This window comes from Artibeus jamaicensis, unplaced genomic scaffold, assembly GCF_021234435.1.
Source record: "Artibeus jamaicensis isolate MK-2021 breed Jamaican fruit bat unplaced genomic scaffold, CSHL_Jam_final scaffold_1031, whole genome shotgun sequence".
NCBI lineage: Eukaryota > Metazoa > Chordata > Mammalia > Chiroptera > Phyllostomidae > Artibeus > Artibeus jamaicensis.
In genome coordinates, this window is record NW_026522026.1 from 6,053,908 (window position 1) to 6,125,996 (window position 72,089).

Genomic DNA, 72,089 nt, shown 5'->3' on the forward strand with positions numbered 1-72,089 from the left:
TTCAGCTCAACTGGAAAATGGCTGAGGAAGACAGAAAACACAGATCAAGAAAAGCACAGGTCTAGGCAAACATTTAAAAGCTTTTCCTAGCTAAGCAGGCAGGCAGCTGGCATGTTGCCAAGACTCCTGGAAAGTGTGCCTCCCTAGAAACCAACTGGTAAAAGTTGTTTTAAAGTGAACTTTCAGGAAGTACATAAGCACAGCCCTAAGATTTTCTGCAAATAGTTTTAATATAAAGAAAGTGACATCATGACACATTTGTGGACAAAAATAGCATGTATCACATTAAGAAATAAAGAAATACTGGAAGAAGGGATACTAGGCTAGAACAGCTTATTCATTTTGCCTTTCTACTTTAGAACTCTCACTGGTTCCTTACTAATAACAACATCTAATATTAAATGAGTGTTTATTCTGTGCTGGATACTGTAATAAGTACCTTAATAAATGATCTCATTATTAGTCCCCTATCACAGATGAGGAATCTGAAGCTCAGAGAGGTATAGTAACTTGCCCCAGGTGACATGACTAGTAAGTGATGATACTGGGTTTCAGTTCCAGGAAGTTTAGCTTCAGAATGCCACTGCTTAACCAGAATGTTCTGCTGCCTCTCTTCAATGAGAACCACATTATGTATTACATATTTAGCAGCTCAGAGTTCCCATTTCAGAGGGTGGATTTTTGTAGTTTTTGTAAGTCTCAAGCTAAATAATCTCTTTAAATATTGTTATATATAGATAACTGGACTCTGGACACCACCTGACTAAAGTCATGAAATTCTACTGTTCAAAATGGGCAATTAGATAACCTGTACTTCTCCAGGACATTGCTTTAATAAGGCTACTACTACTACAAGCATACTACAAGAGTTCCAATGTTAAATATTTAAATTCTCTCGTTTTATCAGGAAAAATAAAGAAGTACACAGATAGGGGCCAACTGACTCCAGCTACAGAAAGGGAGGGATGTAGAGTCTAAGGAGCAGTGCCTCTGGGTGTTTGTTTTTGTCTGAATGGATTTGGTGAACTTGCTCCAATTCTGGTATATCCTCAAATGAAATTCATCTTTAAGTATCGTGTGAGCAATGGTTGTTTTGGTTTGTGAAAAGAAGAAAGGGAAAGAATGAGGGAGAAAGGGAAACAATAAGGGTAGATTTAAGTTGTTAGAATTTGTTTTTTGGTATAACATCCATAAATGGGTTTGGAACATTTGTAGTAACTGCTTGCATGTTAACAAGACAGGAAAACAAGTTAGAAATATTATTCTTCATGTAGATAAGAATAATACATAAATATGAAATAAAGCATTTGTAAAATTCCTAACTTTGGCCCAGTCTGAGTTCCTGTAGGCAGCTTCATGGAAGCAAGTTAGTTTTTGCAGGCTTGCTATTCTAAGTGAGTTACTAATTCATGGATGTGTATGTTCACTTATTCAAAACACATTTATTGAGAACCTCCTATGTTCCAGGTACTGTAGAATGTGCTAAGGTTAAAAAAATGAATAAGGCATAATTCCTGCCCACAGTGAGCTCAGATTTGTGGGAAAAACAGATATATTGTGGTGATGGTTGCACAATTTTGAATGTTTGAATTGTACAATTTAGATTGGTGAATATTATGGTATGTAAATTAAATCTCAATAAAACTGTTTAAAAATAAACAAAACCAGATATAAGCTCTGGGTACTGTACAAAATTATGAAGGGATGGCTATAACTCAGCTTGGGGAGGAAAGGAGGGAGGCTTCTTCAGTGAGAAAAGTCTGAGCTGAAACCTTTTTTTTTTTTTTAAAAAAAAAAAAAGGTTACCTAGGTGACGTGGTACAAGATATTCCAAACAGAAGGGACAGAATGGACAGTGTGGTGATGAGAAACCCTGGGGGAGTGGGGGAGGGGAGGATGTTGGCTAGAGGTTTGAAGCTGGGGCGGTGGGCGGAGGCTAGAAGCTGCTCCAAAGGTGGTCACCGGAGGGTTTCATTTAAACTGGGAAGTGATACAATCTGTCACCAGATTTGTTTTAGACAAACCATACCAATAGCTGTGACGTAATGGAAAGGATGCTGATTCTTGTCTACTTTCTCAGTCAGAACCACCTGTGCGTAGGTCTCAGCTCTGTCATATTAAAACTAGATATGTTATATACATTTAAGTATTATTATTCAGTTGATCCTAATGACAGTTTTTGCCAGCAGGGGCAAAATGTAGTACTGATTAATGTTAAGATTAATTTACACCCCCGCTGATTTTGCGCTGAGTTAAGAAAAAGTTTGTTAGTGATTGGGATGTAGAAAGAGCCGATTTCCGTAAGGATGTTTAGGCTGCCCTCTCGGAACCATGAAACTCAGTTTCCTAGGCACACGGAGGACTGAAGGTAACACAGCCACGGGGCGCCGGCTTCCAGTGCCCTCCCACGTCGGCCAGAAAGACTGTTTTCTGTTCCCGCCCCTTTCTTGCTCCTTTTAATCCCTTCCCCCTCTGCCAATTCCGGAAGGGAACCCTGTTACAATTTCTTTCAAATTGAAGCGTAGGACTTATTTTACCAACACAATCCGGAATAGTCAACATGGCGGCGCCCGTAAGATACCTCAGTAGAGGTAAAGTAAGGTGTCGTGTGGGCTTACGGGGAAAGACTCCTGGCACAGAGTTTCCTGCTGCAGCAGAGTGCAAGCTAGACTCTCCTACCCACGGGTCTGCACTGGGAGCTGGAAAAGCTGCCTGCTCTTTTTGGGCTCTAAGGTCTCCAAAGGGTCACTGCTACTGAAAAGCGACCTTTCAGAGGTCTCCTTTCTGGAGCCGTCCACCCCAGGATTGGAATGGGAGGGGGATGTGCATCGTTTCTCCTTCAGCCACCCTTAGGGACAGAGGCAAGGACAGGGTTCTATCTGATACTGGGGGCGAGGGGTGGGTTTGATACGTGAAGTTAGCTCTGGTAAGAAAAGGTGGTATATATGTGTGGCTCACAACTGTAAACACTAATGTTATAAAAGTGCTTGCTAGTGCTTCAGAGTATTACACAGTTGCAGGAGATTTCAATTATTAAACTTCCAAAGACGTCGTCGATTTGGATCAACATTTTTAGTTTGGCAGCTATTTCAGACATACTTCTTGGCAGCAACTCTTCCCAGCATTTTACAGCCCCTTTTTTGTACAATGTTTTTTACTTTTTAAATTTTGTGTTTTCGAAGCACACTGAAACGTATTGTTATTAAGCTAGATTTAGGTGGAGTCAGCATCACCCCCATTTTACACATTTCAGATATCTATACGTGCGTGAATCTTTTGTTGGCCTGCTTTTTATTAATTCGCCATTCTATACCTTTGCCAATACCATAGTGTATTAATTACCATCACTTTATAGCAAGTCTTGATCCCTGGTAAGTTAGTTCCCTTCATTTTGTTCTTATCTTTCAGAAGTACCTTGAGCAACTCTGTGAATGTATTATCTATTTATGAAAAAAGAAAATTTAAATTATTTAAAACATTCAAGATACACATTCTGCAATAATATAGCTAACATATTCTGAGCCTGAACTAGATTAAGTTAAAACTAAGCGAAGAAAAAATTGTTCAATTAGTTTTGTTTACTTGGCTTTAGTTTCTGGAAGTGGAGTGTCCATTATTACACTTTTCAAAGAATGGTTAAGACTCGCAAAATGTTGAATGTTTTTGTTCTGGAAAATGATTAAAACTAAAAATTGTGAGTGTAATTATTTAATATTAATAATTTACATGTATTTTTCTTTCAAGTCTTGATACATCAAAGGCGTAGCATCTCTAAGATGGCCTATCAGACACCTCTTCATCCTTGTTCTGCAGGCATTCAGGTGCCCAGTAGACATTTTGCTGCTGCTAGGAAGTAAGTATTTTTTGTTTTTAGTTATTTTATTTGCTATCATTTAAAATTCTGATTAAAAAATATTATACTTGGTTCCATAAATAGATACAGGGACATAGAGTTGTAAAATCTGTTATCTCTGCTTCTTTGACTATAGTCCTGAGTTAAAGATATGACTTATTATAATAATACTTAACATTTATTGAACCCTGACATTCAATTATGAATTTAGTCGCTACAGCAACCTTATTTAGAAACTCTGTTAGAGACAAAAAGCAGGGCAGCAATAAGTTATGTAATACTTGCCCAAGGTCACAGAGCTAGTAAGTGTTGGGGCTAGGATTTTGTGACATAATAAATATTTGCATCGGTTTCTGCTCGGTTCCTGACATAGAGCTCCTAAAACCTTTGTAAATCTCCTGGGTGATAGGGATGTCAGAAGCATCTTTTGTTCCAATATTGGGTCTTTGACCCATTTCCTGATACAGATCTTCTAAAACCCTTGTAATTCCTTGGGTGATAGGAGCACACTATTAGTAACAAAGCAACTCTTGGTGTGCTCCTAAATTGGGTCTGGTTGAAACCATGATTAGAAACTTGGAACTTTCAGCCCCACTCTCAGTCCTCCACTGAGGGGAAAATGCCTATGGATTGAGTTCATAATTGATTGTGCTTACATGAAGAAGCCTCCATAAAAATCTCTGAACTATGGGATTCAGAGAGGTTCTAAGTTGGTGAACACAATCCATCTGTCAGAGAGTGGCACTCCAAAACCCAGTGGGGACAGAAGCTGTTGTGTTAGAGACTCTTTTCGATCTCGCCCATTTATCTAGCTATTCATCTGTATCTTTTATCATATCCCTTATTATATAATAAACTGGTAAATGTTAAATAAGTGTTTCTCTGAGTTCTGTGAGCCATTCAAGTAATTTATGAAACCTGAGGAAGGGATTGTGGTACACCCTGAATTAATAGCCTATTGATTGCCAAATAGCTGCAGCAATTTTGAGAAAGAAGAGCAAAGTAGGAGGGATCACAATATTTGATACCAAACTGTATTACAAGGCCACTGTAATCAAAACAGCCTGGTACTGTCATAAAAACAGGTACATAGACCAATGGAACAGAATAAAGAACCTAGAAATGAACCCAAGTCTGCGCGATTAATATTTGACAAAGGGGCCAGGCAAATACAATGGAGTAAAAATAGCCTCCTCAACAAATGGTGTTGGGAGAGCTGGACAGCTACATGCAAAAAAAAGAAACTCGAGCACCAGCTTACACCATACACAAAAATAAATTCAAGGTGGAAAAAAGATTTAAATGTAAGTCGTGACACCATTAAAGTCCTAGAGGAGAACATAGGCAGGAAAATCTCAGATATTTCACGCAGCAATATTCTCACTGATATGTCCCCTAGAGCAAGGGAGATAAAGGAAAGACTAAACAAATGGGATATCATCAAAATAAAAGGCTTCTGCACGACTAAAGAAAACAGTATTAAAATAAAAAGAGAACCAACCGTATGGGAAAACATATTTGCCAATGATACCTCAGACAAGGGTTTAATCTCCAAAATATATAAAGAATTTACATGACTTCACTCTAAGAAGTGAAGCCCAACCCAATTAAACCCACCCTATTAAAAAATGGGAAAAGGACTTGAACAGATACTTCTCCAAGGAGGACATACAGAAGATCTAAAGACACATGAAAAGATGTTCAGTATCAGTAGCTATCAGAGAGATGCAAATTAAAACCACAATGAGATACCACTTGACACTGGTCAGAATGGCCATCATAAACAAAGGAACAAACAACAAGTGTTGGAGAGGTTGTGAAGAAAAGGGGACCCTAGTTCACGGTTGGTGGGATTGCAGACTAGTGCAGCCACTGTGGAAAACAGTATGGAATTTTCTCAGAAAACTAAAAATGGATCTGCCTTTTGACCTGGCAATTTCACTGCTAGGATTATATCCTAAGAACCCTGAAATACCAATCCAAAAGAACCTATGTACCCCAATGTTCAGAGCAGCAAAATTTACCATAGCCAAGAGTTGGAAGCAACCTAGGTGCCTAGCAGTAAATTAACAGACCAAAAAACTATGGTACATTTATACAATGGAATTCTGTGTAGCAGAAAGAAAAGGAGCTCCTACCATTTCTGACAGCATGGATGGAACTGGAGAGTATTATGTTAAATGAAAAAAGTGAGGCAGTGAAAGACAAATACCATATGATCTCACCTTTAACAGGAATCTAATCAACAAAACAAGCAAGCAAAATATAACCAAAACACTGAAATTGAGAACAAACTGACAGTGACGGGGGGGGGGGGCGAATATCAGGGGAAAGGGGAAGGGTTTGTAGGAACAAGTATAATGGACAATAACAGAGAGGGGGGCAGAAACAGGAGGGAACAGGGGAGGGCTGGGGTGGTGGGCTGGGATGGGGGTAAAAGAGAAAACTGTACTCGAATAACAAAGTTTAAAAAAACTATAAAAATAGCCTATTGGTCAGAAGTACTGGAGGGTGGGCCTTGTGATTGGCATCTGCAGTGGGGGCAGTTTTGAGGGACTGAGTCAGTAACTTGTGGGATCTAATGCTAAACCAGGTAGAAAGTGTCAGAACTGTATTGAATTGTAGGGTACCTTGCTGATATCAGAGAATTGGATGATGTGGGAAAAAATCCATGCATTTGGTGTCATAATTCTTGTGAGTAGAGGAAAATAGCTCTATTTACCTATACACTCTGTTCTGTTCTTGCTTGCTTTTAACTTAACCGCATATCTTGGAGATTGTTTCAGATGGAACTGTATAGTCATTCCTTTTTTTAATTATAAGTGACATATAACATGCTAGTTCCAGGTGTACAGCATAATGGTGTGATATTTGTATATATTGTGAAAGATTGACCACAATAAGGCCAGTTAACGTCTATTACCATACAGAGTTACACATTTTTTCTTGAAATGAAAACTTTTAATATTTTTCTCTCTTAGCAATTTTCAAAATATACAATACAGTATTATTTACTATACTCATCATGCCATACATTATAGCTCCATTACCTACTTATTTAACAATTGGAAGTTTGTACCGTTTGATGATCTTCACCCATTTTGCCTATCCCTCACTTTATCCTTCTGCTAACTACTAGTCTGTTCTCCCCCTCTCTCTTTAACTTCCACATGTAAGTGAGATCCTATAGTGTTTGTCTTGTTCTGACTTCCATCACTTTGCATGTCCTCAGGGTCTATCCATGTTGTTGCAATTGGCAAGATTTCCTTTTTCATGGCCTAATAATATTCCATTGTATACAGGGTGAGGTGAGGGGAAGTAGGTTGACAGTTGTGAGTGTGAGAAACACAGAGTTGAATTCTTATATTATTATTAGTTATTGTATTACTCCCCATACAAACAACTGTAAACCTACATTTGCCCTACCCTGTATATACCACATTTTCTATGTCCATCTATCCATCGATTGATACCTAGGTTGCATCCATGTCTTGGCTATTGGAAATAATGCTACAGTGAACATGGTATATTTCATTATATGAATTTAACATAATTTAACCATTTTCTTATTGATGTACATTTACCCTTTCAATCTTTTGCTATTACAAATGATACTGCAGTGAATAGCCATGAACATAGATCTTGTCAAGTATTATGAATACTTTTATAGTATAAATTCTGAGAAAAAGAATTTTTGAGTCAACAGATGTGCGCATTTATAATTTTGGTAGGTAATACCAAATTACCTTAATAGAGATCTTGCCAGTTTATATCTTTACCAGCAAGTTGTATTAAGATGCCTATTTTCTGATATACAGTATAGCCAAAATTTTTTATTGTTGCTAGTTTGGTAGGTAATAAATGGTATCATTGTGGTTTAAATTGTATTTTTTTTAATTATTGAGGTTGTATATCTTTCCACGTTTAAGAACCATTTATTTTTTCCTTCCTGTGAATTTTCTGCTTTTGTTCTATTCCCATTTTTTCCTTTGTTGATTAGTAGGAACTCTCTATATATTATAAATTAACACCTTTGTGCACTATAAGGTGATTGAACTGTGGGACTAGAGGAATGGACTAAATGCTAAGGGATCACAGATGAAAAGTCAGTTCTACCTGGAAGAGAGTGGTGCAAGAAATGTTTGAGCTGGGGTTAGAAAGATAGGATTTTGCAGGGGAATTTGAGGAAGGTGTTTCAGTGGTATAGACGTGAAGTAAGTGATATGGATGTTACACAATAATATGACTTGAACATAGGATAAAGAGAGAAGTGGTGGAAATATAAGTAGAAAGGAGGCTTCCTTTGAGTGTGAATAGTACCTAGATTCCTTTTTGTTGCGGAGAAGGTTCAGAAGTATTGATTGTGCCTGCCCACAGCAGTGAGAGTGCCTCATTTCCCATGTTCCTACCAGCCCTGGATACCATCAGTCTTTATTTGTGTTTCTTCAGTGTATTTCTAATTTACATATTTTGTCCATGTTTCTGTTGGGTTGTTTGTTTGTTTTTTTTTTCCTGCTTTGTTAAAGCATTTGTTTATTAGGGATATTATTTTGAGAATATTTTATCTTTATATGTTTTCTTTTATCCTACAGAAATTTGTCATTTTATGTCTTCAAATTCTATTCTAGTACAACTTTTAAAATTTCACCAACCTAAAAAGTATGGTGTTAGAAGTATGCACACTTAAAAAATGAAAAATTATAGCAATTTTTTTCCATGCCTGACAATGAGTGATTCAATAGCTTGAAGGAATCAGTATTCATTATTAGAGTTGTGGTTTCAATTTTTTAACCTACTGACTTAATAATATACCAAAAAATAGTTTTTTCTTGGCTAATTTTTAAATTCAGGATCTGAGACAGTAGAGGGGCTTGTGCTTGCCTTTTTCCTCTCATTCTGAATCTCAGCACTCCTCCATGGGTGTGCAAACGTGTGTGTATACCATGGGTTGCCAGTGGCAGATCCTGTTTAAAAAAGGCCACTGTGTCATCTCTGACTCTGGCACTGTTCCTCTCTTGACAATAGGTTATTTTTCTTGCTTCTTGAAGTATTTCAGCATTTTTTGTGGACTGCCAGACATTTTGTGTGGAACATTTGAGACTGAAGTACATTATATTAATTCCTGGAAATGCTCATGCCTCTTCTGCCAGGCACATGAATCAATCCAGTCAGTTATCTAGGGTTTGGTTTTGTTGTTGCCATGGTTATCATTAGCCTCAAATTTCTGTGCTCTCACTTTGTGTTTTGGGTGGGGTCTGGGATGCTGGAAGGTTTTTCTCAGTATTCCTGGTGTATGATCAGTTTTCTGCCTTGTCTATGCAGCTGTGGGGAAGAGGATTCCGGGGTTGGGGGGGTGGTCTCTCTCCATATTCTTGTGCCTACCCCTAGTAGTAGACTGTCCTTGCTCGGTGCTCGTTAGGCTGGTGTTAGGTGTATGTGAGATTCTCTGTTTTTCAAATCCAGCCTTCATCTTAAGTAGGCCCAGTGTGGCTAGACTGTGGGGATGGGGTTTTCTCTGTATTTCTGTCCCTTGCCCCCACCCAAGATATTGCAGATCTTGTGTGAGAATGTCTGGTCCCTTCCACATCCTTATTGGTAGAGGATACTGCGTGCAGGACTGTTTCCTGCCCTACCCCCAGGGGTAGAAGTTTCGGTGGGGTTTTTTTCCATCTTTCCCCTACACTGAATGGGTATTTATTTACCTGTGCCCTAGAGGGTTTCAGGGTTACTGCTTTTCTGGCTGAATTGGCCAATCTCTTCCTTCCCAGCACGCTCAAGGGAGAATTTCTAGTCCACTGGCCTGCTCCGGTAATTCCCAAGAGTATCTGGCGGAGGTCTTTGGAAAGGCCCTACAAACTGAGGGTGAACTCCCCTTGTGTTTAGATCTCCCAGGGGGTTTATACTGTCACTCAAGCCCTAAAATTTTAACTGATTTTTTTCCTTACCTGCTTGCTTTTCTCTCATATTCTGCTACAGGTGAGTCGTGCCCTGATGGTGCACCTGTGGGGTTGGGGTAGGGAGTGTGGTTGACTCCTTGGATTTCAGTTACCCTGGGATCTCAGCTCTGTGACAGATTCAAGAAAAGTTGTGATTTTTATTTGACTCTTTATTATTGTTAAAGCTCTTTTCAGATTTTGTTTTCAATTTTTATTTATTTGTATTATTAATGACTGGGTTTTATCCTGTCAGCTTTTACGTTGTAAACGGCAGCACACCTTCTGCATTTAGTTTAATGAATAAACCAGCATCAGAAATGTTAGTGAATTTATTTGTGATTTACACTGTGAAATAAGAATTCCAAACATTGACATGCCATTAATAGTTACATGCCCTAGGCATTTTCTCTTTAGTTCTGTTCAATTCAGTTTAATGTGACACAAGTTGTATACCCGGCCACCTACCCTCTTCCTTCAATGTAAAAGGTTTCTGCGGTCTTCAAAGGACTTGGATCTTCGGGGTCATAGATTTTCAAAGGTCTTGAAATTAACTTTACTATAGCACTGATTTTTTTCTTACATTGTTTTATTTGGGTGTGACCGTGGAGTTATTTTTCCCTTTCATGCTTTTGCTGTTATGGGAGACATGAGGCAGGGAGAAGGTTATTACCTGAATACAATCTCTTACTCATTTAATCTCTGTGGTTTAGTTACCCAGGTAACTGCAGCTCAATTCTGTTCTCTTTGATTCAGATTTCCAGGTGTTTCTCCCTCATTTTTTGGAAAAAACCTTTCTAGTGTGATTTATTTTAGGCTCTAAGAATTACGGTATTTAAGCTCTCCTGATAGGACCTTGCATAATTACATGAAGAGCAAAGTTCTTCTGGACATGATTCTTATGAATAAAGACAGACATTTTTTGGAGGTCATGGAAAGCAGGTAGTGGGTCTATGAAATTAATTATTGTTTTGGAAGAAAGTGCTTTCCTTAGAGTCCTTTTGATCTATGTCATAATGATTTATACTTTTTTTTTTTTACTAAAGCAGCATTCCATTTGTAACTTAAAAATATTTTCACTGAATCACCTCAAATATGTATTTTGTAAAATATGGTCCAAAGTATAAGTAAGTTGTTGTATACCCAACTCAGACTCTTTATGTATCAAACTTTTGTTGAGTTTTGTAAATATTTATTAATTTAAAAATTATAGTTTAGCCCCTGGAAATTTCATGTTAATTGCAAATTAAATGGATAGGTTCAGCCATGATTAAAAATTTAGTGGTGAAATCCACATTTATGTAAAGGAAATCTGTAGGTTATGGCTGTGACTCTTAGTCATTTTATTTTAGGTAGAGAGTTTATTACTAAAGCATGCTCTCTGGAATCCTTCTTCCATTGGCCTCACTGCTCTTTTACTAAATATAGAATAAAAATGTGGTTTCTCCAGTTTAGAAGGTTTCGGGAGTTTGTGGAGTACTTCCCAGGTAGCTGAGATGTGTTGCATGCATCCCTTTGGGCTCCTGCTGAGACATGTCCTCACCTGTGTCCTATTAAAAATGAGCATTGACATTATCTGCTGTTCTGTGAAATTGTTCATGGGCTTTGAGGGTATCGTTGACAGTTGTGGTAATGAAGTTTTATTGAGTGCTAAAAGTGAGAGTGGAATTATACTTTTGAATGGTTTTTGAGGTTCTTTTTTAAAAAAAATTATTTTGCTCTCACTCATTTCTTGCACATAAATTTTATAGTACCTCGTGTTAATTTTCTGTTGCTGACATAACAAAGTACCACAAATCATGTGGCTTAAAACAACCCAAGTTTATTATCTTGCAGTTTTGTAGGTCTGAAGTCTAATGTGGATTTCATGGGCTAAAATCCAGGTGTCAGCAGGACTTCATTCCTTTCTGGGGCTTTGGGGAAGAATCTGTGTCCTTGCTGTTGCCCGCTTCCAGAGACCTCCTGCATTACTGGCTTGGGTCCCCCATTCTCCATCTTCCGAGCTGGGAACAGCAAACTGAGTCCGTTTTCATGCTTGAATTTCTCCTCTCTCCTCATCTCAGTCAGATGCAGGTGGGAAAGGGACAGCTTTCTCTGTCCTCGAGGATTCAGTGTGGTTAGACTGGGCCCACCTGGATGTTCAGGATACTATCCCCATTTGGAGGACTTTCACCTTAATGACATCTGCAAAGTCCTTTTTGCTGTATAGATGTGGACATCTTTGGGAAACTATTTATTCTGCCTACCACATAATTCAAACATCATTATCAAATATTATTTCACTAACTTAAAACGTTTATGGCTAAAAGATTATAGGTGTGATTTGAATTAATGCAGAGAAAATATATCACCCTCTAGTTTTGTCTTCTTAGCTTCAAACTCTTAACTGCAATTCCCTGTTGAACATATGTTTTAGGTATTCTGTAAGCACCTTGTTAGCTTTTGCAATATAACAAACCACCCCACAATTATTTGTCATCACCCACATGTCTGTGGATCAGCTGACCTAAGCTAGGTTTGGATGGGTGTCACTGATGACCTTGGCTGAGCAAACTACATCTGTGAGTAGGCAGGTCAGGTGCCAATTATCTAATCTCGCCTGGGGCTCCATGGGGGCAGCTCTATTTCATATGTCTCGTCTTCCCAGTTTTGGGTTAGCTCAGGCATGTTCTTATGAAAATGGCAGAAATACAAAAATACAAGGAAATACATGAAGCCTCTTATAACCTAAACTTAGAGCAGAAAGACTGCCACTTTTGCTTGATTCTGTTGGCCAAATGAGTCACATGGCCAAATCAGGGTGATGGGAAATATATATACCTCACCTCTTTAAATGGGAGGAACTTAGCAAAGGAACTCAAATGGAGAAAAGGTTGTAAAAAAGTAATATAAACAGAGCCATTTTATTTATTTTTTAATCCTCACTCAAGGATATGTTCACTTGTTTTAGAAAGGGGGGGTAGAGGGGAGAGACAGAGAGAAAGGGAGAGAGAGAGAGAGAGAGAAAGAAACATCATTCCCTTGCCTCCTGCACGTGCTCTGACCCTGGATGGAACCCGCAGCCTTTTGGTGTACTGGCCTTTTGGTGTACCGAGGAAGCTCTAACTGAGTCACCTGCCCAGGGAAAAACTGAGTCATTTTAAAATAGAGTTGGAGCTGCCATCCCAGAGGAACTTGCTTTGTAAGTCTACTCCTCAGAGCTTTGGAATGTTAAAACTGGGTAAAATAACCTTTAGACTGTGCCCAAAGCAACATAAAATTCTAAACAACTGTTTGCAAAGATAACAAGAAAGCAGATAATATGGCTATGACTATTTGGGTTTCTGCCTGCATCAGTTTTTCCAGACTACCTATTTGTTTGGATCTCAAATAAATGCTGCCTCTCTCATGTTGGTTTTGTATTTTAGGTTAACAGGGAAAAAAGAATTGGAGCCAATGATGCAACCCTACACTCAATTCTATATTGCCCCAAACTGCACTCATCTTTGTGACTGCCTTCCTGTTTTGTTTTATTTCTGGTCTTAGTTAATGATACCATTCTAGGCCTAGTCACCCAAGCCAGAAACCTAAGAAGTATTCCAGAATCATCTCTTACCCCTTTCCTGTATTCAGTATTTATCTTGTAAATGGCTTTCTAATCTCTCATTTTCTGTTGCCTATTACCCTCACTGTTTTGGTTTAGGCTGTCATATCTTCTTGAGAAGAAAGGAAGGAAATAGTCTGTTACTTGTCTCCAATTCAGCTTTCTTTAAACCCTCCCTTTAGGTTGCAGCTCCAACTGCAATACAGGTGTCACTTCTGCTCAGTGGCTTCTTTTTCATTGCCTCTAGAGGATGCCTCCTGTTACCAAAATTCACCAGCCTCATCTTCTGCTCTTTCCTGTCTTCTGCTTTACTCTTTAGTTCAAGAGTCAGCAAAATATGGCCAGTGGTTAAAAAAATTTGGTCCGCAGTCTATTTTTGTATGGTTCTTGAATTAAGAATTAGTCATTCACATTTTTGAATGACTAGAAAAATAAAAAGTGTTTTGTGACACAAGAAAATTATGAAATTTAAACCAGTATTTATAAATAAAGTTTTATTGGAACACAGCTCTACTCATTAATTTTTATATATGGCTGCTTTCACATTACAATGGCAAAGTTGACTCCTTGAGACAAGAGACTGTAAAATACTTGCTATCTGGTCCTTCATAGAAAAAGTTTGCCCCCTCTGCTCCAGTGAGGTAGAACTTGTAAGAGCTCCTTTGTGTACCATTCTCTTTCATGCCTCAGTACTTTTATGTTGTTTCTTTGTCTGGCTAACTCTATTTTTTAAATAATAGCTTTATCGAGATACAATTTACACATTTTACAGTTTATTTATTTAAAGTATAAAATTCAGTGGTTTGTAGCCTAGTCACAGAGTTGTGCTACCATTGTCAAGTCAATTTTAGAACATTTTCATTGCTTTCCAAACAACCCCATGCTCCTCATTAGCAGTCACTCCTCATTTCCTTAATCCCCTCAGCCCTAGACAGCCACTAAATCTGTTTTCATCTCTACAGATTTGCCCATTCCTGATTTTTCATATAAATGGAGTCATATAATATGTGGTGTTTTATGACTGGCATCTTTCACTTAGCACAATGTTTTTAAGGGTTATACATATTATATCAGATATCAGTATTTCATTCCTTTTCATTGCTGATTAATATACCCTTGTATGAATATAGCACATTTTATGTATCCATTGGGGAAGAGATGATGGACATCTGGTTTGTTTTTACTTTTTGACTATAATGAGTAATGCTGTCATAAACCTTTGGGTACAAGTTTTTATGTGGTATGCATTTTCATTTTTCTTGGGTATATACCTGGGCTAATTCTTTTTTATCCTTCAAGAGTTGACTTTGGGTCATGTCTTCTAGATCCATTTCCTAGCCTCCTAGCTAGATTAAATGTTCCTTCCCTACAGTTTAACACCGGTATGTTGAAATGATCTGTTTGCATGTTTATTCCTCTAAGTTTCTGGAGAGCAGCATCAATGCCTTATTTGACTTTGTATCGATTCCAAAGAGTACAACAGTTCACTTAATGTTTGTTGAACTAGAAAAACTGTAAAGCATTCTATGCTTTTGAGTGAGAATAAACTTTATCTTTTGTTATTTTTTCTGTCTTAGGTACATGGGCTTTTTTTAAAGTTTCTTGGACTACGTATAGAGATAACTGATCTTGAATTTATCTTTTTTCAAGGCCTGAAAAGAAAACAAAAAAAGGTACCAAAGGAAAAACATCAGACGAAAAAAAAGATGAGATAGAAAAAATAAAGTCATATCCCTTTATGGAAGGTGAACCTGAGGATGACGTCTACTTAAAACGCTTATATCCAAGGCAGATATACGAAGTGGAGAAAGCTATTCATTTACTTAAGAAATTTCAAATTCTGGACTTTACGAATCCAACACAAGGAGTTTATCTTGATTTGACACTGGATATGGCACTGGGGAAGAAGGTATATAAACTCAATTAAAATGAATTTATTTGTGGACAGTGGCTATATAAATTGCCGTTCCTGTTTTTAAAACTTGCCTTTTATAGTAATTTTTAGAAAAACTTTTGCTCTTTCTGTACTTTAGCATGAAAAATATGTTTGTTTTTTAACTTTACAAATATAAAATAGAATGTTAAGCATACTCTGCATAGTTGATGACATATATCTCCTATTTAGCAGAAAATCATTGGTATAGATTTCAACAGTAGTAGTATTAAAATTAATTGGGGTATTACTGTAACTTTGAAAAATTACTTAAGCTGAATGTCATGTTCCTGCTCTGCAAGCGGGGATTTTGGATTAGCACATTGGCCTTCAGAGATTTCCTTAGAGTTTGCATGGGTGGAATGCTAAACCCTCTCGTTGCTTCAGTTAGAACCTTTGGTTTGTTTATATATTGCAGTTCCATGGAAGACTTTTGTTTATAAAACTCTAAAAGTAGGAAAAACACTAGATTGGAATTGATGTCCACTATAGCTCTAAATTTTGCAAGTTTCTCATTTAAGAAATGTAATTTTCTTGGAAATGATATTTAAATTTTTATTCTCAGCATATCTTTTTTGGTCAAGCTCAAAGGTATAAGTTGTTGAATACAATTCAGGAGTCACTGAGCTTGTGGAAGGAGGCAGCATCCAAGTGCTTAAGAGCATGAGTCCTGGAGTCAGACTCCAGCAAAGGCCAGTCTCCTGAGGTCACCAAGCATTTCCTCCTCGAGCTTGGGCTTCTGGTTTAACCTCTTCAAATCTCAGTTTTTTCATCTCTAAAATAGGAGATAAAGTGCTTGGTTCAAATGGTTATAGCAAAGATTGAATGAGATAATGCATATAAAGTACTTGGTAGTTGTTTAATAATAACAATCAACATTTACTGGAACTTGTTATGTACCAACCACAGTACTAAATGCTTTGCATGCATTTTCTCATTTACCCCCATAGTAATCTCAGAAGAAGCAGCTGAGACACAGAAAGTGAAGTAATTTGCTCAAGGTGACAGAGTAGGGGGTAGGGTTAGAATTTAAACCAGTCTGTCTTGTTTCTTAGTTTGTATCAGAACAGTTTGTACTAGCTTTGTTATAATTTTATCTTATACCACAGTATTACTGTTAGTTTACTTATTTCAGAAATATTGTGGTGTTCAAAATGATCACTTTCTCAGTCAACTGTTAATGTGTGTCATAAAGATGTCTTATAGGACTACAAGTTTCATAAATGGAAGCCACTTATAAACTAGACACATTGAAAGGGTACTGTTGTCTTCCTGAGACATTTTTTGTTCTTGATAGACTGCTTGTACGGCAAGCCAGTATTCCCCAGGGGATGCTATTATTATGATTGCTTGCCATTAAAAATGTACTGAAACCAGTTGTGACATGTTAATAGCAAAGGAATGCCAGTGAATAAAATTGAGTTGCATGTCTGGTAGAATGTGTACTTAAGAGTTTGTGTCTCTTGTCTGAAAAGAAATCCTCAGGAAGTTTTTTCTACTCAAAATAAACTAAAAATGCAATTTTTCAGTTTTAATTAGGAAAGAACCCTTTTTCTCTTTTTTTTCCAGACCTTAGGACTGCACAAAACTCTGGACCTAGAGCTTGTTTCCTTGTGAAATTTCCCTGAGAAATCTGAGGCGCAGGCCTAGACACGTCCTTTACGAAGCAACTGAGTTGTTAGGCCCTAGAATCTCCACCCATATTTGGGTGCCTCAAGTGCATTACTTTAGATTTTCCAATTCTATTCCTAAATATATCTGAACGTGTAGGTGATTTAGGTTGTTTCAAAGTAGACCCACTGAAGCAAGAGCCTTTTAGGCTTGGCATTCTGTCTTAGGTTTCGGGTTAATATCACTGTATCGTTTAGAACCAGTGCTGGAGATCAGGGGTGACCCACTGAGCTCATTAGCTGGATATTCTCTGTTTTTTAGCATGTACAGTTAAATTCGTGTCCTCCTTGATGATGTCAAAAGATTGCATTTTCTTTTTTTTTATTTTAGAGGGGAAGTGAGAGAGAAAAGCATTGAGTTGTCCCACTTATCTATGCATTCATTGGTGGATGCCTGTGTGTGTCCTGACTGGGGATCAGATCTGCAACCTTGGCATATTGGGAATGCTCCAACCGAGTTAGTTACCTGGCCAAGGCTAAATATTCTTTTAAATTTAATCAGTGTGGCAAATATTTATTGCCATCCATGTGGAAAGCATTGTATTAGGTGCTGGGGGAGATATGGGTATGCAAATACGTCTCTTAAAATATGAGAAACTGTGATGAATAATGTAGAGATAGAAGCCAAGTACCACAGAGAGTGGCGTTGGTAAGAGAGATACAGATTTTCATCATGGTTTCTTACAAGAGAAATACAATCTCTTTTGCCTTAAATTGTAATCAGTGAATAGTTCTGGACTGATGAGAGGATGTGTAGTAGAATTAAAACATTAAAAACAAAATATGTCAGTTCTTTTTATAGTTGAGAGATACAGAAAAGATGAATAAATTTTTCATAATCATTTTTCCATTGTTGTGGATTTAGAAAAAAGTGGAGCCATTTGCCAGTGTTCTTAGGTTGCCGTACCCATTCATTTCAGAAGTCAATAAAGTTGCTGTATTTACAGGGGTGAGTAACCTTTATCAGTGTTTTATGCCATTTAATTTAGTATAACACATTAATCAATGATTAGAGTAACTGAATGAGTAGAGCTGCAGAGAGTTCTAGAATTCACCTAGTCTCATTTTCCCCCATTTGAAGTTCAAAGCAGTAAGACGACTCATTTGAGGTTATGTTGTTAGTGTGAAAAAGCTAAACTAAAACATTACCTTCATTATTATTAGTCTACAATATTATGTTTTTCACAGGATACGAAAGAAGAGTATAGAATTTATCCTACTAGCTCCTGCTTCTTACTCAAACTCCTCAAACAACAATAAAATTATTTTAAAGCAGTGGCCCCACATAGTGCTCTGAAGACATGGAAACCACACTTTAAAAATATCTAGCCTGGAAAATGAAGAAAGTCTAAGCTATGACAAAGGAAGTAATAATAGCCTTTTGTCAATCTTTTTATATTACAAACCTTCGTTTATAGTGTGTATATGAACTTGCTTTGTGAAGTGTTTTGATTCTTCTTCATCTGTCACTCTTTCAAGAAAGAAATTCTTTTTTTCCAGAAGAGTGGAGCATATGGCTGTTAGAATGCCACAAAACTTTAGTAACTAAGGCAGTGATACATTTTCACAGTAAAACCAAATGATATAAATGGAATGTGGAGAAAAAATAACTAATACTGTATATCTTTTTTTAAATTTTCAGACAATAGGCTAAATTTTGGTTCTATCACTGATTAAATTTTAAAAAACTTTTCCTCTCTATATTGGTTTTATAAAATGTCTTCATTTAAGTTAGCATAACTAAGTATTTTTAATCTTTTACTTTTGGAAGATGATATATTTATGGCATTGGAGACTTAGGTTAAACCACTTGGCAGGTTCCTAAGCCTTATTTTTTTGTACTTGCTCATGTTACAAGAAATACCTCAGTCATCAACAAATGCATCAGTATGCACCAATATTTCTGATGCATCTCATTGAAAATTGACAGATTTTCAATTCACAGTAAAAGCCACAATTTTTATTTTATTTTATTTTTAAAATTTTATATCTCCACAAGAAAACATAGCACTATTAAGTGTCTATTACATCCTATGGAGAATTTCAATCTTAGGTCACAGTGTTAAGAGCTCCTGGTTTTGGTCACATAAGCTCTCTTTGAAATGACCTATACAATTTTTATTTTTAACTGTGATATTATTTCTGACAAAATACTTGAAAGTAGTGTGAATTTGTTTAAAGATTGTTTCAAACTATTGTATTTTGGTAGAGTGCATCAGAGATTAAAATAGCAGAAGAAAATGGAGCTGCATATGCAGGAGGAACTAATCTCATTCAGAAGGTATAGTGTTATTCTCACATTCATTGGTTACAGAAAGTATTGTGTTATCTTAGCTATCCATTTATTTATTATATGTGGAACATAGCCACTATATTCATATATTTTGATAAATGGTTAGTAGAACTTTATAGAACATAGAACAGGGAAATATCTCCTGTTCTTTTGAGTTTCAAAATCAAGCTAAGAAAAAACTATCCAGACATTCTGATATGAATTATGCCTGATTGATACTGTGATTGTTATTTTTCTTGCTTCCTGTGTGTTTTGTGAGTTTTGAGGGTAGATTAGAAAAGGTGGTATGACTCTTCATGGTTTCAGTGTGAGATTTAAGTGAAATCCTAAAGGTAGCACACATAGATATCGCCATTCATGTTCTGGAAATCATATATTTGTTTTGCCTTTTTTTTTGGAGTGAAAAGTGTGATTAATTTTACTAGATCACAAAAGATAGTTATCTGACCTCTATAATGTGGTACTTTGGATTACTTTTGACTTTTTACACATCACCCCTCAACCCCTTCCCTTCAGTTCAGAGTGACATAGGCTCAGCATGGAGGCAACAAATGATTATGTAGCCTACCTTGAGAAAAAAAATTGTGGAGCCTGTTCAAAACAGGACTTTTTTCTTTAAAAATACGTAAGAAGAATAGGCATGTCTGTTGACTGTTGGGAGTTATTTCTTCAAGTACAAATGATTTTCCTTAACATTCTTTAAAATATTTTCCAAATTTAATCATTTAGGTTTGGGAATGCATTTCCTTTTGTTTTCAGAACAGGAAACAGTGTGATTTGAAAATTTGTCTTTTGTCCCACATTCAGATTTTGCTTAGGGGAAGTTTATACTGGAACCCTCCTTTGGGATGTATAACAGCGCTTGTAGTTTGTTTTTTATCCTTTCTTTTTAAAAAAGATTTTATTTATTTATTTTTAGACAGAGGGGAAGGGAAAGAGAAAGGGAGAGAAACATCAGTGTGTGGTTGCATCTGGTGGCGCCCCCTACTGGGGCCTGCAACCCAGGCATATGCCCTCATTGGGAATGGAACGGGGATCCTTTGGTTCATAGGCTGGTGCTCAGTCCACTGAGTCACATCAGCCAGGGCTGTATTTGTTTTTTTCTCTCCCAGTAAAACTATAAATTTGGTGCGGGTTCTGGATTTTTAATGGAAGTCTCCAGATTGACTTTTCAGAACAGAACTAATGGGAAATATGAAGAGATTATGCTTTCATACAGATTTCAGGTAAAGGAGAGTGATATTCAATTCTTACTGATGTATCATGAATTTTAATTTAATAAAATTATTAAACATAATACCACACAGAGTCTTCTGAGATTGAGAGTAGAGGTTGGTCTCTGGAGGCAGAGAACTATTCTTATTAAGCTTGCGGACTGCCTTCCATTTTCTTCCTGAAAGCATAAGAGTATCTTACAGAACTGTCATAGCAGCAATGGAGTTTACCTTCACTCTTTAAATGTTAAGAAGTTAACTTCTAAAGCATTATGCTAAGTGAAATAAGCCAGCGGGTGAAAGACAAATACCATATGATCTCACGTTTAACAGGAATCTAATCAACAAAACAAACAAACAAGGCAAAATATAACCAAAGACACTGAAATTGAGAACAGGGGGACAGTGACCAGAGGAAAGAGGGGAGGTAATTTCAGGGTAAAGGGGGAAGGGTTTGCAGGAACAAGTACAAAGGACACATGGACAATAACAAGGCAGGGGTGGGAATGGGAGGGAGGTGGGGAGGGCTGGGCCGGGATTGGGGTAAAAGGCAGAAAACTGTACTTGAACAACAATTAAAATAAAAAAAAAGAAGTTCGCTTCTCAAGAAAGTAATGATAAGAGAGCTGGAAGTGTTCTGTCGCATTAAGTTAATTAAAACATATTTGAAAAAGTAACCCAAATAAGGAAACCCAGTATATTTTGAAATTTTTTGATAAATAAAATGTTATTATAGAGACAGAATTTCTCTTTCAGTGCCTCAATAGTGATCTATTATTAGAGAGGAAAATGTCATCTATATAAGGCATCATAACCAGTACAGTTTTGCATGTTACCCCCTGGTACCTGTTAAAGTGCATCCATGGTATTTTTAGAGGTATTCAGGTATAGAAGTAAGTAAATTCAGTACAGTTTTATAAGTAGTATCTTGTCTGCCATTTTTGTTTACACATTTTTGTATTTTTTAACTAGCTTAAATATTATTATTCTTAGTGCTTCTAATAGGTGAATGTAGAATAAATTTACTGAACTTTTAGTTGTTTCTTAGGTAAGAAAGGTCTTAGGTAAGACCTTAATTTATTTCCACAATTTACTTTCCTTTGTTTTGAAATACCACAAGTATGCATGGTTCTGAGGAAATTTAAAAATAATTTTATTTTTACTTGTCTCTAAAGCATAATTTCACTCTATTTAATTTTGTATTCCAATGTAATAGAATGTTGTAATGTTAAGATCAACTATAGCATAACTTTCCAATGTAATTTTAAATTTAATTTAATTCAAAGAAACATGTTTTAGGATTACTCTTGGAAGGTCTTAGAGTAGAAAATTCACATACTGTTCTTTGACATTTCAAAATCGCATCTGGCTTCACAGTTCCAGCGATGAGAGCCCTGGTTCTGGATCCATACTGCCTGTGTTTAAGTTCTTTGTCTGTCCTGTGTACGGGCACAGGTTGACTCATCCTCCCTAAGTTTTCAGTTTCCATCTGGAATGTGTGGTCAGTAGTAGTACTTGCCTTGTAGGGTTGTTGTAAAGACTGGATGAATTAAATTATGTGAAGTATTTAGGCGAATGCTTGGCATGTGATAAGTGCTTGTTTAAGTTATTATTATTAAGAGGAACACTGTGTTATTTAGGGAATAAAAAATTTATAAAAAGAAAGAATAGTAACAGGATGAAATTTCAGAGTCACAGCTTAGTTTTGCCAGAGTTCAGGTCTTTAAGGTTCACTATAATCCCCAACCATGGCTTTGAATGACATAGGATGGTAGGATTTCAAGCAAAAAGAATCATTGATAAATTACAGATTATGGCACAAATAATGCCCCTTTTAATTACATTAAAGTCTTTTATTATAAAACCATATGTAAGTAATTCTGTAACATAACAATATCATACTCAAGCACACCATATGACATTTTAGGTGAAATATTAAAATTGCTGTCTGTCTCCTGTGAGACATTCATGTACCTTACCAACCACACTCAGTGGCATTACTTCTGCTGGCCCTTATATTTATTGCCTATGCAGTATTGTTCTAAAAAGTTGCTTCATTTTATAATCAACTAAATTTTTAAATGGAGTATGTTATAGTAGTATAATAATTATTATGGGTGCTTGCCTAAATTAAATTAAAAATGCCTTTCAAAATTAATATTATTTGTTCTTAGAATGGAATTAGGGTATGGAAAAGAAACTGTAAATGAGCTTGTCTTTGACAGTCCCACTGTTTTATTTTTAGTTATTGGAGGCAAAGAGAATTTTAATTTCAATTCTTTGTGAAAATAATTACAGATTCGGTTCTCTTGATGCTCTGACTTTAGGAAGGGAGTGTGGTTGCTAGTGATTTGGCAGCTAGTGGTTATTAATGTTACACGTGTGTACTGCAAAATTTTAGGCATGTTTCTTTGATTTTAATGGACATATGAATTCAGCTTTGGGATATTATGAGCCACATACACATCAGTGCTATGTGCTGGCTTCTTAACACATTTACCTAACATAACCTCATGAAAGAATTAAACTTATTAAATATATATATTTTAAATGGATGTGGCTGTTTTTAAAAGAAAGGTCAGAAAATGTTTTGATTCTAATGGTTTTCATAATTGTTAAATGTATTCATATCCTTACATTTGAAGAAGAAGTTGTGGTTAATGTCTGTTTTCTAAATTATAAGGGAAATTATTGCATTATACTTTATTTTCAGAAGGAAAAAGTTTTTCTTAAAATCTAAGGTTATCTTTTTTTCTGATTTTTAGATTTTGGATGATGAGATTCAATCAGACTTTTATGTAGCTGTTCCAGAAATAATGCCCGAGCTTAATCCTTTAAGGAAGAAACTGAAGAAAAGATTTCCAAAGCTTACTCGAAGTAAGGGAGAATTCTTTTTATTATTTTTATTATTTTAATATACTATCAACAACTTTCTAATATATGTTTAGTTAGAAAACAAAATTGTTAATATAATATGTAGAATAAAGGATATGTCCTGGTATTTGAGTTTTGTGTTGTATAAGAACATGCAGATTTGATTTTTTCCTCCCTTTGGCATTGATATTGATAGTCTATTATAATTTGAAAACCTAATTACTATGTAGTACTTTAAACTTAAGTCACGTTCTAGCTTGAAATTAATTGAATGTATTACCTACCAGGTATGTTACCGTCATACTGATTTTTACCTCCTTATCAATATAATATGTATGCTAATTTACATCAGCATTTACCATGTGTGTGAATGCTTATAGTGTGCATGGGTCTGCAGATTGTTTTCCCTTATGGATATTTCTCACTTACAAAATCTAGTAAGAGAGGTAAGGTTGGTACATAAATAGCCATGTTAGAAAGTATGAAGTATTAAATGATAAATTCATGATGTACTGCATGTGTTCAGTAGAAGAGGAATTTATGCATAGGTGGGGAAATTAGAGGAGGCATCATTTAGGGAGTGACATTTAAACTGACCTTGATAATTGGATGAGTAGATTAAGGTAAATAATATTTTAGGTAGATAGAATCTATTAGACACTGAAGCAAGTCAGAAATTATAGTCCACGTACAAGAAATATCAATTAGTTCTCTTTGGTTATGTTGAAAGATACCTCTGCATTGATAAGAAAGAGAATAATGGGAAATTGTGTTGGAAAGGTAGATTGGTGTTATTTTCAGAAGGAACTGGAATAAGATCCTAATAAGCTTGGACTTCTTTTCTGTATTCAGCAGGAATCCTCTAGCAGTTTTTAAGGTGGGGAGTTCTTTAGATGTTTAATCTAGCAAGAGTTCATAAGATGTATTGACATCCACCAAAACTAGAAGCCGGAAGACCAGTTCAGGCAGAGAACTGCAGTTACCAGAGACTAATATGGGTAATGTTTAAAGTCTTCATAATGAGACTGAAATGAAGAGAGCAGATGTGTAAGAAGTTAGGACTTTGCACCAAGTAGTTAAGAATGGACAGGTTGAAAGACAGAAAGGGAAGAGTCAGATGAGGCTGAGAATTTTTTAGGTGGTACTGGATATCTGCGATAAATAGGTGTAATTTCAAATAAAATTTTATAGTGTAAACAGAACAAATATTTTTAAATTGTTTTAGTAGATTGGGCTTCACATTTCAACTCTACTTGAGCTGAAAAATCTTGCTAAAATTTATCATATGTGGTGGCCTCTAATACCAGTCTGAATTATAGATTATATTCTGTACTTAAAGCAGTTTCTTATGTACTCTCCAGTTCCTTTGTTGCACCAGAATTTTATTTATTTATTTTTGATAGCCTGCATTGAATAATACATCTTCATTAAATATTGGGCTGAGGTTTGGCACTTGTTATTAGGAATTTCCATTACAATAGTGTTTGTTGTCATGGAATCAGACTTAATATTCTTTTCCAAGAGAGACCTGAAATTGAACATTATTTTAAAATTAAACATGAATTACAGTTCAATTTGATGAAAATATTTTTTATAATTTTTTCTAATTGAATTCAAGCCTAACAAAACCAAACAATACTAAATATAGTCCATTAACACTGAAACTGTATATGTACTGAATATACCTAGTCAGCTAGCTCCTTGCTTTTCTCAGGGAACTGGTTTCTCACAGAAGTTAGTCTTGTCACCTTTGCTCTTTTACCCACTCTCTGAATAACCCTTTAGGCCTTTATGTTTTTAGCCTTGAGGGTTTTTTTCAAAGGATCACTTTCATCACAAAATTTGGCACTGTTGTTTTTAGTCTGAAAGGTTTTCAGATAACTTAATATCAAATAAAAGTTTTCCTTCAAAATGCTTATTTTTATTAACGGCTTTATTTTTACTTTCATAATGAATCACGGTTTCTGTTCACCAGGGTCAGGTTACCTGCGGATATGCCTCCCACCCACTCATTTGCTTAACAAAGCACCTTGAAAAAACTGACAGACCTTTCTCCTTCTCTAACTTTTTCTTTTCACCCCCACATTTTCTGTTTAACAGCACTGGCAAAACATTCGTGTTCTTTAAACATGAAGACAAATGATTAACCTGTCAAAAATGTTAAAACAGAATACAGCAGATGTGCATGAGGACAAATGAAGCTTGCATTATGAATTTTCAGAGCTTGTTCAAATTCTTGTTTAGGAACGTTTGATTCCCCTTATAGCCAACAAAAGAGTTTAGGGTAAAATAGAAATTACATTTTGAGCAAATGCATGAAATTAAAAAATAAACAAGCCCCTACAGCTAAGCTCATTAGTTTCCCATTTCGTCCTACATTTTGCTTTACTAATGGGAGTGGGTGTAACCGCCTTGGCTGGATCGAATGTTCATATTTTGCATCATGTTTAATACAGTTTTATTTGTATTATTTTTTAAATTTTAATTGCTTGTGTAACAGTAGGCAATTTCTCTATTTTTCAGATACACTTTTGGCTTGTTTTCTAAGTATTTCTTTTTTATTTCAGAAAAAAAAAGACATTTAAAACTTGCTGTTTAAAATTTCTTGAAAGAAAATGGGTTTTGTTTTGCTTGTAAACTAGCTTCCTTCCCCCTAGCCCCCACAACATAACTGCCCTCTGAATTTTTTATATGTAATTTAGATATGTTTTTGTTGATATTTTTGATATTTTTATTCCCAATTTTATATATTATTTAGAATTTACTTAAACAGAAAATACTAGTATGAAAAATATCTTGACTTAATAGAATCAGTTTTCTATTATGCACATTAAACCATGCAGCATATGTGGGAACAGTTGGGTTCTCTTAAACCAGACTAAGTTTTAGGCAGGTATTTGGGAAAGGGACGTGATTAAAATGTGGACCCACTGCCCTCACTGGGTGGATCAGGCGGTTGGAGTGTCGTCCCTTACATCAAAAGGTTTCAGGTTCAGTCTCTACTTCCTCTTCTCTAAAATCAGTAAACATGTCCTTGAGTAAGGATTTTTAAAAAGTGGGCCCATTAATGTGTTTTTCTCTTAATATATAGCTCTTAGAATTGAATGTCAGTGTTCCAGTTGGAGTCTTGTCAAAAGGATACGCCAGCAGACTTGTCCAAAGAATATTCCCACCTGCTGAGCAGGGGACTGCTTTTTGTAGGGAGGTTGGTGTTCCGTCACATTCGATAGTAACAGATGTAAAATTATTGAAATCTAATGTGAAAAATACTTTTAGCTCATAAACTGACGTGGTATGGCTTGCACTGTTGAAACAATATGAACTCTTTGGTTATATGAAGAAAAATACTGAAAAAGGAATTTTTACGGAGTAATCAATTTGAAATTTTCTAATTTTTTTCTCCCTGTGTATTAGTTTAAAAAAACATTTATGTGTGAAAGATTTTAATGGTTAGTTACGGTTATAATTACTACAGATGAATTATTGATGTATGACAGCTGGTTCTGTTACTCTCTTTTTAAAATTTATTTTACCACAGCCCCCTTGCCCTTCCTCATACACACTAAATGTCCTCCTTTCTCAGGTCTTTGGACTTATTGTCCATCTGTGTGTAATACTCTTTGCTTATTTTCCTGGCTTACTTTCTCATTCAAATATAATCTAAACAAAAAGGCCTTCCATGACCATTGTATATAAAATACTACCTGTCACTTCCTGTTAATACTGGATTTCTAATTTTGTGTTTTTATATTCTTTTTAGGGCTTAATACTTCTGGCTTCTTACCTTCTTTTAAAATTTGTGGGTGTATGTATATTCCTCCCTTTAAAGGGCATTTTTTGGTTTTGTCCACTGCTGTATTGCTATGGCCTAGTGTAGTAACCTGGCACATAGTTGGTGCACAAGAAATATTTGTACAGTGCTTGAACATTTAGCACAGCATTCAGTTGTGAGAAAATACAGATTAAATACTGTAACTGAAGAGTAGAAAATCTATATTTGTAGGAGTTTTTAAAAAATTATTTTTAGAGAGAAGGGAAGGGAAGGAGAGAAAGAGTGGGAGAAAAACATCAACGTGTGGTTGCCTCTCATGTGTCCCCTACTGGGGACCTGGCCTGCAACCCAGGCATGTGCCCTGACTGGGAATTGAAACAGCCACCGTTTGGTTCACGGGCCCGTGCTCAGTCCACTGAGCTACACCAGCCAGGGCTGTAGGAGTTTTTTTGGATTAAAATAATTGTACTTATAGTTATTGAGTATCTGCAGTGAGCCGAGCCTGGAGTGTGATGGCCATGAAAAAAACAGACAGGGTCCTTGCTGTCTTGGAGCTGAGAGTTCCATTTCCTGCCGTACATAAGTGAGCTTCACTGAGCATTTAACCATGCTCAGATTTCTCTAGTTAGACAGACAGACTGAAAATAAAACATTTTCCCCCCAAACTTTCATTTCATTCAGCTGTCCTTTCTAGATACATCTTTGGTTTTTTCTGATGTTTCACATAAGGTTTTTTCCAAACAAATTCTTTTTAGTGGTTGGCTGTCTCCATTTCCTTACCAAGCGTTACTCTTTCTTTTATCTTTCTCCCTTGCATGCAGCCAAAATGTGGCTCTCGGTAGTAGTCATGAGTCTTTCTCTTGCCACATTTAAAGATCTGGTCTTAGTGTTTTCTCTCTTCCTTGAAACTTTCTTTTACACTCTGTAATCTTAACTTACCTCCTTTCTCACTAGCTATTCCTTCTTTGTCTTCTTTATCTTTTATTATTCTACCTGCTTCTTCCTGTAATATTCCTTGGTAAAGAGAAAAAGAGAGGGTGCATCAGGGTGAAATACCTGACAATATAGTTTATAGTTTGACCCTCTATTATGTTCATTATGGAAATCAAATGGAGGTAATTAGATGAAGAGAAAGGGAAGGAATTAAGAACAAGGAAAAGAGTAGAAGAACGTAAAAGTCCAGAGAAAGGAGGAAGGGATAGTAATTACTTAGCAAAAAGGGATAGCAAAGCCCTAGAAATAACTGTGAAGATTTAACATTGGGTTATAGTGCAAAATAGAATAGAATGGTGGTTAACATAGACCTCTCTCAGACATGACTTTGTCACTTACCTGTGACCTTGAACAAATTTTTAAAAACATTTTTGTGCCTTTTGTTTATTCATCTACAAAATGTGTTTTACGTTCTCATGGTGTTTTGTTATATGCAAGAGCTCAGCATAGGCTGGGTATATAGCAAGTTTATCATACATATGTGCCTCTGTTATTATTGACTCTCTATAAGTCCTAAGTGGCTCTTCGTGCTCCATAATTATTTTAGGAGAACTCATTCTTTTTCGTGTCTTCAGATATCATTTTTACCTTCATAACTCATTATTGAGTGAGCAGATAATTATTGACTGCCTGTTATGTGCCAGGCAGTACTGCAGATTGAAAAGATAGTTCCCATCTTTAAGGAGATAAAAATTGAACAGAGAGAGAAATTAGAAGTGTACCGGAGGGAAAGGTACAAAGTGCTAGAGGAATGAGGGACTACTCTGTAGAATCAGATTATGTAAAGAAGGTACCAGCTATGTTGAGCACTTAAGCATGAATAGGTATTTTCTTTCCTGACATGCATGGGGGAACATTGCAGGTAGAGGAAATGGCCTGTGCTAATGCACAAAAGGATGAGTATGCCAGTTATGTTCAGTAAATTATGAGTAGCTTTCTCTTTTTTGGAACATAAAGTATTATCAGATAGTGGTGTTCAGTGAGGTCAGACAGTGACAGGCAGTGGGCCACGTCACGGAGGACCTTGTGTGCCATGCCATGGGAATTAGATTTTATCCTCTGAGCAGGTAGGAGCCATTGAAAAATATGCTTAGAAGAATGATAGAAGATTTGCTTATTAGAATGACTGTATGTGGGAGCTGTGTAAGTGATGGAGTGGTGATGTGAGGATGATGAAGCAGTGAGAGCAGAGACCAGTGAGGAGGCCACTGCCGCAGCCTAGGTAACAGATGAATAAGGACAGAATTTGTGCAGTGGCAGTGACGACAGAGAAGAGGAAGCTGTTGTGGGATATGGAGGAGATGGGATTACCGAGAGTTACTGATCAGATGTGGAGGTGAGGGAAAGGGAGGAATCCAGAATGATTCTCTGATTTCTGTCTTGAGTGGCCCAGTGAATACTATTTTAAAGGTAGATATACAGGAGACGAGGCAAGTTTGGGGATAATAATATCACGAGGTGAAGTAGGGAGAATGGAGATATGCTGGCAGAGACATAATATTTTCCTGGAGGTAAATCAGTATTAAGATGAAGTAGGTTATAATAAATAATTGTGTACATTGCAATCTCTACAGCAAATAAAACACACACAAAAAGAGATATATCTTCAAACTAAATAGAGGAATAAAAATGATAAACTAAAAACTTTTCATTTAAAACAAAAAGAAGGCAGTAAAGGAAGAACAGAGGAACAGATGAGATGAGACAAATAGAAAACACATTAAAATAAAGACCTAAATCCAGTCATATCAACAGTTAGGTTAATTGGAAATGGAATAAACACTTTGACCAAAGGCAGACATTATAAGATGACTAATAAGCAGTCCAATTATATGTTGCCTATAGGAGACACACTTGATATTCAAACACAAATAGGCTGAAAGTAAAATGCACTGTAATTAAGGGATGTGAATGTGGTTTCTCCCCCCCCCTCTGATAATGGAGTCAGCTACAAAGTTATGAAGTTTTTCTAAATTTTTCCACATAATATTTTTGGACTCAGTTAACCATGGGTAATTGAAACTATGGAAAGCTAAATGGTGGAAATGAGGAACTACTGTATTAGTATCTTACCATTTATTATTAATCTGTCATACCATTTAGTATTCAATTGCATCAGAATGTGGTACAAAAAAAAAACTTTGTATTTTTCACTAGTTGTTGCCTCTGCATGTCCCTTTTCTCCTAATTCAATTTAAAACTCCTTGTGGGTAAAGTGCTCCTGAGCCATACTGAACAACTCAGATGATCCTTAAAAGTAACATGCTGAAGGTATAACGTGCTTTCTATATAATGAGATTAAAAGTTTTTTATTGAATTTATTGGAGTGACATTGCTTAATAAAGTTATGTAGGTTTCAGGTGTACACTTCTATAATACATCATCTGTATATTATATTGTGTGTTTACCACCCAAAGTATTGTCTTCTTGTTACCATTTATCCTCAAACTCTTCTACTTCCCCTTTTCCTCTGGTGATCACCATGCAGTTGTCTGTGTCTATAAGTTTTGTTTTGTTTTGGTTTGGTTTGGTTTTGCTTAATTCCTTTACCTTTTTCACCCAGTATCCTAACCCCTTTCCCCTTAACAGAAGTTAGTCTGTTTTCTATATCTGTGAGTCTGTTTCTATTTTGTTTGTTTTTGTTCATTAGATCCCACGTATAAGTGAAATCATATGGTAGTTGTCTTTCTCTGGTTTATTTCACTTAACATAACACTCTCCGGGTACATCCATGCTGTCACAAATGATATGATTTCCTTCGTTTTGATGATTAAGTAGTATTCCGTTGTGTAAGTATATCACAGTGCTTTTATCCGCTCACCTACTGATGGGCACTTGGGCTACTTCCAAATCTTGGCTATTGTAAATAACATTGCAGTGAACATAGGGGTGCATATATTCTTTCGAATTGATATTTCAGGTTTCTTTGAACATAATTCTCAAAAGTGGAATTGCTGGGTCATAAAGTAGTTCTATATTTAATTTTTTGAGGAAACTTCATACTGTTTTCCACAGTGGCCGCACCAGTCTGCATTCTTACCAACAGTGCACTAAGGTTCTCTTTTTCTCCACTTCCTTGCCCGTAGTCGTTGTTTGTGAATGTATTAATGATGGCCATTCTAACAGGTGTGAGGCAGTAACTCATTATGCTAATAATTTGCATTTCTCTGATGTTTAGTGACGTTGGACATCTTTTTATATGTCTGTTGGCCATCATCTGTATGTCCTCTTTGGAGAAGTATCTATTTGGACCCATTTTTTGATTGGATTTTTTTTGGTGTTCGGTTATATAAGTTCTTTATAAATTTTGGATATTGACTTAATCATGGGAAGAATTGCTGGGGAGACACAGTGGGAGTGGTGTGTCTTTAGTAGCATATTTCTTTTATTGTATTTCCTACCCTTCAAATACGTGAATACATTTTCTACACGCAAAATTGAAAATTGTTCAAATTAATTTATGGCATTGTGGAATATTAAAAATATGTATTTTTATCTTTTAAATTTGAGTTAAAATTTTAATGACTGAAGATTAGTAAGATTAGCTTATGTTTGGAGTCTCCTGTGTGATCCTCTAAAAATTCTTAGTTTTTACTTTGACTCTAATTTTCTCCTTTCTATATTTAATTGCAGTCTCTTTTTCACTTTAATGGAGGACAAGTTGACATTAGAATCCAATAAATTAAGTTTTAATTTTTAACTCTTTTCTTGCCAGCTTCTGTACAGCAATGAGCTGTGTCATTCCTGTGGTATTATTTCCACTGCTAAATGTTGCTACTTTTCCTAGTTCCTCGATCCCTTAATGGTGAAGCAGATCATGTGAATTTTATACAAAGATAGGTAAAATGTTCTTAAAAGATTTCAAGACTCCTTTTATAATGGGTTACTTTATAGATTTTTTATCAGTATTTCTAAAGTAGATAAGCAGCATCACTGCATACATTTACTAGTTATCTATTACTGTGCAAACAGTATTACGACAAATTTAGTGGCTTAAAACAACATAGGTCTCATGAAGCTCCAATCAACGTGTAGACGGGGGCTGTGGTCTCACCTGAGACTTGACTGGGGAAGGATTCAGATTCATGTGGCCTTTTGGCAGAATTCAGTTCCTTGCAGGCTGTTGACCTAGGGGCCTTGGTTTCTTACACTGTGGCCTTCATATGCATCTCATAACATTGCATCTTGCTTCTTCACAGCCAGTATGAAGAGAATGTCTTCCAAAATAGGTATTATAGTTTTGTGTAGTGCGATCATGTATACATGATCATCTTGTTGGTTAGGTTGCAGGCCCCATCCTTGCTGAAGGGGAGGGGATTATACCAAGGCACGAAACACCAGGAAAGGAAGCCACCCTCAAGTATCTCTGCCACAGCTTATTTACTGTGTCTTAGCATGAGAGCAGTGCTTTTCTTATTCAGTAATTTTTGCTGCTTGTTCAGATGGAGTGATAACTTTGGCTTTCTTATTTTTCTAACCAGATTCCATTGGCCGTGACATCCCCAAAATGCTTGAGTTATTTAAAACTGGACATGAAATTAAGGTAGATGAAGAAAGGGAAAACTTTCTCGAAACCAAAATAGCAACCGTAAGTTACAGTGGGAAATTATTCAATAACCCTCTTTTTTTTTGTTTTTTGCTTAAGTGATTCATTAACAATTTATAATATACCAGTCCTTTGAACTTGTTGTTGTCACTAGCATTGGCTGTGGCACTAAATATACTCATAAATTTTTTTTTTATTGATTGAACTTATACATTTTACTGGTACTGTAGAATTTCTTTCTTCCAAGTTATGTGCCACCCACCGACATTTACTTGTACTTGGCCTTATTTGATTATCTATTCTATGTAAGTTATTTTTGTTCTCTAGTATTTTAAGCTTATTGAAAGGAGGGTCTGGATCTTAATGTATGTCCTATAGAACTTTGCACAATATTCAGCCTGTAGTAGGTATGTAATGCTACTCTAATGGAATCGAGTAATTCATTTTATTTTTATGAATTATTTCTGATTACCCTTCATGGGTTTTGAAAATCGTTTGCCTATATACAGAAGATGCTAGAAATCAATTTTCAAAGCTTCTTTTAGGACACTAATATAGATCTATCATATTTTATAGAGTTGTGGTTTTAAGTGCATAGATACTTGCTAATATCTTTTTATACTAAAGAATCTGTAAAATACCTATTTAATATATATAATTTTGTTCCTGTGCAATAATTATAGGGATAATAGTAATATTGATCACAAAATTAAAAAGGCCTACCAACTGCCAGGCACTATTTTAAACACTTTGTATATATTCTGTCTTTTAATCCTCAGACCTATGAGAGGTAAATTATTATCCCTCTTTTATAGATTAAGATGACAGAGCAGAGAGGTTACTTTTTTCAAGGTCTTGTAGCTAGTATGAGGCAGAGGTATTTGAACTTCACCAGTCTCCTCAGGAGCTCAAACTCTTCACCCCTGTATCACCCAGCCTCATGGCTGCAGTTATTTGAAGAGCTGTTACTCCTCCTCCATCCTACTCCTAGGAGGGATTCTGCATTATAGCCAACAGGCAGTAGTCCAGGCTAACTGAGCTGTGCCCTCTGTACATCATGAGAAAGATGCAAAAGGTGTTCACTAGTTTTATGGAAGAAAACTTAACTTTAGAAAGGGCCGGAGTGGCGGGGGGCGGGGGCAAAGCAGGTTTAATCCAGTGAGGGATCGGAAACTGCTCATTGCTATCACCACCATCAGCGCTTAGCTCCAGTTCACCTGGCATTGCGCTCTGCTAGAATTGGACGTAGGAACTGACTTGTTCCCAAAAGGCCCATGGCAGTGCTTCTTGTTTCTTAGGGAAGACACATTGTAATGTAAAAAAAAAAAAAATTAAAACTCAAGTGCAGATTTTGAAGAGAATATTCTGGAGCTATAGAGGCATGGGTTTGAATCCCACTTCTGCTACTTAGGGAGTGGCAGGCTGTAAACAAGTTTCCTCATGTTGTTGTATCTCAGATTTCCTATCTGTAAAATTTATGTGGTGCTGCTCTCTGTTTCACAGTGTGGTTTTAAAGGTTAAGTAAAGTTTTTAAATGATAGTAGCTTTTGACATTACTGTTCTGGTTGGGCTTTGGGGACTATAGAATATCCTTTTGGTTTTTTTTTTAAAGATTTATTTATTTGTTTTTAGAGAGAGGAGAAGGGAGGAAGAGGGAGAGAAGCATTGACATGCGAGAGAAATATCATTGATCAGCGCCTGTTGCAAGCCCCCAACTGTAGACCTGGCCCACAACCCAGGCCTGTGCTCTGATACGGAATTGAACTGGCAACCTTTCTGTTCGCAGGCACTGAGCTGCACCAGCCAGGGCTAGGGAACCGTAGAATATCTTTATAAGAATCTTTATAGCTAGATTTTTTCTTCTTTTTTAGGTAATATTTTTATTATACTCAGTAGGTAGTAGTTTATATAGATCCTGACTCGAGTATGTGAAACCATGGCATCTTACTCAGTCTTCTCAACAAATACCGTAGTGATTAAGACATGAGCTGCAGATCAGACTACCTGCATCTTTTAGAAATACAATGCTTTTGTATAATGACAAAGATTATTCTGTGTTTAAAGAGAATCTTTTTGAATACCACTTAAATATTATAGTATAATAATGGGTTTTAGAATCATACTATCTGATTCAAAGCCTAGTTCTAGATTACCCCCCTTGTTTTCTGAGCTTTAGTTTTCCCCCATGTAAAACCTCCATGTAATACAAGTTAAAACCACAATGACATCACTGCATATCCATTGGAATAACGGAAATTACAAGGACTGAGTATACCAAGTGTTGGTGAAGATGCGGAGGCACTGGGATGCTCGCACACCACCGTGGGAATGTAACACGATGCTGCCCGCTCTTTGGCAAACAGTTTGGAGTTTAGAAGTTTAACATCAGCTCTTCTATGACCTCACCATTTTACTTTCAGATATTTTCTCAGGAGACATGAAAACACATCTCCATACAAAGATGTGTAAACAAGTGTTTGCATCAGATTTATTTGTAATAGGTAAAAATTGGAAACATTCCACATTCCAGTGACAGATGAATATATAAACAAACTTGGTTATACCTCCATAATAGAATATTCTTTAGTAATAAAAAGAAACTACTGGTACATGCTTTAATATGGATGAATTTTAAAATAATTATGCTGAGTGAAAGGAACCAGACAAAAAGGAATACATATTTATGATTCTCTTTATATAAAATTCTGGCAAATGCAAAATAATGTGTAGTGACAGAAAACAGACCGATAGTTGCCTTGGGAACAAGGGTGGGAAGGAGAGAATTACAATTTTGAGGGTGATTGACATGTGTATTATCCTGCCTAGTGATGGTTCCTGGTGATGAATGTATACAAATGTTATAACATAATAAATTCACACTTTAAGGACGTACAGCAGAGCCCATGGAATACTATTCAGCAATAAAAAGGAATGAACTGTGGATACATGTTACATTGGGGATGAACCTTAAAAACATTATGCACATTGGAAAAATCAGGCACAGAAACCACATACCGTCTGATGCTATTTATATGAAATATCTAGAAAAGATCATTTATTTTTAAACATAAAAAGCAGATTAGTGTTTACCTGGGGTGGGGGTGGGAAAAAAAGGCAAAAGGGCATTAATAGCAAATGTGTGTAAGGGACCATATTGGGTTAATGAAGATGTTTTAAAACTGGTTGATGGTACCCTGGCTGGGTAGCTCAGTTGGTTGGAGCATCGTCCCAATATGACAAGGTTGTGCATTTGATCCCTGTTCAGGGTACATACAGAATCAACCAGTGAATGCACAGATAAAGGGAAGAGCAAATCAGTATTTCTTTCTCACTTTTTCTCCTCTTCCCTCTCTGTTTCCCTCTCTGTTTTCCTCTCTCTTTAAATATCAATAAATAAATTTAAAAATTAAAAAAAAAAACTGGTTAATGGTGATGGTTGCCCAACTTGATCACTTTATTTAAAAGGCGAAAGATTTATATGATCTGAAGATAAACCAGAGTATGATCATTTTATTTAAAAATAAATGAATTGTAAATTAGAAAATGGTGAATAATATGAAATGCAAAATATGTCTCAGTAAAATTATTAAAAACATGCAGTGAGTCAGAAATACCTCGATAAAGTTGTTTAAAAAGGAATCAAAATTTGTTTACCATTGTATGTAATACAGTGTAACTATTCCACAGAAATATTTGTTGCAATTATCAGAGGTAACAGGTTTTTTTTTTTTAATCTTGAAGCAAAGTAATATAGCTTCTTTAAAAGTTGGAGATTTCCGTGAGTGATGCTTGCTTACTATATTTTGCCGCCTGTGTGATACTAGAATTGGATTCAGGGTGAGTGTACGGATGAATGTGGGGTAAAAGGAGGGTGTTAAGATCAGGGTCAAGAAATCTAACCCATGGGCCAAATCTAACTGTGGCCCATTTGTAATGCAGTCTCTGAGCTAAAAATGGTCTTTGTTTTGTTTTGCTTTTTACAACTACTTAAAAATGTGAAGAGTTTGCTACAGAGAGCACATGAGGCCCACAAAGCCTAAATTATTTAACATTTGGCTTTTTTTTTTTAAGGGAAAAGAAAAGGTTTGCTGACCCCAAGTCTATAAAGATGTATATAGGGAGAGTGAAATGGGTTAATTTTGTGTTTTTCTCTGGTATGAGAACTCAGCCACTTAAGATGCCTTTGTATATCAGAACTGTGCTAATGTGTTACAGCCAGCCAGTTTCTAACATTGTGAGCAGTACTTGCAGGTAAATTGGTTTCGTTCTTTTTTTCTATCATCGGTACCTATAATTTACATATTTGTGAACTTGTTTGTGTCTGTATGCTATCAGATCAAATGCTCATATTAGTGAAAATGTCATTCAGATGATGCAGACAGAGCAGTTTATTATTGGAATATTTATATTTTATTTTTCAATCATTTATATTGCTCTTATGTAGTCACCATTTATTTTCTCTTGGCATGAAGAATGAGTTGGTTGGGATAAATGTAAGTTACTAAATGATCAAATTTAAGGAACATATCTTAAAGCATAAAACTAAAAATAAAGGTTCACAGGGGAGAAGAAACACCTTTCTACAACTGCACCTTGGCTCGGGGTTTTTTTGTTTGTTTTTTTGCTTTTTGTTTTTAACGTGATGGCTCTTTCCATGAACTAGAAATGAAGCTGAGGCAGAGTCTCAAAAAAATGAACTTGAGGCATAATATGTACCTGTCCAGTATGTCTATTCTAAATAGCAGTTTAATTTCATGACTTTAAAATAATTTACTTGACTTTATAATAGAGCAGATAATATAATAGTCATAATTCTGCTGTCCACATAACTGTTGACATTTAAAATTAACATATGCACTTGGTTAAATTTAGGTTACACAAATATGTAAGAAAACACTAAAGCCTTTTCTCTGAAATTGTTTTCTTGTGGCGCTTCTATTACTAGTTTTATTTCGTCCTTCTCGAAATGTTAAGACACAAACACCCTTTAAAAGTTTGTTTATATTTAGGATTTTATGCCACCTACACTGTTCTGTAGCTTTCTTTTCCATTTACATAGCATAGATGTCTTCAAAGATGTAAAGAGATCTGCCATGTTCTTTTTAATGGCTTTATAGAGTGGTGGTCCATTGCGTGTGTGCACCGCAACCAGTTGCTGTGGGTGGGTATTTGTGTCCAGTTTGATGCCATTACAAACGATACTTTAATGACACTCTTATGAATCTATATTGCCAATTTTTTCCAAGTATACCCATAAGGTAAATTTTTAGAAAAAGAATATATGTTGAAAATTTTGTCATATTACCTAATTACTCTCTAAAATGCTTGCACTAATTTATAATTTATCCAATATGTGTGAGGCCTCACACACTCATCAGCATTTGATATTATGCAGCATAACCATTTTGTCAGTTTGTTGGGTGGTATGTATTATTGCTGTGTGTGTGTGTGAGTGCATATGTACTTTTAGAGCAGCTTAAAAATTCTGAGGTGAACATTACCATAGTTTTCTTCTTAGGATGAAATCTTCTGTTCTACTTCTTAAAGTTTTAAGTTTCTTCATCTCCCCTCACAATTCTTACTCCCTTTCTTCTCAGATATTCCTGGGCCTGGCCTGATTCTCTTATCCCTTTTTGTGTGTGTGGGTCCTGTGACTTCTTTACTGTGGACAAACTTGCTCTGTTTGCTGATGCTTACTCAGTGGAGTTGATAAGAGCCATGTCTGTAGAAGGTTGAACTTAATGTGTAAGTTCTGTTTAACAAATATTTATGAGTGCTGACTGTGTCAGGCACAATGTAATGCAAAATAGAGTAAGACCTTTTTTCTTAAGAAAGGCATGTGGTAGGGGAGCTACATGTGGAAATAAGTTATAGAGAAGTTATCATATATATAATAAAATATGTATATGATAGAAGGAAGTTGTAGAAAAGCAATAATTGTATGTAATCATGGCATGGAGTACGTCAAGAAGTTTGTAGGACTTTGAAAATGTATGTCAGGTAAGTTAAGGGTCATTATTCATATTTTAAAATAATATGTGAGATGTTGCACAAACTACTACTATACAATCTAAATTGGTTGAGGTGGTTTAAAGGGACCAAATAACAGTGACTAATCATGATAGGAAGTTATTTTTCTCCCAAGTTTGAGCCGGTGGGCAGCTCAGGGCTATTTTGCTCCACAGAGTTAACCAGGGATCAAGGTTCCTTCCTTTCTCTCTGTCTTTCTCTGTCTCTCTGTCTCTCTCTTCCATCTCCTAGGGTCTTTTATTCTGTGTGGATGAATCTTGCTAAGACCAAGAAGGACTAACAGCCAGTGTGAAGGAGGCAAGAGAAGGTAGAGAGCAAACAGTGTTTTCTCAAGCATGGGAACTGTTGGCCTCATCACTTTTGTCCCATCCCATGGTCCAGTGTTAGTCACATGGCTTAGCTGAAGGTCTGTGATATGTAGTATCCAGCTAAGTAGCCATGTGCATAGCTGAAACTTGTTTTTAAAGTTTCATTTACTGATTTGAGAGAGAGAGAAGAAGAAGACGAAGAAGAAGAGAGAAAGAGAGAGACATAGATTTGTTATTCTGTTTGTTTGTGCATTCGTTGGTGGATTCTTCTATTTGCCCTGACGGAGGGTCAAAGCCACAACCTTGCTGTATCTGGGCAATACTCCAAACCAACTGAGCTACCCAGCCAGAGTCCCAGCTAAAATTACTTAAAAGGCGGGGATGTATTAGGGAGACAGGGTTTTGCCACAGCTGAGGAGGAGCCAAGAAACCTAAAAGAATAAAATAAAAGTGGGAATTTTTGTTCATTTGCTCACTGCTGTATCCTCAGTTCAAATAATTGTTGAATGAATGAGCAGATATACAAATGTACAGATAAACAAAATGGTCAATTGAAGAGCAGTTAAAATTATTAAATAACACTGTTACATATAATATGTAATGAATCAGTGTTTTGTTTTATGAACATTTGACTGCTTTACACTGAACTCTTCAAACAGTCCTTGTGGAGTAATATTAAAATTGAAAATTTTAATTTCTGGAATTTCACAAAAGGAGTCATAATTATCGTGTCCTCTATTTATTATGGGAATACTTAGCCAGGTGTGTATTTTGACATTATGCAAGAAAATTAAACAGTGCACAGATAGTATCACATAAAGAATCTTTATTCCTATCAGAATAAAGATTTTGATGTAATTTTCAAAGGGTGCCTGTTAGTGTTTTATAACATACCACAAGTCCATTTTATGTTAGCTCTGAGGCTCTCAGAGCCTGCTTGGCTTTTGCTCACTGATAGATTCCTTGTTTGATTTCAGATACTTGGCCTCCATCCTACTTTTCCACAGCACTTGTAAGTGTAGTTTTAAGCCACCCGCATTGTTGATTGGCTTTCTTAACTTAACCTTTATTATAAGGTAGAAGTTTTTTCTAAATTTCTATTAGTGTTGACTTTACTCTTTTTACAAGAAGCACATATAATACTTTTACATTTGTCAAAAACTAAAATGTTCTCTCTTGCTTTCCTTTCACTTTGCTCAGTGTTAACTGCCTTGTGTATTTCAAAAACAAGCAGATGTGATAGTGTTGTAGTAAAACACAGCACATGAAGCTGTATTAGGAAGCATTTACTTAGAAGAGAGGACATGAACTGTGCTTATTTGAACCTATCATAGTATTGAACCTATCATAGTATTGAATACCAGGATAAATTATATGACTCTCATGGCCTATTCCATGTACTGCTGAAAAAGCCCATAAAATCAGACCTGTGTTTCTGTTTATGTGCTTTCAAGCAGCAACTAGCTAACTGTTAAATAACATCTCACGTGTATAGAAGTACTTATATGGTTTTCATTAGAAATGACTTCGATTTTCAAATCAATTCCAACTGAAAAATATTTGGGGATTAATAAAGGTAGATAAAGTTTGAGGACAAAAACAGATTTGCATTATAGTGCACACTGGATCTTTTAAATATACTGTGAAGCTTTCTTAATTTTAGATTATGTTTTGTAGTGTTGGCCCCTGTATAAGTGCTTTGCTGTCAGCACTGCAACTTGGTAGAATTTTCCGCACTTCATAACAAGTATTTGGTCTTCAAAGGAATGTTTAGTGAGGACCTGCTTTATAGTACAGTCAACTTTCTGTTTTATTTTACTTTTAATGTTTTCTTGATTATGCTGTTCCAGATGTCCCAATTTTCCCTCTTTGCCCCCCCTTCCCCCGCCCACCCCTCATTTCTGTAGTCAGTCCCCACACTGTTGTCCAAGGGCCCTTCATGTATGTTCTTTGATCCCTTTACCTTCTTTCAGTCAGTCCCCACCCCCTCCTCCCTCCTCTCTTGCAGCTGTCAGTCAACCTTCTATTTTAATTTTTCACTTCAGGGTAATTCTTTTCAAGTGCACATGTACATACAAGTGACTTTTAGAAAAGACTTTTCACTGTAAAAGTTTTCTGAAAACCATAAAATTAGGAATCCTGATGTCTTATCTTCATTTTATTTTACGACACTGGGGACTCCTTGGGCTCATAGCACTTTAGAAAAGAAAGTCAAAAGAGAAATTAAACCATATTTGTAACATTTCTGGTAAGAAAGTAAGGAAATATCACATTTTCTTAGAATTTATTATTTCATAAAACCTTACTTCTATCTAGCTAAGCTGTCACTTGTAAATATCTTCAGTGTCTGCATATTTTTCCTCAGTTTTTTATTTTAAAAATTTTTTAAATGAATAGAAAAGTTGAAACAATGAACACCTATATACTTACCACACCCAGAGTCGCCAATTTTGTCACATTTGTTTAGAAAAACTAGTAATAGTAGTTTGCTTAGAGAAAATATCCTTTATTTTCTGAACCACTTCAAGTTGCAGACATTGTAACACTTTATCCCTAAATGTTTTGCATGCATAGCCTAATTGGTCCTTCTCCTGGTATATGCTTTTTTATTGCTATTCTGTTGTGTATAATTTATTGATTTCTTTTTCTTTATACTATTATCCTGATGTATGTTTGGTTGTTAGTTTTTTAGTTTTCTAAATTTTCTATAAAATTTGTGAATTTTCATTTTTTAATAATGAATTTAAATCTGTGAATTTGTTTCTAATTATGTTTTGATATTTAGTTCTCTTGCCATTTAAAAAAAAGATTTTATTTATTATTTTTAGAGAGAAGGGGAAAGAAGGAGAAAGAGAGGGAGAGAAACATCTGTGTGTAAGGTACATCAATCTGTTGCCTCTTGCACGCCCGCAACTGGGGACCTGCCCTGCAACACAGGCATGTGCCCTGACCAGGAATGAACCAGTGACCTTTCAGTTCCCAGCTGGTGCCCAATCCACTGAGCCATGCCAGTCACGGTGTCATTTTCTAAATAATCCACCATGGTACTTTTTATTCTCTTGAGAGAGTGGTGTAAAATTTGTAAACTTTTTGTCTTGTTTGAAATTCTGTTGTATTCTAGTTTGACTGCCCTTGGTTGAGGAGTGCATCCTTTGCAGTTTCTAAGTTTTAAATATTCCTTGAGACTTCATTGTGGCCTATAGTGTTAGATTAATATGCTTTTTCCGAGTATTCCATGAACACTTGAAAATAATATGTTTCTGAGGCTTCAGGTAAAGATAGGGGATTGAACACCCCTGTGGTAACTTATTAGAAAATGCCAAGTCCTAAATCAGCAATGGAGAAAGCTAAAAAATGAACACGATCTAAATTTCAGAATCTTTAAAAAGTCTCAGGATCTGGCTCTAGACACCTCTGGACTATTAGTGGTATGTGTGGAGATGGTGCAAGAGGCCTCTCCGATAGGGAGGGTTAGTTGAAAACGAAAATTCTTACATACTTCATGGTACTAGGTAAACCACCCTTTCCCGTGCCAGTAGGTGATTGGAAAGATCCAAACAATCTCTAAACTGAGAGAGATCAGGAGTTGAGAAAATTCAAAACAGGGAGATTAAGTGAATAATGTATACTGAAATGCTGAGAACAACATCTTTCCCTCACTCCTAACCCCATACCCTCCTGTTCCCTGCCTTGGCTCCCAGCACGCTGGCAGCCAGGCCTGACCTTCTCGTCAGGAGATTAAATGAGGCTTAGTTCAAGAGCAATACCAGTAATAAGGTGTGTGAGCAGTTTAACAATGTTCTCCTTCCCCTTTGAACATTCATGGTAGTTTTACTCTTTTTTCCAATCTCTGGATGAAGAAGTAGCTGTTCATTTCTGGTACTTTGATGAAAATTATTTGATGTGATTTAAAAATAATTACTATAATTTGTAGTTAAAATTTTTTTTTAATTTTTCAATTACAGTTTACTTTCTGTATTATTTTTGTATTGGTTTCAAGTACACAGCATAAAGATAAGACAGTTACTTACTTTACAAAGTGTTCCTCACCGTATTTCCAGTTCCTACCTGGCACCATTCAGAATTAATACAATCCTATTGACTATATTCCCTATGCTATACTTTAGCTCCCTGTGACTGTTCTGTAGCTACCAGTTTGTACTTCTTAATTCCTTATCTCTTTCACTCAGTTCCCCAAATCCACTGTCTTATGACAACCACCAGTCTGTGTCTGTGAATCTGCTTCAATTTTGTTGTTTATTTTGTTCTTTAGATTCCACATATAATAGTGAAATCATGTCATATTTGTCTTTCTCTGACTGACTTATTTCACTGAGCATACTTCCCATTAGGTCCATCCATGTTATCACAGACAGTAAGATTTCATTCTTTTTATGGCCGAGTAATACTCCATTGTGTGTGTGTACCACTGCTTTTTTATCCATTCACCTACTGATGGGCACTTAGGTTGCTTCCACAGCTCAGTTATTGTAAATAACACTGTAATGAACATAGGGGTGCATATATTCTTTCAAAGTAGTGTTTTGGGTTACTTCATGTAAATACCCAGGACTGGAATTCCTGGGTCATAAGACAGATCCATTTTTAATTTTTCGAGGGCTCTCTGAACTGTTTTCCACAGTAGCTGCACCAATCTGCCTTCCCGCCGATAGTACACAAGGGTTCCACTTTCTCTACATCCTCACCAGCACTTTTTTGTTGATTTATTGATGATAGTTGTTCTGACAGGTGTGAGGTGATATCATATTGTGGTATTAATTCATATTTCTCTGATGATTAGTGATGTTGAGCATCTTTTCATATTTCTCTTGGCCGCCTGTATGTCCTCTTTGGAGAAGTGTTTATTCATGTCCTCTGCCCATTCTTCAGTTGGATTGATTTTTTGGTGTTGAGTTGTATGAGTTCTTTATAAATTTTAGAAATTAACCCCTTATCAGATGAATATCTTCTCCCATTCAGTAGGTTGTCTTTTCATTTTGTTGATGGTTTTCTTTAGTGTGAAAAAAAATTTGCTGTTCTCCCATTTGCTTGGGGATATATATCAGAAGAAATATTGTAAGATAAATGTCTGTGAGTTTACTGCCTATGTTTTCCTCTAGCAGTTTTATGGTTTCAAGTCTTATATTTAAGTCTTTAATCTATTTTGAGATTATGCTTGTGTATCATGTAAGAAGGTGGTCTAGTTTCATTTTTTTGCATATATTTGTTTTATTTTCCTAACACTATTTATTGACTAGACTTTTCTTACCCCATTATATATTCTTGCCTCCTTTGTCAAATATTAATTGCTCATATAGGCATAGGTTTGTTTATGGGCTTTCTGTTTTGTTACATGATCTATATGTCTGTCTTTATGCCAGTACCATGCTGTTTTGAGTGCCTGGTAGTATAGTTTGATATCAGGTACCATGATACCTCCAACTTTATTTTTCCTTCTCAGGATTGCTGTAGCTATCTTTTGAGATTTTGTATAAATTTTTGGATCATTTGTTCCTGCTCCTGTGAAATACACCACTGATATTTTGATAGGGATTTCATTGAATCTATAGATTACTTTTGGTGATTTGGACATTTTAGTGATTCTAATTCTTCCTATCAATGAGCACAGATATTTAGTTTGTTTTTGATGTTGGTTTTTAGATTCCTTTTTTTTTAATAGCTCTTTAAAGTTTTTTTTTAAACCCCTCTTTCCTTCCCCTCACCTTTGTTTTTCCTCTTTTGTTCATCCTTGTATGTTCATCTACATTTTGGAAAGATACAAAAAAATGTAATTAAATTTGTGGGAAAATAGTATGAATTAGTGAGAGGTAAATACTGCAAAATAGTTTTTCAGTGGAATGCAACTTAAATTTGATTATGTACAACATGTAATAAAAAATGTTTGCTTGGTAGATGCTGCCTGAATTAATAAGTCAGTTGTTTATATTAAAAATGTCTATAACTTACAAGTTCTTTAAAGATGTTTGGATTATTTTACAGTAAGTTTTTTAAGATTTTATTTAATTATTTTTAGAGAGAGCGGTAAGGCAGGAGAAAGAGAAAGCGAGAAACACTGATGTGTGGGAGAAACATCAGTCAGTTGCCTCCTGCATGTGCCCCAACTGGGGACCCAGCCTGCAACCCAGGCTTGTGCCCTAATTGGGAATCGAACCAGTGACCTTTTGCTTTGCCGAATGATGCACAGCCAACTGAGCTACATCATTCAGGGCAAAACTGTGTACTTTTAAAATACAGGGTGGTGCAAAAGTAAGTTTTCAGTTGTACATATGGAAAGTAATACACATATTAATAAATAATATAAGAATAAACTATTTCTCATACTCACATCTGTAAATCTACTTTGGCCCCACCTTATCTCTATGCCACTTCTTCTGATTTCATTTAGAAACTTACTATTTCTATACTTTATTAATGTGTAATTAGAACATAAAATATTGAATAATTTGGAATGGGGAAGACTTCTAAAAGCTCTACTAAATATGATTAAAATTTTGAAGAAGATCTTTTAAAGCTACGTTATGTAATATCTAGCTTTTTATTTTAATTTTTTAAGGTTGCTGAATGACTTTATTATTTTTTGTTGTTGTTCAAATACAGTTTTCTGCCTTTCTCGCTGACCCCACCCCACCGTCCCAGCCCTCCCTGCCTCCCTCCCCCATTTCCACTCTCCCTTGTTGTCCATGTGTCCTTAATCACTGTTCCTGCAAACCCTTCACCCTTTTCTCCCGTTATCCCCTCCCCTCTCCCTTCTGGTCCCTGTCAGCCTGTTCTCAATTTCAGTGTCTTTGGCAATATTTTGCTTGCTTGTTTGTTTTGTTGATTAGATGCCTGTTAAAGGTGAGATCATATGGTATTTGTCTTTCACTGCCTTGCTTTTTTCACTTAACATAATGCTCTCCAGTTCCTGTTGCAAAGGGTAGGAGCTCCTTCTTTCTGCTGCATAAAATTCTGTTGTGTAAATGTACCATAGTTTTTTGATCCATTCATTTATTGATGAGTACTTGGGTTGCTTTCAGCACTTGGCTATTGTAAATTGTGCTGCTATGAACATTGGGGTGCATAGGTTCTTTTGGATTGGTGTTTTAGGGTTCTTAGGATATAATCCTAGAAGTGGAATTGCTGGGTCAAAAGGCATTTCCATTTTTAGTTTTCTGAGAAAATTCCATACTGTTTTCCATAGTGGTTGCACAAGTCTGCATTCCCACCAACAGTGCACTAGAGTTCCCTTTTCTCCACACCCTCTCCAACATTTGTTGTTTGTTGCTTTGTTTATGATGGCCATTCTGACTGTTGTGAAGTGGTATCTCATTGTGGTTTTAATTTGCATCTCTCTGATAGCCAACAATACTGAGCATCCTTTCATATGTCTCTGGACCCTCTTTATGTCCTCCTTGGAGAAGTGTCTGCCCATTTTTAAATTGGGTTGCTTTCTTCTTAGAGTGGAGTTGTGTGACTTCTTCATATAATATCTAGCTTTGACATGAAGAGTTATCGTAGCATTAAAGGAAAAACAACTGCAGCTCCTTTAAAATCATAAATATCTAGATTTTGAGGGCTGATAAATAATAATGGTATTGGCAAATCAAACCTAAGTTTATTTTCTTAATAAAAAACCCCAGAGGGTAGGACAACTCATGTATATGTTTATACCAGATTATGCCAAGACCTGATTTAACTAGTGTTTCCCGTCTGGGTTTCAAATATACTTCGATCTTTGATATACTTAATATAAAGGCAGTGTTTTCATGTGCTTTTCCCCCCTTCATTCTGAAGTTGTAGACATGGTCCATTCACTGTGCACCGCCAGTGTAATACTAAATTATTTTGTGGCAAGTATATTGTCAACCTGGCAGCTGATGAAAGATACAAAGTATATTGTAACAAAAATAAACAAGTTCAGGGCAAGGGAATAAACATATATCTTGTGTTGAAATCAGTCTTTAGTCTTCAGGAACATGTTAGTACAAGGAATGTGAGTGTGTTGGAGTTCAGTTAAATAACAAGATGTGCACCTAGAAACTTTAGGCGTAATTTGAAGCAACTAGATATGTAAGTTGAAAAAATGGTAAGCAAAGAATATTGCTTAAATCAGTTAGAAACAGTAGTGGGCTAGAAAGGGGCAGCCCATTGGCCAGGGCTCAGTGCCATTTTCCCTTCTCCTCCTCCTCCATTCCTTTCAGTTGATGATTAATTTTTCTTTTGTTGCATTATTTTCAGTATACTATAGTGTGCTATGCCATAGGTAATTATAAAGAGAGGAAGGCAAAATGTAAAAGTCAGCTTCTATACTAGTTAGTCCGTATTAAAATTAAAAGAAGTGTATTAGCAATAGATCTTAGACCTCTAATAATATGGGGCTAAGAAAGGGGAACTAATATTTATCCAGAACTCAGTGTGTACCAGCATTTTGCTTGATGCTTTACTATGAAAGATGTATAACTGGGATAAATAGTCTTTGTAGATTTTGGTTATACTCTTCGGTGAGCTTTTTATCGGTATTCTTACAACTAGGAATATTAGAAACAAAAATAATTTATTATCATTTCCAGTTTTTTTACCTTTACTGTTACAAATCAGATAATAATTTTTCAAAATTTGGGGTAATTGAAAGTGAGGCTTTCCCCTTCTGTTATATATAGATAATAGCGTAAGAGCCCTAAACAGTGTGACTCTGTTGGTTGTGTATCGTCCCACAAAGCAGCAGGTCACTGGTTTGATTCCGGGTCAAGACACATGCCTGGGTTTTGTGTTTGGTCCCAAGTTGGGGCACATACGGGAAGCAACCAGTCAGTGTTTCTCTCTCCCATCGATGTTTCCCTCCCTGTCTTGCTCCCTCCCTTCCCATCTCTCTAAAACTAAATTAAATCTTTTAAAAAATAAATAAATAATAGCATAAGAAGAACCATACTATTTGAGAGAACAGCTCATTTTTCTCTTTGATTTATTGCATTAACTCAGCAATGCAGTGATCATTCATCAATGGAATAACAAAGGTGAAAAATACAAAGGTGGCATTATGTGTCAAAGGGAAGTAAACTGACATGCTTCCTTCGTTTGCCAGTCCATTTGTTAATAAGTAGTTGCCAGTATCCTGCACACATAGCTTTCTTTTGTTAGCTTTATTTCAGAAAACCAGTGATAAATATGGCAGCTTTCATAGAATTCCATATATCCAAATGCTGGGAGAAGAAATTGAATGGATCTGAAAGATAATTCCTTATGACTTTCATTAGTGTTACATTTAAACAAATAATAACATTCACTTATACAGTATTAAAGTAAGCGATAAGATACCTATTGTGAATTTAATATATGAAATATAGAAACAGAATTAAGTGTTTTTAAATAGATTTATCATAAGCAATGATGAAAGCTGCTTGAGCCTTTAGATTTTGGTAGATAATTAATTTGTTAAAGTGATGTAAGGCATAATCCATACCACTTGTCTTTGCATATATTTTATATATTTGTAGACAAATAATGCATACTAATAAAGGAGTTGGCAAACTGTGCCTTTTTTTAATCATATGTGAACTCAGAATGGTCTTTTTAAGAATTGTATAAAAAGGAAAAAGAATATGCAGCAGAAATCATATGTGGCCCTCAAAGCCTAGAATATTTACCGTCTGATCCTTCACAGAAAAGCTTGCCAGCCCTGAAATGTAAAGACCTGCCACGTAAGCCTGGCAAGTCTCGGCTCCAGGTGGGAGGCTGTAAGCACGTGACAGCCTGTGTTTCCCATGACTGCAGCTACTATAAAACCTGGACAGAATGCATGGAGCAAGCTATTTGAAGATTCTGAAAAATTAAACAGTGGCAGGCAAATTAAGGAAGACCAAAATTTGAAGTACTACAAACTAGCGGTGAGTTTGCCGTTTTTCCCCTTGTGTGGTCACATGGTCTGGTCTCAACCATAGCCTGAAACCAGGAAGTAGACACCAGTACCGGCAGAGGGAGTTCCAGAAGCCTACTACTGCTTCAGGCTTGAAAAATAGAGATCATGGCTCCTAGTAGGAGTGGCGGGTGCAGGGGAGGGCGCAGGCATCTAAAATGTTGAGGGAGGGGAGCCTTCCTTTCTGACTGGAGGATCTGTGGCCCCAAGAGGTTGGGCACAGTGCCTTTGCTTTTTTTCTCTTTCTCTGCCTGTCAGTTGGCCCCCACTGCAGTAACAGTTGCAGAAAGTAAGTGGCAAAATGGGGTAAATAAAGTCCCTACTATCTGGGCAGAGTGCCAAAAGGGAGAGCCCCAGGGAACCAGGAAGTACTGAAGGGATTAAGGAGGAGGGGCAACTTCTGAAAGGGGCTTAAAAAATTATTTACGTTTTGAGAGACATAAATGATAATATCTCTGTAATGCTGAGAATAGAGCCTGACTAAGAGTAAGACCCAATAAACAGCTGCTTAATCAATCATTATTTTTCATAATATTTCTATAGGAAACACACAGATTATCTTCCTCTTCTTGGTTTAGACTGTTAGGAGTCATGGGGATTAAAAGTATTGGCCCATCTGCAGCGACCATATGCCAGGCCGCCTCTATACAGCCTTAGAACACGGCACTTGGAAGGGATTTTGGGGGTCAGATGTTCTAACATGTGCTTATTCAAGGTAGCAGCCCTTGCAGTTTCCATTTACAGATGATAAGTCACCTAGAGCCTGTCAGTACAGTTACAGTGACAGAAGCTGGCCACTTTAGGAGGGCCATGTGATTGTTTAACAATCATGTATATACACAGTTTGCAATTTTTTTAGTTCTGCCCTTTGTAAAATGTAAAAAAAAATAAGTTGAATCTTTTTTCACACTGTATTCCTTAATAATCCACAATATTTGAACAGACTTAATTTTATACTGGCGATTCTCAGAGTGAGGCCTAGGGATCTCATTTAACTGACACACCTGTCTCAGGACCCTTCTCTCTTCCTCCTCCTTTTAATCCGTGAAGATATATGCTAAATTTTTGGTGTGCCTGTGTGCATGAGGTTTGATAACCTTGAAAGCATTTAAGAATCACTGCTTTGCCCTGCTGGTGTGGTTCATTTGGTTGGAGCGTCATCCTGTACCCCAAAAGGTTGCAGGTTCAAACCAGGTTGGGACACATAGGGAAGGCAACTAGTTGATGCTTCTCTCTCATATTATGTTTCGCTCTCCAAAATCAGTAAAAATATTTTTTTAAAAGGATCACTGCCTTAGACATGCTCATGACTACAATTTGCCCTCCATACACCTGCATTTCAAAAAGACAAAAAATGATTAAGAACTGCTGTTTTTTCTCATAATGGTAGAAAGTGATTGAAGACAAAGGTTAGCTATTTCATAGAAAGAGGAAAATCTGAGAGTTAAAGCAAAGAGGTGCGGTTCACCTATATCCACTGAGCCAGCACCTCGGTAAGTCTTCCATCTAGTCTGTTTAGGGTATTACTTTTTTTACATTTAAGGTATGTTAAGCAGAAGGTAGGATTTAGTGAAGCAGTCTTTTCTTGAAGTGTCTGTGATGCAGAACAAGGATGCAAAACGTCTATAATGCAAAACCTCTATTATGCAATAATTATTTTGTCCAGCAGTAGATAACCATTTTAGCCAAAGATAGATAGTACTGTGACTATTATATATTCAAGAACATACATTATGTACACATACAGTATGCTTAACGTAGTTCAGTTGCCCTTCATGGTCAACCCATTCTTTTTGTGTGTTTTGTTTTAACCAGCTGTACCAAGTGTCATAATTTGCTATTGAGAATCAAACAGTTATTGTCTCCTCAAAATGGCCATCCCTGACTGCCTTGTCAAGACCACAAAATGTTACTGCATGGGAAAGTACAGTTTTGGAAATGCAGAGTAGAGAAAATCATAAATGTTGCTTTCATGAGTTATCTCTAGATTGTTATCAGCCCAAATAAATTTTTCATTCACACAAATATATTGTTTTTGTACATAGGTATCCTGTCATCAGTAGTCAATTAAATAAACACAGTTATGGCCATAAAAATACATATAACTTTTTCATAATTTTGTACAATAGTAAAAGAAAAAGTAAAATGAAGTATTATGGCTACAAATATATTTTTAAATTCAGTAGACACCAGTAAAGATAGAGGTGAATTTGGATAAAAGTGTAAACTATTTTCAAACTTAATGAAATCAGCCCTGGCTGGTGTGGCTCAGTGGATTGAGTGCTGGCCTGCAACCCTAAAGGTCGCTGGTTCGATTTCCAGTCAGGGCACATGCCTGGGTTGCGATGCGGCCCAGATTCCCCAGGTGGGGGCGCATAAGAGGAAACCAGTCTCATCTCTTGCACATTGCTGTTTCTCTCCCTCCCTTTCTCCCTCCCTCCCTCCCCCTCTCTCTAAAAAGTAAATAAATAAAATTCTTAAAAAAGAAAAACTTAGTGAAGTCATCCTACTAATGAAAGTTGCAGGGAAAGTCATTGTTTTCCTTTTGTGAAGCCATGTTGTTATTAGCTCACTGTAGGAACGACAGTGTAAGTCAGCAGAAATTGTACAGCAGTTACAAAATACTGGGAAGTTTAATATATATAGTATAACAAACTATTTAAAAAGTTTAGTCGGGCATCTTGCTCTTCTTTGTATCTATTGCTATCGCAAATTAAGGTAGGTTTAGATCTTTAGCAAAGGGTAAAGGAACTTACTAGATCTATGGTGGTTAATTCAGTTGATATGGAAAGAAGGGCAATTTGAGATAAAGTGTAGAGTTAAGAGGGGATTGAAAGGAGACAGGGACATGTGTTGTACCCTTGGTGTTTTTGTTTTTTAACTGAGCAAATGTAAGGTGCCTTGTCCACAAGCCTACTGCTTGCTTCAATGCAAATGGAAGTCTGTAAGGTCTGTACTTAGAAAGGTGAACTGACCATTGCTTGGTATTCCCCCCCCCCCGAGAATTCCACTTCTAGATTAAAGTGAAAGTTCATCCAATAATATCCACACCTTCTCATTTAGGGTGTGATACTGCATCATGCTCAAGAGAGTGTTGGGTAAATGTGGTCTGATGAGGACAAGGATGTTTTTTTCAGGAGGAATTATCTTAATGGTTATGTGGCATGTTTCTCAGGGTCATTGGAAAATAGTGATCTTGTTTGAACTTGAACTTTTACTGTGTGGTATTTGCTGATTATGCAACTATAAGTTTTATATGGACATTTAAAAAATGATTCATTTGGTAATGTGCAAAACCCTGTAAATATTAAAATGTAATGCAACTGGTTTTAACTGATATTTAAGAATAATATGAATTAAATTTGAATGATGAACACAAGGACTTTGCAAAGGTGTGAGTTTCCCAGGGTTTAGGAGTTTTATGAATAGGTCTTTTTCCCTGTATATATTTACTTACTGTATTTTTTTTGCTAAATAGCAGGATAATTATTTTTCATCATTAGAGTGTTAGCATAGCATCCTGAAATATCTCCATATGAGATATGTGTTGTCTGAGTGTGTCTAGTCAAGTAGTTTTATTTCGAACTTGTGATAGCATTAATTGCTAAACATGTTCTTAGTTTTCCTTAAAAGTAAATCAACAACTCCAAGAGAAAATAACACTAATTCCTTGAGGATTAGGGATAAGGTGTGTAGTATATTTTGCTCTGGGATATGTTATGGGAAAACTACTTGGAAATCAAGACTTCTCATATAAATACTATACAGTTACCAAAATTTGTATTTTTTTCTCATTTTCACATCATTAATGTTGTATATTTATATATCCTTTTTTTTTTTTAGCTGAATATGTCAAGTGACGAGATAGCTGCCAATCTGCAGGCTGTTATCAGTGAAGTTTGTAGGCACAGACCACTGGATTTGGGTAAGTGGTCAGTTGGAGTTGACTTCCCTAGAGCCCTGTGATGCTTTAAAAATGTAAAATATTAAACAATCAAGTTGATATGCAATTACAATAGCAATGATATTTCCAGGGATTAAATAAAATAGAATTTTCCAGAGGATTTCTGATTGCCTTATTAGCAAGTGTAGTTGCCTAGAGAGGACACCTTTAACAGTGATGGGAACGCTCTACATCCTGAAACCTTCATAAATCCCCACAGGATTTCTACCATTAATGTATGAAGTTCGCATGAAAACTGATTGCCTTCAAATTAAAATGACATTAAACAGAAACAAAAATTATTTATGAGGTGGCGCTGTGAAGCCACACCTTCCATGTGGTCGCTGGGCACACGTCCAGCGCCCTCATCGATACGTTCCATGCCACTCACGTTCCGTCCTGAGGCAGGTCTCACTCAGCTGCCTGCGGCCAAGCAAGTGTCCGTTACACTCAGGACTGTCTGCTTGGAATTTTATCATTGTAGGCATCTGTGCCTTTGGGTTTTATACACAAATGTCTGATTAAAATACAGTCTTCCACGAATTTTCACCTTCTCTGAGAATTAAACACACTGGTATAAGTGCCTCATTTGTTAACTTGGTTGTCCTGTATTTGTCCACAGTACTTAATAATGGTATGCGTATTTATATGGATTCTTACATTCTATGGAGAACTTTGATTTCAGTGTAGGCTCCTCTCAGACTAGCTGGAGTAGAATAATAGATAGTAAATCTCTAAAAACAATATAGTTATCTGGTTTTTGCCATTTTAAACAAAGTCCCTTAATGTTCCTCATAGGAAAAGCTTTTTAAATTTTTAAGGGATCTTATTAAATGTTTGGTAACACAAAGGTAGCATCTGTGTTGACTGTTTTAGGTAAATATTAGAATATTTCCATCGAGTGTAAATATTGCCACCTGCTCCTTCACTGTTGACTTTGCAATAAAATAAATTTGAAGTGATTGTATTCTGGTAGAGAGAAGTGAATTATTTGTGAGTACATGTAGTTTAAAGGATAAATTTATGAAATTCTAGAGTGTAGCTGGTTTGTCTTTTCTAGAAGTGAAATCTTTCCTTTCCTGTACTTCAAAACGTTAGTTTAGTAATGTCAATACTTACAACATAAAACATGAGTTCTATAAGAGTTCTAGTTGTATGTTTGTATTTGCTCGTAGGTATATATGGAATCAAATGAAAGTTGATTTTTGTCTTTGTTTCTAGGACCCTTTGTGATCCGAGCTTTCCTTCGTAGTTCAACAAGTGAAGGTTTATTACTAAAGATCGAGCCATTGTTGCCTAAAGAGGTAGAAACCAAAGAAAATAACAAAGAAGCTGCCTGAAACTGTTGTATTGTGAAGTTTTTTTTAAGTGGATTAAGGAGAAACAAAATTATAAAACTGTAATTTCTACATTTGGTGTCTTGTTATTTCTTGATCATCATACTTAAAAGTGTATTTTCACACTGGAAAATCTGACAACACTTTCAACAATAAGAAAATAAGATACTGTCTATGTTTGAAACTACCTTTTAGATCCTATTAAATCTCCTTTCTTAGAATTCATATTTTACATGCTGAAATTATAGCAGCAATTTCTAGCTTAATAACCTTCCCTCGAGAACTACACCATCTGAGGGAAAAATAACATCCTCGATTCCCCTAGGAGGGAGACTGGCAGAGTCATGAGCTAGATCATAAATGTGACTGTTTTCTAAAGAAAAAATATGGAAAATGTTGGAAAATGTTCATTCTAAAAAATTCTGAATGTTACTTTGATAATATGGATATAGAAATGACTAAACAATTAAAATGCGAGTGGGAAATTATTTTTCTGCATTTTACATATTCATTTATAATGTATTTTTATAATAACAATGTGTATTTTTGTGGTGTTTTGCAATATACAAAGCACCATGTAGTGTTTTCACATACTTAACCTTGTTGGATCCTGAATTCTACTTAATAGGAAATAATAAGTTTGGTTAGTGTTCGTTGAATGATAGAACAACTTCCCTTACAGATCAAGAATCAGACCAAGAAGTTAAATGTCTTTAATCAAGTGCCAGGTTGCAACTGGTATTGGTTTTTTTTCTCTTTTTTATTGATTATGCCATTACAGTTGTTCTGTTTTCCCCCTTCATTCCCCTCCACCCTGCATACCCCTCCCACCCACATTCCCCCCCTTTAGTTCATGTCCACGTGTCTCAAGTTCTTTAGATTCTATATTTCCCATACTATTCTTGCCCTCTCCCCTATTTTCTACCTACCGTCTATGCTACTTATTTTCTGTACCTTCTCCCCCCTTCTCCTCCTCCCACTCCCCTGTTGCTAACCTTCCATGTGATCTTCATTTCTATAGTTCTGCTCCTGATCTAGCTGTCCTCTTAGTTTGCTTTTGTTTTAGGTGTGGTGGTTAATAACTGAGTTTGCTGTCCTTTCACTGTTCATATTTTTTATCTTCTTTTTCTTAGATAAGTCTCTTTAACATTTCATATAATAAGGGCTTGGTGATGATGAACTCCTTGAATTTGATGTTATCTGAGAAGCACTTTATCTGCCTTTCCATTCTAAATGAAAGCTTTGCTGGATAGATCAATCTTGGATGTAGGTCTTTGGATTTCATGACTTGGAATACTTCTTTCCAACCCCTTCTTGCCTTTAAAGTCTCTTTTGAGAAATCAGCTGAGAGTCTGATGGGAACTCCTTTGTAGGTGACTGTCCCCTTATCTCTTGCTGCTTCTAGGATTCCCGCCTTCATTTTAATCTTGGCTAATGTAATGATGATGCGCCTTAGTGTGTTCCTTCTTGGGTCCAACTTCTTTGGGACTCTCTGAGCTTCCTAGATTCCCTGGAAGTCTATTGCCTTTGCCATATTGGGGAAATTCTCCTTTATTATTTGTTCAAATAAGTTTTCCAATCGTGGCTGGTCCTCTTCCCCTTCTGGCACCCCTATAATTCGGATGTTGGAATGTTTAAAGATGTCCTGGAGGTTCCTTAGCCTCTTCTCATTTTTTTGAATTCTTGTTTCTTCATCCTTTTCTGTTTGGTCATTTTTTCCCTCTCTCTGGTCCACTCCTTTGATTTGAGTCCCAGTTTCCTTTCCATTACTGTTGGTTTCCTGTGCATTTCCCATCATTTCAATTAGTTTAGCTTTCATTTTTTCATCTAATTTGTGACTAAAATCAACCAGTTCTGTGAGGATCCTTATAATCAGTGTTTTGAACTGTGCATCTGAAAGTTTGGCTATTTCTTCGTCACTTAGATTTATTGGCTCTGGGGCTCTGAGTTGTTCTTGAGCCATGTTTCGGTCTGTTTGTGCCTGTTAGGTATGAGGAGCGGAGCCCTAGGTGTTCACCAGGGCGGGGCCACTCAGCCCGCTGGGTTATGATGCTGTATGTGGGGGCAGGGTCTGAGAGGGGCAATAGTGGTCCCCTCTGCTGCTTCCTGCTGCTGGGGCCTGTGCAGTCTGTCTCACTGCTAGCTCCTTCGCTGGTTTATCTGCATGCAAATGTGTGACCGCGGTCAGCCTGCCACCTTGTGCCCTTACTGGGTTTGCCTGTCACAACCCAACGCCTGGGATCTGCCAACCACCACCTGAGCACCTGGGTCAGTCTGGTCGAGTTTTCCTGCGCAACCCCAGTCCGCCAGTCCCTGGCTCCGCCCCTCTTACCAGTCTGGATGGACAGTTCGTTGTTGTCAGACTTCAGTATAGTTCAATTTTCTGTGTTTTGGCTGCATTTTTTGTTACTAAAACTTTGTTGTCTTTAAACTTGGTTGTGTGAGAAGGTACAATGTTTCCACCTATGCCTCCATTTTGGCGGAAGTCCTGGTATTGGTTCTTAAGTGTTTACTGGTATGTGACAACACAAGATGGAAACAGAGGTTAGACAGTTTGGGCACGCAGTTGCCAGCTGTCCTTGGGAATGATTTCCCTTACTCTGCGATTATCTTTCACTCTTTTAGGGAGGTCCGCATGCCTTTTATGAAATAATAGTGCCGACAGATTTGTTGGTAGGTTCTGATACTTTTCAGTTAATAAAGAATATTTTGACAGCTCCATGCAGGTCTCCCAAATTGTTTTTGAAATTTTAGTAGTCTGAGAAGGGCAAGTGACCGTGAGCAACCACTATACCCCACTAGGTTTTTTCCCCCAGGGAATTTAAAATTTAAAGGCTGTTTACCAAAAACAACTAAACTATGTTGACTACAAAACCATAATCACAGTTACCACCTATTGAGGGTCTACTGCTGTCCTATGCTTTACATGGGTCCTCTCACGGAACACGGAACCATCAGAGCAGCTCTGTGAGGAGGGCGTTGCTCCTGTTTCACAGGTAAGGGAATCGAAACCTGTACGAGGTCCCATAAGTGGCAACCTAAGATTCAAAGCTAGAACTGTCTGATTTTGAAGCCTGTTCTTTAAACTATTAGGCTATTTTACTTCCTGTTAGTGTATTCTAAGATAAATTAAACTGTTAACTGAACACTTAACATTTAAAAATATTGAATAATTATACTTTAGTTTCTTAGTGTCTCTGGATATAGGGCTTTGACATAACTGATGGGAAGGAAGAAAAGAGCGGGAGGAGTGAGAACAGAGTAGTGCAGGATGGAGAGAAAGACGATCTGCCCACTTCCCACGATTCCCGTCTAGAAAGCTTACTCATTACTATTTGGAACTTCTAATTCACAGAGTAGAATCTCTATTATATTTGTAGATTTTCTTTAATAGAATAAATAAGCACACTCTTGTTATTGATGATTTTAGGAACACTTGTATTTTATTATTTTTAATTTTTATTTTTAGAGAGAGAGGAAGAGAGGAAGAAAGAGAGGGAGGAAAACCATTAATGTGTGGTCGCCTCCTACACGAACCCCTTTTGGGACCCGATCCATAACCCAGGCATGCGCCCTGACCGGAAATCAAACCGTCCACCCTTCAGTTCAGAAACCAGCACAGTCCACTGAGCCACACCAGCTAAGGCAGAAACGCTAACAAATAGTCTTCAAATCCCTCATAATCCTACTACCCTAGATAACCAGCATTAATATTTTGTCTTTCCATTGTCTTTTTCAATGGACAGAAACAACACACACACACACATTGTAAAGTAAGCATTTACCTCTACTGTTTAAAATTTCATATGAAAAGCATCATTTTTAATGGCTGAACAATATTTCATCCTGTTAATTCTTTAAGTTATAGAATCATTTCCCAATTTGGAGGCATTTAATTCTTTTTGGTACCCTCTATTATTTTAATGCTTTAGAGAAAATCTTTGGGCATAATTCATTTTGCTCTCTATTTCTAGACGTGACATTCCTGGGTTAAAAGGCGTGATAATGGCTAAAGGTCTTATGTGTTTTAGAAAGGTGCCTTTTGATCAGAGCAAACCAGAACAAGGAAATATGGTTGGAAAGCTTGCTCTGGGCAAGAACATTCCAGGGTCTAATTAACTGGCCTATGAATAAATAATTCCTAACCCTTCCACCAGAGCATTCTTCCTACTGGCTAACTAGAATCAATGTTAAGTGTTTATAATGATATGCTAGATTACTCTTTCTCTTTTGTATTACTGCATCATTAGATTTTAGTAGCGATCAGTAAATCTTAAGAGTAAAAACTTTCGAATTTTATAGTAGATACTAGTAATTCTGAAACTAGCTTGCATCCAAATCACTTGGAAGGTTTGCAAGCACAAATTTCTGGGTTCCACTCAGCAATCTGGGGTGAACCTAGGAAATTTGCATTTCTAACGAGTTAAAGACCAAAGGCTTGGGGTAGGACAGGAGAACCTTTTCAATAGTGACTTTTTTTTTTAATATAGAAAGTAGTTAATCACAGTGTCCAGTAGGTGGCAATAATAACCTTTCCCACAATTTTTAAATAGCTAACTTTTGGTAAATTATTGCTTTTTTATTTGATTATAAAATAAAATAACAAATGTAGACCACTGGCGCTTTGTTTTGGAATGAATCTATTTTGCCATTTATTCTATTGCAGGCACTTTCCAGAACTTGCTTTATTAGGTGTCACTGCAGTAATACCTATGAAGGATTGTTTCATCCGTCTCTGTTTTAACTCTTAAAGAATCTTTCAAATACACAGAAAATTTTAAAAATAACACCTATTTAGTCAACACCCAGCTTTAGCAGTTATCAATATTGTGCTATTTTTCTAGTTACATCTATCCCTTTCATCTACCCACCAGCCCCCCCCCCGCCCCCCCCCACATATACTCATCCCTGGTAGAGTAATTAAAAGGAAATCCCTTATATCCTATCACTTAACCTATAGAGTTTTAAGAAGAATCAAGCTATAATTATAAGATTTTAGATCCATTTTTTTTATTTTTTATTTTTGGAAACTGTTTTTTTTTAATTGATTATGCCATTACATTTGCTCTATTCCCCCTCCCTTCCCCTCCACCCTGCATACCCCTCCCCCACCATTTCCCCCTTTAGTTCATGAACATGTGTCTCAAATTCTTTAGATTCTGTATTTCCCCTACTAATCTTACCCTCCCCCCTATCTATTTTCTATCTACTGTCTATACTACTTATTTTCTGTACCTTCTCCCCCCTTCCCCTCCTCCCACTCCCCTGTTGCTAACCCTCCATGAGATCTTCATTTCTATGGTTCTACTCCTGATCTAGCTATCCTCTTAGTTTGCTTTTGTTTTAGGTGTGGTTCTTAATAACTGTGAGTTTGCTGTCCTTTCACTGTTCATCTTTTTTTATCTTCTTTTTCTTAGGTAAGTCCCTTTAACATTTCATATAGTAAGGGCTTGGTGATGATGAACTCCTTGAATTTGGTCTTATCTGAGAAGCACTTTATCTGTCCTTCCATTCTAAATGAAAGTTTTGCTGGGTAGAGCAATCTTGGTTGTAGATCTTTGGTTTTCATGACTTGGAATACCTCTGTCCAGCCCCTTCTTGCCTGTAAGGTCTCTTTTGAGAAATCAGCTGACAGTCTGATGGGAACTCCTTTGTAGGTGACTATCCCCTTAGCTCTTGCTGCTTCCAGGATTCTCTCCTTCATTTTAATCTTGGCTAATGTAATTATGATGTGCCTTGGTGTGTTCCTTCTTGGGTCCAACTTCTTTGGGACTCTCTGAGCTTCCTGGATTTCTCGGAAGTCTATTTCCTTTGCCATCTTGGGGAAATTCTCCTTTATTATTTGTTCAAATAATTTTTCAACTGGTGGTTGTGCCTTTCCCCCTTCTGGTACCCCTATAATTCGGATGTTGGAGCGTTTAAAGATGTCCTGGAGGTTCCTAAGCTTCTCCTCATTTTTCTGAATTCTTATTTCTTCATTCCTTTCTGTTTTATCATTTTTTTCTTCCGTCTGGTCCTCTCCCTTGATTTGAATCCCAATTTTCTTTCCATTACTATTGGTATCTTTTGTATCAGCATTCATTTCAATTAATTTAGCTTCCATATGTTTCTCTAATTTGTGACTAAAATCCACCAGTTCTGTAAGGATCTTTATAACCAGTGTTTTGAACTGTGCATCTGAAAGACTGGCTATTTCTTCATCACTTAGGTCTATCGGTTCTGGGGCTCTAAGTTGTCCTAGAGCCATTTTTTTGGTCTATTCGTGCTGTTAAGTGAGCGGAGCGAAGCCTTAGTTGTTTACCAGGACGGGGCGACCCAGGTCGCTGGTTTGTGACGCTGTGTGTGGGGGCGGGGTCAGAGAGGGAGCGATGGCGTTCCTCTCTGCTAGCCCAGCACGTCCAGTCACTCAAACGCCTCTGGCTTGCTTATCCGATCCTAATTTTGCGAGCCTGCTGCACCGCGCGGGTTTCCCTTCTCACTGGTTTCTCCGCACGTAAATGCGCGCGACCGACCGACCCACCGCGCCTCTTCCCTGTGCGCTCCGGCAGCCAGCTCGCTGGCGATCAGCGCCCTCGGTTCCCTGCGCGCACCGCCCGGGGAATGTTTTCTTGCTAACCTGCTCCGCTGCTGGCCTCGCTCCTTGTACCGGTCCAGCCGAGTATCTAGTTGTCCTTTGGACTCCCTATTGTCGATTTTCCGTGTGGCTTGGTTGTGACTGCTGTTAAAAATAGTTGTTCTTAGATTTGGTTGTGCACAGAGGTGAGGTGGAACCTCCACCTACTTCTCCATCTTGGCCGAAGTCTAGATCCATTTTTCAGAACCTATTGCTTTTGTATTCTGCTCTGGCCATTGAGGGCCTTTAGGTTTTTTTTTTTTAATTATATTTTTTATAATAGAAGAAACAAAAATATTTTTAGTGTTTTGAGAACTTAGTACATAGTAATGCAGTTGGCCACAAAGGGTTGTATGGAATGCAGTATTTAAAAGAAGTAATTGATATTTTCACTTAAATTTTCTAAATCAAAATGTAAAATTGGAAATAAAATTAGAAATCTGAGTACAATAAATTAAAATATTAAATTGTCATCTGAAGGTACCCAAAAGAATAAAATTCTACTGTATTTTCTTTTTAAAAAATAGAAGCACATTAAATAAATTTGGCAAGTAGAGAAAGGAAAAACACAAGAATTTAAAGAACACTGACCTGCCCAGCCTGTGTGACTCAGTTGGAGCATCCTGCTATAGACCAAAGGGTCAGGGGTTCAATTCCCCATCAGAGCACATATCCAGGTTGAGAGTTCCATTCCTGGTTGGGGCATGCACAAGAACGCAACCAATCGATGTTTGTTTCTCTCTTTCTCCCTCTCTTCCTCCCCGCCTTCCTCTCTCTAAAAGTAATGAAAAAATGTCTTCAGGTGAGGATAAAAAAAGAAAACTGACCACAGTTGCTTAAATGGCATTTTTTTATACTTCCTTTTTTCCCTCTGTACAGAGGACTTCTTTTTCCCCAAACACAGGGTTGTGGTCAGGTTGGATGGAGAGGAGGAAGGAAGACATCTTGGTTCTGGAGGTTCCCTGGGTCTGTGGCTCTTTAGTCACTTTCAATTGAAAAAAGCCAACTAAAGTCCTTCCCAAGTATTTGCTAAATGAAAGTCTAATACTTTATATATTTTGATATGTGCTACATAAATCTTTATATTATTGTTTTCTGAGTTAGTAACTACTTTGAAAATTTATGAAAATTAATTTAAACATTTAAATAGAATAGCCTAGTGTTTCCCAAAGGACTGTATGTATACCATCAGTGGTACAAGAAATTCATAGTAAGTGAGAAACATTTTAAATCATTAACTATGTCTTCAATGTGTATAGAAAAACATAATTCACACATAAAGACCATGATTATCTAGGATGACATTACAGTGGGTGAGGAGGGGTAGGGGAAGGGACTGAGCAAAAAAGAAAAGGGACTCATTGACATGGACAACAGGGTGGTGATTGGGGGAAGAAGGGGTGTAAGGGGACTAAATGTTTATGAAAAATAAATATTAAGTGAATCATAAATATGTCAATTATGTAAACTGCTCGTAAAAGTGGCTGCATTATTTTACATTCTCGCTAGCAATGCGTAAGAGTTGCAGTTTCTCCACTTTCTTGTCAACTCTTGCAATTGTCTGTCCTTTATATTGTGGCCATTCTGATGAGTGTGTGGTGGTCCTGTGTGTTTTAATTGAGAAAATGGGTTGTTTTGTTGGGGAAGTCTTTAGGGATAAATGATAGTAGTTTTTAAATATGTGACATTTGGAAGGTAGAGTACATTTGTATGCGAAGCTCCAGAAGTGCAGCTGGAACTAATGTGGACAACAGAGAAGCAAATTCTGGTACAAAGTTAAAAAAAGTGCTGTGGACTCTTGTAAAGAAGTAGTGACCTTTTTATTGTGTTTACATGCAGCTCTATCAGTTAGTATTCTTCAGTCACAGTCCACAGAAATGGCTGACTGATTAAACCGGAGAAGGGGTATACAGATATGGGGTGATTCACAGAACAGGAAGCAGCTCAGCTCCAAAAATCTAAAGAGCAGAAACCAATGGACTGTGTGCCCAGAGAGCTACTGTCGGGGCAAATCGGCTCTGCTTTCTGACCTGGTGTCACTCCACTCAAGATTCTAAGAGGGGGAGAGTCTGTTTAGCCTTGTTCAGTTTACGTGCCCACTCCTCGGTCAAGGAGAAGGCCGAATTGATAATCTCGCCCAAAGTATATGCGGTTGGTGAGAAGAAATTCCCCAGGGGAATACTGAAGTACTTTTACCAAAAGGGGCTACTGGGTGCTAGGCCGACAAAACCAATGAATGCCCAGTACACAAGTTCATGACTTCTGATAATTATTTAGGAAGAATCAGTAACAATGATAGGAGGCTTGACGAATGTCTAAGGCCCATTCAATCCTTGAACATTTATTCAATTTTTCCTAGGATGTCTATGAAATTAATAACTCTTTATACTCAGAATATTTTGGTACTGTACAAGTATTTTGAATAGCAAATATTCTTTGAATGTAAAAGATATGTTGCCTATATTGGGGGGGGGAGAAATGTCAGTTTTACTTTATTAAACAGACATGAACTCATTTCCATGGTAAAAGATCAATCAGAGCAAAATTTGTGTGATTCTCCCACCCAGCCTCCCTTGTGGCTATACGTGGATCTTCAGTACGTAAGACAGATTATGTTTCTAGATCTACGTGGTTTATTGCCTGATGGCATGTGGAGGTTTTTAAAAACAGTATTATACCATACACATTGTTTTCAGTTTAATTTTTTTACTCCACATTATCTAGGGCATTATTCCATGAAAATGGAATGCTTTATAGTTATCCATAATATGAGCACACCATGGTGTATTAGCAGATGTATGTTACTAGTCCCTTACTGACAGGCATATCATATTGAAATTGCTAACAACCAGTGATAAATGAAATTCTTAAAAGCAGCCAGAAAAAAAAAACATCAGGGATACCAAGATAAGAATTATTACTGATTTCGCCTTGGCTGGTGTGGTTCAGTGGATTGAGTGCAGGCCTGCGACCCAAAGGGTTGCTGGTTCGATTCCCAGTCAGGGCACATGCCTGGGTTGTAGGCCAGGTCCCCAGTAGGAGGTGTCCGGTAGGCAACCACACATTGATGCTTCTTTCCCTTTCTTCCTTCCCCTCTTTCTAAAAATAAATAAAATCTTTAAAAAAATTATTTCTGATTTCTTGTCAGAAATCATACAAGCCAAAAGGAATAGAATGATGACTTGAAGTTAAAAGTTAACCTAGGGTTCTGAGTGAAAGTACACTTCAATAATGAGAGCATCATAAAGACTATTTTACAAAAGCAGAGAATTTATTTCCCGCAGACCTGAATTATAAGAAATGCTGGAGGAAATTCTTCTAGAGAAAAAAAAAAATGATACCAGATACAAAATCAGCTCTATACAAATGAATTAAGAATGATAGAAATATGTAGAAAATATAAAAGATGTTCTCATTTTATCATTTCTATTAAAAATTGCCTATAAAAAGCAAGTGTAATAACACTAGAGTGAGGTTTATAACAGTTTGAAGTAAAACGCATGAAAGTAACACAAAGGTTAGCCGGGGATATGTTCATACGTGACTCACTTCAGCTGGGTGCAGTTCTCTGTGTTTACTGTTTTTAGTGGATGAAACCACATAAAATCAAAAGTCAAGTTATATTAAAAATTTTTGCCATTGTTTTAGAACAAATGTGCATTTTCCTAAACAAGTATTATTGCAGAACGGACTATATAGTTCACTGAGTCTGACAAAGTTTGCACCCATGTGACCATGATGAAAATCAACATACAGAGCATTTCCATCGTTCCTCAAAGGTTACTGTGCACTTGGTACTAATTTCTGCCTTCAGCCCCAAACAACAAAGATTTTCATTCTGTCACTATAGTCCTGCTGGTTGTAGAATGTCACATAAATGAGACAAACTGTGATGCATTGTTTTGCCTGAATTCTTTTGCTTAGCATAATTTGAAATTGAGCCATATTGCTGCATTGATCAATAGCTTATTCTTTTTTACTGCTGAAATATTCTTCATTGTATAGATACGCCAAATGCGTATCCACCGTTTGATGGTTTCCAGTTTGTCGGGCTATTACGAATAAAACTTCTATTTATATACAAGCTTATTTTTGGTGGATATTTGCTTTTATTTCCCTTGGATAAAATAAATAATGGAACTGCTAGGTCATATGGTTAAGTGACAACTTTCATAAGAAAAAACCTAATAGGTCTCCAAAGTGGTCGTACCATTTTGTACTCTCACAGCAAAATCTGAAGGCTAAAATTGCTTCGTATTCTCAGGAACAGTTGGTTTTTAGTGTTTAATTTTAGCTATTCTAGTGGGTGTGTAGTGGTATCTCATTGTGCTTTTAATTTGCATTTCTCTGGTGACTAATGATATTGAGCTTTTCATGTGCTAATTAGCCATTCTCCTATCTCCTTTGGTAATTAGAACAAAGTGTCTATTCAAATCTTTTGCCCTTTAAAAATATTGGGTTGTTTGTCATTTTTTTATTGAGTCATAAGAGTATATAATCTGGTCTCAAGCTGTTTGTCAAATATAAGTGTTGCAAATATTTTCTTTCATTTGTGGACTGATTTTTCATTTTCTTAGTTGTGTTTTTCAAAAAGCAGATTTATACAGTTTTTGTAAAGTCCATTATACTGATATTTCTTGTGTAGTTAGTGCTTTCTGTATCCTGATACCTTTTCCCAAAGTTGCATATTTCTCTTCTATATTTTCTTGTGTTACATTTTTTCTATAAGGTTTTTATGTTTTATTATTTATTTTTAGGTTTGTGACATATTTTAATTATTATTTTGTATAGTACAATGATGAAAGTACTTTTCCTATATAGACATCAAATTGTCTCAGCATCATTTGTTGAAAAGGCCATCTGTACTTTCATCTTTGGTACCTTGGTCAAAAAGTAATTAATCATATATATGTGGGTCTGTTTTTAAACTCTGTATTTTGTTCCACTGATCTATTTGTCTGTCCTTATGGTAATACCAAATTGTCCTAATAGCTTTAATTTATGGTGAGTCTTGAAATCAGATAGTGTAAACACTTCAGCTTTATTCTTTTTAAAAAAATGTTCTGCTGTATTAGGTCCTTTTATTCCTATATAAATTTTTGAATTGGCTTGTCAACTTTTGCAAATAGGGCTGATGAGATTTTAGTGATCTGTATTTTATTTATTTATTTATTTATTTATTTATTTATTTATTTATTTGCTTTTCAATTACAGCTTACTCTCAATAGTGTTTTGTATTAGTTTCAGAGGTACAGAATAGTGGTTATAAAATTATACACTTTACACACTGTTCCCCTGATATTCCAGCACCCTCCTGGCACCTTACTTAGTTATCACAATGCTATTGACTGTTGACTGTATTCCCATGCTATATTTAATTTAGAGAGAACTGGTACCTTAACAATACTGAGTCTTCTCGGTTGAGAAAGTGTCTATTTCTAATTTGCTGAGAGGATTTTGTTGTTGTTCATTAATATGTGTTAAATTTTATCAAGTGCTGTTTATGCATCATTTGAAGAACCATATGGATTTTCTTTTGAAGTTTGTTAACGTGGCAAGTTACATTGATTGTATTTCAAATGTTAGACTAGTCTTCTGTTCCTAGGATAAATCCCACTTGATCAGGATGCATTTCCATTTTTATATGTTGCCAATTAGATTCTATAATTTGTCTAATGAGAACTTTTCTAAATAGGTTCAGGAAAGATTGATTTTTAATTTTCTTGTAATAGCTTTTACTTTTGGTATTAGGGTATTACTGGACTCAAAACGAGTTGGGGAATACTCCTTTTATTTTCTGAAACTTTCTGTAAAATAACTACTACATCATCCTCAGATGTAAAATTCAACAGTGAATCCATGTGGAACTAGAGCATTTTTTTGTGAGATTTTAAGTCACTAATTCATTTTCTCAAATGATATAGGGCCCTTATTCATGGACAACAGTGTGGTGATTGCTGAGGGGTAGAGGGTATAAGGGAACAAAATGGCAATGGAAAAAGTACAACAAAGATTAAATAAAAAATTATACAGGGCCATTTGGATATTTCTAGAAAAATATTTTTCTTTTGTTCCAGTTTTGGTTTTGTAAAATTTGGTCAAGGGATGGGTCTATATTTTCTAAATTGTTAAATTTATTCCAATAAATATTTTTTAAATTGTTTTTTCCCCTGAATGTCTGTGGTATCTATGGTTATGCCTCTGTTATTTCTACATTGGTAATTTGTATCTCCGTGTTTTTTCTTGGTTCTTCTAAATTAAAAGTTTATTATCTTATTGATCTTTTTTTAAAGCAGCTTTAGATTCATTGAGTTTTCTTTGTGGTTTGTGCATTTTATTTTTTTAATATATTTTATTGATTATGCCATTACAGTTATTCTGTTTCCCCCTTCATTCTCTTCCCCCCTGCACATCCCCTCCCCCACCATTCCCCCCTTTAGTTTATGACCACGTGTCTCAAGTTCTTTAGATTCTATATTTCCCATACTATCCTTGCCCTCCCCCTATCTATTTTCTATCTACTGTCTATGCTACTTATTTTCTGTACCTTCTCCCCCCTTCTCCTTCTCCCACTCCCCTGTTGCTAACCCTCCATGTGATCTTCATTTCTATAGTTCTGCTCCTGATCTAGCTGTCCTCTTAGTTTGCTTTTGTTTTAGATGTGGTTGTTAATAACTGTGAGTTTGCTGTCCTTTTCACTGTTCATATTTTTTATCTTCTTTTTCTTAGATAAGTCTCTTTAACATTTCATATAATAAGGGCTTGGTGATGATGAACTCCTTGAATTTAATGTTATCTGACATTAAATCAGATGACACACTTTATCTGCCCTTCCATTCTAAATGAAAGCTTTGCTGGATAGATCAATCTTGGATGTAGGTCTTTGGATTTCATGACTTGGAATACTTCTTTCCAGCCCCTTCTTGCCTGTGAGGTCTCTTTTGAGAAATCTGCTGACAGTCTGATGGGAGTCCTTTGTAGGTGACTGTCCCCTTATGTCTTGCTGCTTCTAGGATTCTCTCCTTCATTTTAATTTTGGCTAATGTAATGATGATGTGCCTTGGTGTGTTTCTTCTTGGGTCCAACTTCTTTGGGACTCTCTGAGCGTTCTGGATTTCCTGGAAGTCTATTGCCATTGCCATATTGGGGAAATTCTCCTTTATTATTTGTTCAAATAAGTTTTCCACTCATGACTGTTCCTCTTCCCCTTCTGGTACCCCTATAATTGGGATGTTGGAGCCTTTAAAGATGTCCTGAAGGTTCCTAAGCCTCTCCTCATTTTTTTGAATTCTTGTTTCTTCATTCTTTTCTGTTTGGTCATTTTTTTCCTCCTTCTGGTCCACTCTTTTGATTTGAGTCCCAGTTTCCTTTCCATTACTATTGGTTTCCTGTGCATTTCCCTTCATTTCAATTAGTTTAGCCTTCATATGTTCCTCTAATTTGTGACTAAAATCAACCAGTTCTGTGAGCATCCTGATCACCAGTGTTTTGAACTGTGCATCTGAAAGTTTTGCTATTTCTTGGTTGCTTAGATTTGTGGGCTCTGGGGCTCTGAGTTGTTTTGAGCCATGTTTTGATCTGTTTGCACCTGTTACCTGTGAGGAGAGGAGCCTTAGTTGTTCACCAGGGCGGAGCCACCCAGGTCACTGTTTTGTGAGCTGTATGTGGGGGTGGGTCAGAGAGAGGCCACCCAGGTCACTGGTTTGTGATGCTGTATGTAGGGGCGGGGTCAGAGAAGGACAATAGCGGTCCCCTGTGCTGCTTCCTGCCGCTGGGGCCTGAGAGGTCCGTCTCACTGCTTGCTCCTTCACAGGTTTATCTGCGTGGGAATGTGTGACCGTGGTCAGCCCTCAGTGGGTCCACCCGCTTCTCCACACCTGGGATCCGCCCTCGGCTGCTGGTGCACTTGGGTCCAGTGCCTGGGTCCGTCCGGTGGACGGACTGGACTGGTTGATCTTTCCTGCCCAGCCCTGCTCTGCTGCTGGCTCTGCCCCTCTTACCGGTTTGGCTAAAGGGTTTGTTGTTGTCAGACTTCCGTGTAGTTCAATTTTCTGTGGTTTGGCTGCATTTTTGTTGCTAAAACTTTGTTGTTTTAGCAACAACATGTGTGAGTACTTCTTTTATTTTTATTGTTGAGCAATATTCCATTATATGGCCACATCACATTTTATTTATCCATTCATCAATTGATGAACATTGGATTATTTTCATTGTTTGACTGTTATGAACAATGGTACTGTGGACATTTATGCACAAGTTTTTTGCGTGGATATGCTTTCATTTCTCCTAGGTATATCCCTGGCAGTGAAATTGCTGATACAAATGGTAACTCTATATTTAATATTTGAAGGGCATATCAGGCTCTTTTCCTAAGTGGCTGTATCATACTCTATTCCCATCAGCAGTATGTGAGGTTTCCAATTTCTCTACATCCTTGCTAACACTTGTTATTATCTGTTTTGTTTTTTTTTACCATAGCCATCCTAGTACTTATGAATTGGTATCTCACTGTGGTTTTGATTTGCATTTTCTTGATGGCTAAATATATGTTTATTACATTATTAGAAAACGTGTATTCAAATTCTTTGCTCATTTTTAATTGGGTTATTTATCTTCATATATTGTAAATAAGAGTTCCTTATAAATATATGGTTTGAAATCTCCCATTCTGTGGGTTGGCTCTTCACTTTCTTCATGGTGTCCTTTGAAGCACAAACATTTTTACTTTTGATGATGTCTGATTTATCTGTTTTTTCCTTTTGTTTGTATTTTTGCTTTCTTAAGAAACTTTTGCTTATTCCAAGGCTATGAAAATTAATGCCTATGTTTTCTTCCAAGATCATTAATAGCTACAGCTCTTACATTTAGATCTTTCATCCATTTTTAGTTTATTTATATGATATGAAGTAGGGGGTTCAACTTTATTTCTTTCTATATGAATATTTTGTCGGTCCAGCATCATTCATTGAAGAGACTGTGCTTTACTTCATTGAATTGTTTTGGCACCCTTGCTGAAAATCAAGTTATAAGTGTGAAGGTTAATTTCTGGATTAATTCTATTTCTTTAATTTTTATGTCTATCCTTTTGCCATTACCACTCTGTCTTGATTGCTGTAGCTTAGTAGTAAGTTGTAAAATCAGAAAGCTGTACCCTACAATTTTGTTCTTCTTTCTTAAGATTGTTTTGGCTATGTGGGGTCCTTTAAATTTTCATTATAAATTGTAGAATCAGATTGTCAATCTCTGCAAGGAACCAGCTGCAGTTATTTTGTGTGTATGTAGGGAAAAGATTTTTTAAAATTTATTTTGTTGTTCAAGTACAGTTTTCTGTCTTTTATTCCCATCCCAGCCCACCCCCCCCCGTGCTCCCCACCTCCCTCCCATTTCCACCCCCCTTAGTTTTTGTCCATGTGTCCTTTATACTTGTTCCTGTAAACCCTTCCCCTTTTCCCTTGAAATTCCCTTCCCTCTCTCTTCTAGTTACTGTCAGCCTATTCTCTATTTCAGTGTCTTTGGTTATATTTTGCTTGCTTGTTTGGTTTGTTGTTTAGGTTCCTGTTAAAGGTGAGATCATATGATATTTGTCTTTCACTGCCTGGCTTATTTACCTCAGCATAATGCTTTCCAGTTCCATCCTTGCTGTTGCAAAGGGTAGTAGCTCCTTCTTTCTTTTTGCTGCATAGAATTCTGTTGTGTAAATGTACCATAGTTTTTTGATCCATTAATTTACTGCTGGGCACCTAGGTTGCTTCCAACACTTGGCTATTGTAAATTATGCTGCTATGAACATTGGGGTGCGTAAGTTCTACTGGATTGGTGTTTCAGAGTTCTTAGGACATAATCCTAGCAGTGGAATTGCTGGGTCAAAAGGCAGGTCCATTTTTAGTTTTCTTGAAAAAGAAGACTTTTTAAAAATGAAATATAATTGACATAAAACATTACATTAGTTTTAGGTACACAACATAATGATTTAGTATATGTATGTATTATGAAATGATCACCACAAGAAGTTTAATTAATATCCAACATCACACATAGTTACAGTTTTATCCTTATGATAAGAACTTTTAAGATCTCTCTTAGCAAATTTCAAATATACAATACAGTGATGTTAACTATAGTCAGCATGCTATACATCACACCCCCAGGACTTATTTTCTAACTGAACATTTTTACCTTTTGACCACCTTCGCCATTTCATCTACTCCCCAACCCCACCTCTGGTGACCACTAATCTGTTCTTACTGTACTGTTCTGTATGGTTGATAGTAGTAACTTCTTTCTTATTCCTGATTTTAGTAATTTGAATCTTCTATTTGGTTGCATAGTCTAAAATTTGTCAACTTTATTGATCTCTTCAAAGAATTAAGTTGGGTTTTATTAGATGTCTTTATTGTTTTTCTATTTCTTATTTAATTTATTAACACCCTATTCTGTTATATCCATCCTTCCCTTTGCTTTAGATTTAATAATTTACCCCTCCTTTTCTCATGTTTTAAGGTAGAAGTTTAGGTCATTGACTTGATATCATTTTACTTTTTTAATATAGGCTTTTAAGCTATAAACATTATATTTGTAATATAATTATATTTCAAATATATCAAATATTATATTTGATATATTACAGATATATAATTTGTTACAGTAATAAATTATTGAACTGAAAGATTTTGAAAATTTACCCCTTAAACGAGATTTTTGAAAATCTACCATGCCTTTTCTAGTGGGTATTTAAATGTTTTCTACTTCCACTAGAATGGTTGTAAAAAGCAGTTTTTTTTTCCCATAAAGGCTTCATTAGTTTTTCTTCTTAAATTGTTAGATGAAATGCTTCTGCTTTTACTATTTTTAAACGTTTCAAAGCTGTTAATAATTGGCAGTATCTCACCTTAGTTCTGGCTGTCAACAATGTCAGGCTAAGAGAGCATATTTGCCAACAATTACTCTTTAATTCAAAATATAATATTCTCTTTCTTTATGCCCCTTTAAAAAGAAAGGGTTGATTTCAACTGCTGCTCTTCTCCCAGCATTGCCTGCAAGTTAGACAGCAATTTTATGAAGATTAAAATCTAAATTAGCCATTAAAAGCAGGTGGACTTGTCATGTCATCTCAATGGCTTCATTGAGAATTTCAAAGGAATAATAAACCAGAGCCTTCATTACATGTCTTTAATTTATAAAAAAATCTTTTTTTCAATGAGAAAGCTAATCATTTAACAAGTATGTGTTCCCATGAGAAACTAATGTTTGGGTATACCAATGATGAGTCAACATTCTAAAA

General features: G+C 36.4%; 1 protein-coding gene and 1 non-coding gene across 3 annotated transcripts; one reads left to right on the forward strand and one right to left on the reverse strand.

The window, feature by feature from the left end:
* Window positions 1-2,452: 2,452 nt before the first annotated feature.
* On the forward strand, window positions 2,453-54,683 carry MRPL1 (mitochondrial ribosomal protein L1). Of its 2 annotated transcripts, XM_037147077.2 has the most exons (9): window positions 2,460-2,591; window positions 3,745-3,853; window positions 15,020-15,278; window positions 17,838-17,921; window positions 19,182-19,253; window positions 23,245-23,356; window positions 32,600-32,706; window positions 52,759-52,840; window positions 54,080-54,683. In XM_037147077.2, exons 1-9 carry the CDS (start codon window positions 2,561-2,563, stop codon window positions 54,196-54,198), a joined length of 975 nt encoding a protein of 324 aa, XP_037002972.2. In that variant the 5' UTR covers window positions 2,460-2,560; the 3' UTR covers window positions 54,199-54,683. The 2 variants fall into 2 exon arrangements, with proteins under 2 accessions (XP_053511675.1, XP_037002972.2); XM_053655700.1 differs by lacking the exons at window positions 52,759-52,840; window positions 54,080-54,683 and adding an exon at window positions 41,831-41,977 and having other exon boundaries at window positions 2,453-2,591.
* On the reverse strand, window positions 18,955-19,081 carry LOC119050662 (small nucleolar RNA SNORA25). The gene has a single exon (XR_005082798.2). It is a non-coding gene; the product is annotated as a small nucleolar RNA SNORA25 (small nucleolar RNA).
* Window positions 54,684-72,089: the final 17,406 nt, after the last annotated feature.

Excerpts from the sequence above, each read along its gene's own strand:
- MRPL1 (XM_037147077.2), top strand. The coding sequence starts at position 2,561 with ATGGCGGCGCCCGTAAGATACCTCAGTAGAG. Across the intron at positions 2,592-3,744 it reads CGTAAGATACCTCAGTAGAG|TCTTGATACATCAAAGGCGT; the intron begins GTAAAGTAAGGT and ends TTTTCTTTCAAG. Across the intron at positions 23,357-32,599 it reads ATTTCCAAAGCTTACTCGAA|ATTCCATTGGCCGTGACATC; the intron begins GTAAGGGAGAAT and ends TTTTCTAACCAG.